The following is a 72,089-nucleotide window of genomic DNA, read 5'->3' as shown; positions in this document are numbered from 1 at the left end:
TCTCACCATTGGACAATATGTTTATCAAGGCAGATATCCATTACAATTATTGCTTGATCAGTAACTATAATGGTCATTGGTGTAAGATGCACAAATATGAAGAATATAAAAAAGAGAAGCCATTGAATGTGTTTTTGTTAACTGTGAAAACTTATAGTAAGGGTGTTTAATTTAATAGTTGATTATACATTTGATCAAGAAAGAAAATCAAATGGCGATGCCTAAACACATGAGGTTTATAATCTGAGCATGTTGTAGCATGAGCCTGGAGGAAGGTTATTAGAATGATTTAATGTTCAGCGAATTAAAAAATTGACTACCTTATTGATCAATATTAAGGTGATATAAATCATAATGGCAGTCCAATAAACAAACATCTCTGTACCTTCAAGTTGTATACCACTACCATGTATATTTATTTATCCCTTTTACATAGACAATGTGACCAAATTTCAAAATTAATGGTAAAATTGAATTTGACTTGTAGATCATCCAACCCACAACATCCACTAAAGATAATTATGTCCCAGAGATATTTGTGATTTTACAGAAACTCATGGAATTATTTTCTGACAAGCTTGTGTTTATCACTAGAATATAACCAGTACATTTCCCTGATGTGACTAATTAAATCTGGAGTTGATTATGAGCACTTCTTCTCAATAACATGTTTCAAGCTGAAATGAAGTTGTAATAACTTCAGTATGTGTGTGTGTGTGCTTATTTATTCTTGCAGTCGGGCCTTGCCCATTCGGCTTCTGTCCTATTAAGATTGTTAGTCATTTTAGTTTTGTTTTTTAGCATAGTGCACAGACAGAATGTTATAGCTTCCCTGTTTTTAGCTCACCTGTCACTTTGTGACAAGGTGAGCTTTTGTGATCGCCTTTTGTCCGGCGTCCGTCGTGCGTCGTGCGTCAACAATTTACTTAAAAGACATCTCCTCCTTAACCGCTGGGCCAATATTAATAAAACTTCATAGGGATGTTCCTTGGGTGGTCTTCTATCAAAGTTGTTCAAAGAATTCAATTCCATGCAGAACTCTGGTTGCCATGGCAACCAAAAGGAAAAACTTTAAAAATCTTCTTCTCCCAAACCACAAGGCTTAGGCGTTGATATATGGTAGGTAGGATCACCAAATGGTCCTCTACCAAGATTGGTCAAATTATGGCCCTTGGGTCAAAATTGGGCCCACCCCGGGGGGTCATGGGTTTTCTCTATATGTTTATAGTGAAAACTTCAAAAATCTTCTCCTCTGAACTTACTTGGACTAGAGCTTAGATATTTGGCATGATTCATCGTCTAGTGGACCTCTACAAAGTTTGTTCAAATTATGGCCCTGGGGTCAAAATTGGCCCCGGCCCGGGGGGTCATGGGTTTTCTCTACATGTATATGTTTATAGTGAAAACTTCAAAATCTTCTCCTGAACTTACTTGGCCTAGAGCTTAGATATTTGGCATGATTCATCGTCTAGTGGCCCTCTACAAAGTTTGTTCAAATTATGGCCCTTGGGTCAAAATTGGCCCCGCCCCGGGGGGTCATGGGTTTTCGTTTTATGTTTATAGTGAAAACCTTAAAAAATCTTCTCCTCTGAACTTACTTGGCCTAGAGCTTAGATATTTGGCATGATTCATCGTCTAGTGGACCTCTACAAAGTTTGTTCAAATTATTGCCCTTGGGTCAAAATTGGCCCCGCCCCGGGGGGTCATGGGTTTTCTTTATATGTTTATAGTGAAAACTTAAAAAATCTTCTTCTCTGAATTTACTTGGACTAGAGCTTATATTTGGCATGATTCATCGTCTAGTCTAGTAGACCTTTACAAAGATTGTTCAAATTATGGCCTTGGGGTCAAAATTGGCCCCGCCCCGGGGAGTCATGGGTTTTCTCTATATGTTTATAGTGAAAACTTCAAAAATCTTCTCTCTGAACTTACTTGGACTAGAGCTTAGATATTTGGCATGATTCATCGTCTAGTGGACCTCTACAAAGTTTGTTCAAATTATGGCCCTGGGGTCAAAATTGGCCCCGGCCCGGGGGGTCATGGGTTTTCTCTACATGTATATGTTTATTATATTAAGTGAAAACTTCAAAAATCTTCTCCTGAACTTACTTGGCCTAGAGCTTAGATATTTGGCATGATTCATCGTCTAGTGGCCCTCTACAAAGTTTGTTCAAATTATGGCCCTTGGGTCAAAATTGGCCCCGCCCCGGGGGGTCATGGGTTTTCGTTTTATGTTTATAGTGAAAACCTTAAAAAATCTTCTCCTCTGAACTTACTTGGCCTAGAGCTTAGATATTTGGCATGATTCATCGTCTAGTGGACCTCTACAAAGTTTGTTCAAATTATTGCCCTTGGGTCAAAATTGGCCCCGCCCCAGGGGGTCATGGGTTTTCTTTATATGTTTATAGTGAAAACTTAAAAAGTCTTCTTCTCTGAATTTACTTGGACTAGAGCTTATATATTTGGCATGATTCATCGTCTAGTAGACCTTTACAAAGATTGTTCAAATTATGGCCTTGGGGTCAAAATTGGCCCCGCCCCGGGGAGTCATGGGCTTTCTCTATATGTTTATAGTGAAAACTTCAAAAATCTTCTCCTCTGAACTTACTTGAACTAGAGCTTAGATATTTGGCATGATTCATCGTCTAGTGGACCTCTACAAAGTTTGTTCAAATTATGGCCCTGGGGTCAAAATTGGCCCCGCCCCGGGGGGTCATGGGTTTCCTCTATATGTTTATAGTGAAAACTTCAAAAATCTTCTTCTCTGAACTTACTTGGCCTAGAGCTTAGATATTTGGCATGATTCATCGTCTAGTGGACCTCTACAAAGTTTGTTCAAATTATGGCCCTTGGGTCAAAATTGGCCCTGCCCCGGGGGGGTCATGGGTATTCTCTATATGTTTATAGTTAAAACTTCAAAAATCTTCTCCTCTGAACTTATTTGGACTAGAGCTTATATATTTGGCATGATTCATCGTCTAGTGGACCTTTACAAAGATTGTTCAAATTATGGCCTTGGGGTCAAAATTGGCCCCGCCCCGGGGGGTCATGGTTTTCTCTATATGTTTATAGTGAAAACTTCAAAAATCTTCTCCTTTGAACTTACTTGGACTAGAGCTTAGATATTTGGCATGATTCATCGTCTAGTGGATTTCTACAAAGATTGTTCAAATTATGGCCTTGGGGTCAAAATTGGCCCCGCCCTGGGGGGTCATTGGTATTCTCTATATGTTTATAGTTAAAACTTCAAAAATCTTCTCCTCTGAACTTACTTGGACTAGAGCTTAGATATTTGGCATGATTCATCGTCTAGTGGACCTTTACAAAGATTGTTCAAATTATGGCCTTGGGGTCAAAATTGGCCCCGCCCCCTTGTGGGGTCATTGGTTTTCTTTATATGTTTATAGTGAAAACTTCAAAAATCTTCTCCTTTGAACTTACTTGGACTAGAGCTTAGATATTTGGCATGATTCATCGTCTAGTGGACTTGTACAAAGATTGTTCAAATTATGGCCTTGGGGTCAAAATTGGCCCCGCCCCGGGGGGTCATGGGTATACTTGATATGTTTATAGTTAAAACTTCAAAAATCTTCTCCTCTGAAGTTACTTGGACTAGAGCTTAGATATTTGGCATGATTATTGTCTAGTGGACCTTTACAAAGATTGTTCAAATTATGGCCTTGGGGTCAAAATTGGCCCCGCCCCGGGGGGTTAGGGTATTCTCTATATGTTTATAGTTAAAACATCAAAAATCTTCTCCTTTGAACTTACTTGGACTAGAGCTTAGATATTTGGCATGATTCATCGTCTAGTGGACCTACCTCTACAAAGATTGTTCAAATTATGGCCTTGGGGTCAAAATTGGCCCCGCCCCCTTGTGGGGTCATGGGTTTTCTCTATATGTTTATAGTGAAAACTTCAAAAACATCTCCTCTGAACTTACGTGGCTTAGAGCTTTGTTCAAATTATGGCCCTGGGGTCAAAATTGGCCACACCCCGGGGCTGATGGGTTTTCTCCATATGTGTTATAGTGAAAACTTAAAAAATCTTCTCCGAACTCACAAAGACAAGTAATGTCTTAATTTAAACTGGATAACATATTTAGTACACATACCAATTTTCAATATGGGCCACATACAACAATTAATAACAAATATACATATATAGATACACACGTAAAATCAAGTAGTGACAAGAGCTTAGATATTTGGCATGATATATCATCTAGTTGACTTGTACCAATATTGTTCAATCTTTGGCCCTGGGGTCAAAAAATGGCCCCACCCGGGCGGTCATGGGTTTCCTTATATATGTATATGATGAAAACTTAAAAAATCTTCTTCTCCGAAACCAAAAGGCGAAGGCCTTAGATATTTGGTATGAAGCATCGTTTATTGGACCACTATTAAGATTGTTCAAACTTTAGCCCTGGGGTCAAAATTGGCCACGCCCCGTGTTCATAGGCTTAGGTTTTCAATATTTGTATATAAAAGAAGCATAAAAAAAAATTCTCTCCGAATTCACAAGGACTAGAGCTATTTGGCATAATACATCATTAAGTGGACCTCTACCTTTATTGTCCATTGGGGTAAAAAATGACCCAGACTTTTAAAAAACCTTAACTACTTTGAACCATCCAGATTTCTTATCAAACCAATGTGCAATATATGACAGGTGAGCGATTCAGGGCCATTTGGCCCTCTTGTTTTAGTGATGTGATGGAGAATCAAGCCAGCAATCCCTGGTTTGATTGTCAATTGTATAACCACTTGACCACAGATCCGCCATTTAACTTCATTAAGCAATTTGTCGCTTATAAAAGGTTAAGTGATGATACAATTGGCCGACAGCCTCTCACACCTGTTATAATTTGTATGGTTTAAGTTATAATTGGACTATTAGGAAAAAAGGTTTCTCATCTCACATCAATATGATACTGTAGCTTATGCCCTTCATTTTTGTCTGCCATCATTTATTACTTGGTGATTGAGTGATAATCTTGTATTTGCAAAATGTAATCATTTTTTCATGAAAATATTTATAATGGTAGTAAGGGTTCTTAAAGAGACTTGAGCTTTAAAGGGACTGTACACCAGAATGGCACCAAAAAAGTTTTTTCTCTTACAAATCTCAGGTCAATTGTTTAATAAAGTATGTTACTGACTTTGATATCATAATTTTAAAAAAAAGTACCAATATGTCAAAAATGTGTCGGAGACCGGGTGTGAACCCATGACGCCAAAATTGCAATCCAGTGTTGTATCCACTGTGCTACGAAGGCTTACTCCAAACAAGTGGTATATTTAAGCTTAGGTTACCTAACTTGGTAATATCACGTGATAAGATCAACTAGCCCATTTATAGAAATACTGTGTTTAAGTAAGAGCTGAGCAAGTTTTAGTCTCGATATGTATTCTTTATAATTAATTAAGGTTGAAGCCTTTAGATAAAGAAATTCATGCATTTTATGGTATAAAGGTGAAACCAGGAATTTTCATGAGAATCGAGTCTCAGGAATTGTCAGTCTTCGGCTTTTGGGAAGAAGTTACTATGATTTAAGGGAAAATTATCTACTGGTTTCAATTGATAAATATTGTACAATTTCAGCAAAGTATATAAACAGATAAATGTATACTCTTATTTATACAAAACTAGAACATCCAAAATATATATTCATATGTTTCAAACGCATTGAAGGACATTGTATAGCCATAAAGGAGTCTTAATATTACAAACATGCTCAGACTTTTATGAAGTCAAATATATGTGCAAATATATGCTGCTTTTGGCATTTTTGACACTCCAAATGCTTACAAATTTTTATGTATTGCATGAGCCAGATAGAGAGAACTAGACAGTGTGGTACAATTAGTCCACCAACAACAACACATATAAAAATAATGCATTGTTCAAGCAGTGTATGTATACAATTATTCCATATTTTTTTACAATACTGTGATATCTTATGGTAGAGATTGCTTATTTGTGGACAAAGGCAGAGGCGATGAACAAAGTTGTTGTTAATGCAGTGACACTTCAAGCACTGATGTTGAAAAGTTCACAATGTTAAATTCCCCACTACATGAAGTACTCTTTAAGTTAATTTTCAATAATATTTGTGGTTTACTCAAAGATGGCCACAAAATGGAAGTTTATTCTTATTTCACTTTTTCAGCTGCACTCTCACAGACATACCATTTTTTTAACACTTTTATTATTAATTGTCTTGAAAGTGCAATTCTTTGTGTGAATATCTGCAATCCAATTATATAAGATTGCTGACAAAAAATCAGATTGTATATTTTCATATTTCCATTCCAAAATTATTGTTTTATGGCTTAAACCTTTACTAACAGTTGAAGAAAAATGCATAAAACATCAATGCAGGAGCAATATAAAAATCTGTGATCTAATTTTTTGTCAACTGTCTTACATAACTGGTTTTCTTTAACTTTTTCCAAAATTGGCTTGTTCCAAGACAAAACCTAAAAAAACATGAGAGTACAGCAGCTTTAAAATATAAAAGGAATTAAGAATTTGAGGTGTTCCAAATGTGTTGGGAATTTAAGCTTTCATTGTTTTAATATTGCAATTTTTATAATTATTGAGCACTAAGGCCAGAAAACTTGCAAAAAATTGCAACTGTTACAATACTGTATTTAATTTCTTTTATTACAAATCAGGGTGTAATCTTAAAGATGCACTCTTACTCCCAAATGAGATTTTCCAAGATCGATTTAATTGTTTGAATATACCAAAATGAATGAACAAATGTCTAAAACAATGGTTATTATGAATGATACGGAGTTTAATTTGAAAGAAATGTACAGAAAACAGGTTATTTCTACCTTATGAGGATCATAGTTAATCTTTTAGCATTCACCAATCATTTAATATTTTTGCATTTTCAGCTATTAAATACAGTTACAACCTTGTTATCAGTATTTTTCTTTCCATAAATGCATTATTAAGTAAGTAGTTAAGGGTTTATCACTAAAAACTTATGTTTGTTATACATGTGTTTGTATTGATTTTGAATAAAAGGTTGAAAGTAATTCTTTTGTGGCCTGAAATGTCGTCTAAAATGGTGACATATAGGGGTAGTTTTGTCGGTGGCGTCCAGTTTTCACTTGTCCGGGGCATATCTCATAAACTATAAGTGGTATCATCTTGAAATTTTATGTGCAGATAGATCTCATTGAGGGCAAGTGCAGAGTACACAAACTATAACTCTTGTTTGCATATTTTCAGAGTTATTGCCGTTTGTTGATTTTCATGCTGAAAGTTTTGTTTGGGATTTATCTTAAAGAATATAAGAGGTATCAACTTGAAACTTCAAAGCTAGAAAGATCTTGAGGGCAAGTGCTGTGCATAAGAACCATAACTCTTGCTGCCCTTTGTTAACTTTTTAAGCTTAAATTTTGTCATTGGCATATATGGTTAACTATAGAGAGGTATCAACCTGAAACTTGGGTAGATTGATCTCATTGAGGGCAAGTGCAGTGTTCATGAAACGTAACTCTTGCTTCCATATTTCAGAGTAATTGCCCTTTGTTATTTTTTGTTTTTTTGTCCGACTCAACTTTTTTACCTTCAACTCAAATGCCACCTTCAATTGAAATTGAAATGGTAACATTATTGCCTATTAATGAATAAAATGCCAATCAAAACAGCTATAATGTCGACAGTAAATAATTTGTCAGGGGTCAAATCCGACTCGCGGTGTTATAGTTTCATACTTATTGTTACCGACCATTGTGTTTATCATATTATTTTAAACAATTGCATTTTTTCAGAAGAAAATTTGTTTGTGTATTTTCAGAGAAACAAAGATCCGGCTGACCAGGGAGAGGGTAGCAGATGGGATTGTAAGTTGAATTTGCTAGTATGATATGGTATACTTTAAGGATGCCATGATATGGAAGTTAATACAAATGTATGTACAGTGTTTATTATGCTTATTATGCTCTACTTGGCATAATTTGGCATTTACAAAAGTACTACCATTCTGCCAACAAAGTTGAACAGAAGTAAATGAAAAATGTAATTGATTGGTTATGTATGCTTGAGGGAAAATGGACATTTAAACAGAATGCAATAAAGCAGCTTTATGCTGTAACAGAAACCATTGGCTGTATATTGCGGTCTCAGAACAAATCACTTTAAACATATGAACTGTTTTTTATTGCTGTTTTCCTCAGTTTTATCAGTCCTTTTCATATTCATGTTTGTTCTTTTACAGCCGGAGTTACGAATACTAGTCGAGGAGGAATCAGACAGTACCTTACTATTCCAATACATTTGCAGAGAGGAAGACTTTAGGAAGTATGTAATTCTTTTTCAATGATCTTCTTTTCCTATCTTTCAGTGTAAGTTCAGTAATAAAGTTTTAAGGGCCCTGTAAATTGCACCCAAGTATGCCATCATACAGGGCCCTAATCACTCTTTGCTAGTTGTCTCGGAAGATAACGACAAAACACTCAGATCATGCTTCATCCAAGAGCTGTTTCGTTCATTTATGCCAGAAACCACACAGAATTATTGTGCTTGTGTTTGGCCTCAAATGGTTTGTACAAGCTTGCCTGTATATAATATAGAATGTGATCAAGCCAAGAAATCAATTCACTGGTGCAAGGCTTGAAGGGTTGCGCTATTTTTACCTCAGGATTCTCAGGGATACATTTTGAGCATTTAGTAAACAAAGAAACACTGAATCAAAACAACCCTTTTTCTTTTGCGATGCATGATAATGGTTGGTCCTTCTTACATGGATCTTTCTGTGAACATAACAGTTTGTGTCGACCAAATATCTGTGATATTGAACTTTAGACAATAATGACATGACTCAATGCATGATAATGATTTAGTTTGGTGGATTATCATGTCAACATTACAAGTATCCACATTGTTTACCCACAGACCTTGTACACAATGATAAGACTGGGCCTTGTGCATAAAAAAATACTGTTAACAACTTGTATTATTAACTGGTTAAACACCCACATAATATTTGAATTCATGATAAACAAGCTAAGGCAATTTGTCATCCAAACCTCTTTTATAATTAATTCTGAAGACAAGGACTTCACACAAATGAGCAATGGATTTACATACTTTATAGTTAAGTAAGTTCTGCTTATGAGAATGCCTAAGTATCTGCTAGCAGATCTTTTACAGTACATATTTACAGTTTCCTTTCTTTTCAGATTGTTGAGGAAATTTAATATGAACTTTAAGGATGCAGAGGAAATGTGCAAATCCCTACATGAATCCTTTGAACAAGTAAAACAGCCAGGGTGAGAAATTAACTACATTGTATAATATCTTTTTAGTTTCAACTTGTGAAGATCACCAGACTCACTTTGAATTGGTGTTCCAAGTTGGCTTAACCTTTTCATGTTCAATCACTTTTGGATGGTGCAGCGTTAATTTCAAACTTGGTATGCGTGGTAATTGGACTCGCATTGGAAGATGAGCACCAACTAATAAATGAAATTCAGAAAATGAGGTGAAAATTGGCTGGTTTTCAAAGAAATGTTGTTGAAGTACTGTTGTAGACTTCGAAGTTATGATAGGAAATTAACCTTGCCCTTAACCCAAAATCCATTTAATGCAATTAAAATGAAGTCAAATTGTAATGTTCCAGATACAATATTATTAAAGATGTAGAATTCTGTGTCTTTTTTACCCCGGTCAAACAAAATTTATTTGAGTCTCCCTGTGGTCTGATGTTGCATTTATATTGTCCACTGGTTATAATTTAAAAACGACTGAATAGGTTAAGCACTTTGTAAGGATGTGCAGTGAACAAAAACCATAACTCTGTCTTTTTCTTGTCAGCAGCATTACATCTTACTTGAATGTTTTTTGGAATATGAACTTGACCATTGGTTAAGTTTTGAAGAGTTGAAATTCATTGTACATTAAAGTGATAGCCTCCTTTTAAAGAAAATCAATTTTTTTTTTAACATTCATCTGTCCAAGTGGTATGAGGGGTTTATTCTCACTCTTGGGACAGCTTTAGTTTCCCTCAAAATAACAAGAACCAGCTTTAGCTCATTTGCTCTGCCTTGCTCAGGTTTCTCTTTAACTTAAAGGAAACTATATTTATTATTGTATGAAATTTTATACAGTTTAAACAAGTGCAAAATAAGTAAATAATTTCCATTTTACTTTGAACAAACTGTAAGTACATGATATTCTATGAAGTAAGACCTAAAATTGGTTGTTTATCTTCATAGAACGATTTTTTCTGTCACATTTATATATATGTATTGAAGCAAAATGTCTAAAGTTTATGTCTAACGATAAATTAAAAATCATTTTTGACCTAATAATTGGTTAATGTTCTTAAAATATGGGTGTTTCGAACTTAAGTCCCTCTGTCAGTAAAGTTGGGGTTAAATGCATTCACATTTGTTTCTGTGTTAGAATTTGATGAAATATTTGAAATGTATTTCAGGCAAGGGCTTCGCATGAAGCTGGAAACATTGAAGACGGTGGCCCACCTCAAGTTTCGAAACTTTGAACTGAGGTTGAGACCGGCATGTAAAACACGTGTGACCAAACACAACAAGGTACACAAAAGTTTAATTGGACTTTTTTTGTCAATGATAGCTTTTTCACCTGAATCCTTTTATTTAAAGCTATTTTGAGCACTTTTTACTACTGATCATGCTTGAATTAAGCTTTTGTTTTAAAAATACAAACTATAGATATATAAGTAATATATCTTTGGTGATTTATTTGAATTTGCCCAGTTACTTGTCAAAGGTGGGCTGAAATTTGGCCTATGTCTAAAGAGCAAAGACCTATACTGATGACTGAGGGCAAATAGCTTGGCCTATCACAAATCACTTCATATATATAAACATTGTACAGTATGCATATTGTTCCAAACATCTCCATGGTCTAGTGGTTAAGGCATCTGCCCATGGAGTGGGAGGTCGTGGGTTCCATCCCAGGCCGCATCACACCAAAAGACGTTAAAAGTTGGTACTAGTAACTCCCTTGCCTGGCGCTCGACAAAGTGCAGTTCTTTGAAAAGTGGTTTACACAGTACTGGTTCAACCCAGGAAAATGTCACGTGTATCGGTGCTTTACACAGCAAGTTAAAGAACCAAGAGGTCTCTTGGCAAAGAGCTAGGGTATCGCACCTGGATCTCATATATCTTACTCTGTTTCTTCAAGTCTTCCAATGTCTAGATTTGACTGCAATCACTTCTATCTCATGTAACTTATGGCATTTAAACACAATTTAAGTTGTGATGGCGTCACAGCTGGGTCAAGCCATAATGCAGCCAATGGGTGTAGGCAGACCTTGATTAACTCAAATAAACAAAACAAATTTTGTTCCATAAGTTTTAATTTCTTTTTCATTCCTGTTTCTATTTTGTAATACTTTAAGTATTTTCAGTAATTATTGTGGAAATCAAAATTCATCAAAATATAAAATCCTGCTCTTGTTTGTACCATCAGATGCGGCAGGAGGAGAAGGAGGAGGAACAGAGACAGTTGGAGCAAACATGCCGGAATCAGAGAGAGGAAGTGAGTAAATGGTACATTATCTATAAACGGATTAATTATTAGCCTGACTAATATAACAAATATAATGAGAGCTAAATCTTTAGCATTTAGTGACAGCGACACATCCTAGTTAAGGCTGAGAATGTTAGCCACTACACTAGTTAAAGGATGGGCCAGCACATTTGATTAAACATTACTGATTGTTATATCATATTGAGGTAATATCATATTGAAATTGTATTAAGAGTTGTAAAACTGTATATTGTTTCAGATTGCAACTATGGGACAAGAAATGGATCGGATGAGAGCTGAGATAGCAGAATTGAGGGAGCAAGTCAGGTCTCTGAAAGAAGGGGCCAATACTATTACGGCCCCTTCAACTGAAATAGCAGAACAGAGCAGGGTAAGATAATTTTGCAACTTTCAATAATACATGTAAGTTACTGTATAGATAATTGTTTTGATTGTTCTAGTTGCCATAAAACAAAACAAATGTTATATAGAGATTAATAACCTTTAATAATCACCTTTTCAGACATCATTAAAGAAATAACTGCCTGAGTTAAAATATGTTTTGTTAACAGTCGCATTAACCTTGCCATCCTTATTTCAGATCCCAATACCAGTGGTACCTGCTCCTGCCCCTGCAACTGCCCACAGGAGCCTTTTTTCATCTGTGGGCAGTTCGAGACCTGGCTTAGCTGCGGGAAGAGTTACTACAGCAACAACGACTGTGCGCAAGACCGCAACAACTGCGCGCAGTACCTTAACTTCTTCCCGCAGCACGGCAGCACCTGCGGGCAGCTCAACACGGACAACATCTGCCCGCAGCTCTGCTGCCACTGCCCCCAGCATGTCATCAGCTGGTGGGCAGACTGCCCCCAGCACGTCGTCAGCTGGTGGGCAGACGGTCGAGGGTGGGGCAGCCCAAGGTCGGGGACAAGTCTGTAAGTACATACCTTCTTTATTGCATACTTAATATGCTTGATTTTCAAGTTTTGAATTTGTTAAGAAAAGAATGGAGGTGTTGTGTATGGCAAGAAGCGTCTGATATTAATATACTCATGGCCAAAAGTCGTGTCCGGTATGGGTTTTATTTGTGCCTTACAAATCTTCAATGCCCATTTTCAACACATTACTGTACTGGCAGTACTGGCTCAAATTCCAAAATTCTTTTTTCATTGAATGCATAATAATGTCCTATTTCCATCGATACCAAATTTATGAGTGTGCAATATAAAACAAAACAGAAATTTGTAATTTTTGTAGACCGGACCGGTTAAACAAAACATGACCGCTGGAAATAAGACAGGGGAGCTTTGCCATCCACTTGCAGTAGTAATTGGTTTTATATATTTTTATCTCTCTAGTACATGTGTTAACTTCTTCTTATTATTTGTTTTTATATATTTTCAGCAACAAAACGAAAACGTCATGATGACGATGGGGGGCAGGCAAAGAAGAAAGCAGCTTGGAGATGAAAATAGAAAATGCCTGCCCCTCCCCCACCCCTCGACCGAACTCCCTCTTCTGCATCTCAGCCAAACCACTACATCGCTCTCTGATCCAAATTGCTCAACATCGCTCCACACCTCTCCTCCACCACAACATCCCTGCTTAGCATCGTTCAACACTCGGCTGCAGTTTCCCTAAAATGCTGCTGTGCTCTACAATGGCTAGAGCTGTGTTTGTGTCATGCCGGTCTCTTTGGGCCACCGTCAACCACGCCCTGGTTGTGAATATTGCCTCGAAAGAAACACATTCCCACGAACTAGAACTGACAATTTGTTAGTGTTGTGTTCATTTTTAATTGGTTAAATTTAGGTTTGCCTTTTGAAAGATACCATTTTTTCCATTAAACTGTCTTCTTTCAAAAAAGAGAATGTTCATAGCCTTTGTGTCATATGTTGGTGTTCTACTGCAAACACTTAATTTTGGTCACAACTCAACTCAACTCAACAACCACTACTATCTTATTCAATCTTCAGTAAAGTTATTTCAAATAATTTATTTAATGTTGGTACAAACAACAATCTGGTTGAAAATGTTTTATTTAAATGTCAAACAATTTTGACATGGATCTTTCTTGTTTTAAAGGTATGATGTTCATAATACAAGACTAATTTCACATCTGTTAAATTCAGATTAATTTCTGAAATGGCCTCAATCCAGTTGGGGTAGTTATCTCAGCATTTTGACTTGACTGCATATATCTACAAATGCATTATTTTACTTTGTTTATTTGCCTAAAGCAGATCTTGACTGAAGCTCCAAAGTAGTAGCTGTATATGATTTAACAGTTTCATACATGACCTTGGCTTCACTCATTTTTTTATGTTGTCTGAGCATTGGACAAACTAAGATTTATTTGAATCTTTTATTGATATTTAATTATCAATTTGTACATCAATGTCTGTTCTATTCTGACCTTAGTCCCTGTCCTGTCTCACGGTGTCCATCTCGATATTGAAAACAGGGGCCCCTGTACTCCACTTAATCCCCCTCCAAAAATTTCTCCTGGCCCTACACCAGGCAATTTTCAATCCCACCATTATCCCGTCCAACAAATGCCTTTCCCCAAATCCTTTCCTGAACCCTGACCTGTCCACTGTCAAACAAACCTTCTACTCTACACTTAAGGGCCGGCCCAAATCATGCTCTCTTTCCTTACAGACATAGATGTACAAATAGATTAAATGCGTATTTGAAATTCTTGGAAGACATTTGAAAAGTCAGGTTGTTTATTTTACAAAAAAAAGTGTGCTATACCATATAACAAATTAAAGAAACAATAAAATAAGGCAGCATGGTCAGAACTGTTCTTTTTAGTTCATGATAACCTGAACTGTATGCTTCCATTGACTGGCATAGTTTCAGTATTTTGTATTATGTACTTTAAATAAACTTGCCAATTAAAGCAGAGGGTAACCTCTACTGAAACATTCTGAGTAGAACATTCATAACATTAACAAATATACCACAGAATTATCAAAAAAGGATAAAGGTATGAAACCTGTAATTGTTGACGAAGGTATTTGGTAGAAAGGCAAGCCTATTAACCATTTACAAGAGCATTATACACAATAGAAGATGTTCGTTGGGAATGAACGTTTCAATACGATACTGTTTTATCACTGATTGCATTCAGTGAACTTGTTTTGGGGGAATGTTGCAATCGTTCTTTTGATTTATGTTATTTTCTGCTTTTGTGCAGTTTTATTTATTTTTTCGGTATGCTGATGACTTGCAGTTGGTGGTGTTAAAGGTGATGATGATGAGGATGATGATGATGATTGGAGGATGTATATAGTTGTTTTAATATTTTGTTACGTTTTAGTAACTTTTATAAAAAAAAAAAAATCAAAAAAAAAATTAAAAATCAAAAACCAAATAAAAAATATTTTTGTGCAACCTGTAATGTATGTTTATTTGTTTCATTTACTTTGAAACGTTTGTATTATATTGTACAAAAAGGTGTAATTAATTGGTAAAACAAACAAAACATAATCAAAATAACGATAAAAGCAGTTTTATTTAACATTAGTATTATTTTATTCTCAACATTTTTTCATCGTAAATGCATTGAATTATAATTATGGTCATTATTTTAGACCGGTTTGTGTTTTACCAAATACTTAAACCCGTTTGTGTTTTACTTACATAAAAAATAAAAAAAAAATATTAAAAACTTAAAAAATCAAAAAAAAAATATTGTTTGAATTATGTACATATTTAATTTCAGCCGGACTGTTTCAAGGAAACAAGTCTAGCTATTCTCATGGCCTTGGTGTCGTCATTATTGTGTCAAAGCATATCAAATGTTCAAGCTATCAAAATGAAACTTGGTACACATGTGGCTAGCTATAATACACACATGAATAGCAAGGCCATAATTCTGGTTATTGGTGGTGAATTATGCCTCTTTTTACACTGAACATAAGGCGAGTGTTGGCGTTCACTTTGGTGCACTCTCTTTTTTTGTTGGTGATTATCAACGTATTTTGTTTTTGAATGATTCGCAACATTTCCCTCAGTTATTGTTATTTTCTGTAATAGTGTTGGTAATGTTTGTGCTGATGCTTCTGAAAGCGTATAAATGTAGTTTGTAAACTATTTTAATACCATGTAAATGCTGTAGGGTATTTACATTATTGAGTGTTTATGTTCTACTGTTGTGACTGTATGCATTATTTTGTGTACTGCATGACAATGCTGATTTAGAATTTTGAACACTAATAGTTCTTATTAATTTAGTTGTTGCTGTTACCGCAACTGTTGATGATAAACCATTTATTTAGTTGTTGCTGTTACCGCAACTGTTGATAATAAACCATTTATTTAGTTGTTGCTGTTATCGCAACTGTTGATAATAAACCATTTATTTAGTTGTTGCTGTTATCGCAACTGTTGATGATAAACCATTTATTTAGTTGTTGCTGTTATCGCAACTGTTGATGATAAACCATTGATTTAGTTGTTGCTGTTACTGCAACTGTTGATGATAAACCATTTATTTAGTTGTTGCTGTTACTGCAACTGTTGATAATAAACCATTTATTTAGTTGTTGCTGTTACTGCAACTGTTGATAATAAACCATTTATTTAGTTGTTGCTGTTACTGCAACTGTTGATAATAAACCATTTATTTAGTTGTTGCTGTTACTGCAACTGTTGATAATAAACCATTTATTTAGTTGTTGCTGTTACTGCAACTGTTGATGATAAACCATTGATTTAGTTGTTGCTGTTACTGCAACTGTTGATGATAAACCATTGATTTAGTTGTTGCTGTTACTGCAACTGTTGATGATAAACCATTTATTTAGATGTTGCTGTTACTGCAACTGTTGATGATAAACCATTGATTTAGATGTTGCTGTTACTGCAACTGTTGATGATAAACCATTGATTTAGTTGTTGCTGTTACTGCAACTGTTGATGATAAACCATTTATTTAGATGTTGCTGTTATCGCAACTGTTGATGATAAACCATTGATTTAGTTGTTGCTGTTACTGCAACTGTTGATGATAAACCATTTATTTAGTTGTTGCTGTTACTGCAACTGTTGATGATAAACCATTTATTTAGTTGTTGCTGTTATCGCAACTGTTGATGATAAACCATTGATTTAGTTGTTGCTGTTACTGCAACTGTTGATGATAAACCATTGATTTAGTTGTTGCTGTTACTGCAACTGTTGATGATAAACCATTGATTTAGTTGTTGCTGTTACTGCAACTGTTGATAATAAACCATTGATTTAGTTGTTGCTGTTACTGCAACTGTTGATAATAAACCATTGATTTAGTTGTTGCTGTTACTGCAACTGTTGATGATAAACCATTTATTTAGTTGTTGCTGTTACTGCAACTGTTGATAATAAACCATTTATTTAGTTGTTGCTGTTACTGCAACTGTTGATAATAAACCATTTATTTAGTTGTTGCTGTTACTGCAACTGTTGATAATAAACCATTTATTTAGTTGTTGCTGTTACTGCAACTGTTGATAATAAACCATTGATTTAGTTGTTGCTGTTACTGCAACTGTTGATGATAAACCATTTATTTAGTTGTTGCTGTTACTGCAACTGTTGATGATAAACCATTTATTTTGTTGTTGCTGTTATCGCAACTGTTGATGATAAACCATTTATTTTGTTGTTGCTGTTACTGCAACTGTTGATAATAAACCATTTATTTAGTTGTTGCTGTTACTGCGACTGTTGATGATAAACCATTTATTTAGTTGTTGCTGTTACTGCGACTGTTGATGATAAACCATTTATTTAGTTGTTGCTGTTATCGCAACTGTTGATGATAAACCATTTATTTAGTTGTTGCTGTTACTGCAACTGTTGATAATAAACCATTGATTTAGTTGTTGCTGTTACTGCAACTGTTGATAATAAACCATTGATTTAGTTGTTGCTGTTACTGCAACTGTTGATAATAAACCATTTATTTAGATGTTGCTGTTACTGCAACTGTTGATGATAAACCATTTATTTAGTTGTTGCTGTTACTGCAACTGTTGATGATAAACCATTTATTTAGTTGTTGCTGTTACTGCAACTGTTGATAATAAACCATTGATTTAGTTGTTGCTGTTACTGCAACTGTTGATAATAAACCATTGATTTAGTTGTTGCTGTTACTGCAACTGTTGATAATAAACCATTGATTTAGTTGTTGCTGTTACTGCAACTGTTGATGATAAACCATTTATTTAGTTGTTGCTGTTACTGCAACTGTTGATGATAAACCATTTATTTAGTTGTTGCTGTTACTGCAACTGTTGATGATAAACCATTTATTTAGTTGTTGCTGTTACTGCAACTGTTGATAATAAACCATTTATTTAGTTGTTGCTGTTACTGCAACTGTTGATGATAAACCATTGATTTAGTTGTTGCTGTTACTGCAACTGTTGATAATAAACCATTTATTTAGTTGTTGCTGTTACTGCAACTGTTGATAATAAACCATTTATTTAGTTGTTGCTGTTACTGCAACTGTTGATGATAAACCATTTATTTAGTTGTTGCTGTTACTGCAACTGTTGATGATAAACCATTTATTTAGTTGTTGCTGTTACTGCAACTGTTGATAATAAACCATTTATTTAGTTGTTGCTGTTACTGCAACTGTTGATGATAAACCATTTATTTAGTTGTTGCTGTTACTGCAACTGTTGATAATAAACCATTTATTTAGATGTTGCTGTTACTGCAACTGTTGATGATAAACCATTTATTTAGTTGTTGCTGTTACTGCAACTGTTGATAATAAACCATTTATTTAGTTGTTGCTGTTACTGCAACTGTTGATAATAAACCATTTATTTAGTTGTTGCTGTTACTGCAACTGTTGATAATAAACTTTAACCTGTGTTTGTCCTATTTGGTAGAGTCCTTCTTTTCTTATTGTAGAAGTAGTAAAATTTATTTGTCAAAGTTATTCAAGGAAAGTTTTATACTTATGCTAAAACTAAAAAGTTTGGAAACCTGCTCATTATTAATTTTGATCCAAATAAAAATGCTTTCTCATTCTCGAGTTAAATAATCTAGTATTAGATCTCTTTTGTAGTGAAATGTTTTAGGTTGGAACAAATGTTACTTACCATTGCTTGTTGTATTATACTTATGCAATATGCTTCAATCCTTGTGATCTATTTTCCCCGACAATGTTCATATGTACAGCATTTGACTTCAGAAAGCAGCTGATTGAATATGATTGACTTATGTGGTAGACAATTGAGTGAATATATGAAATTCTTGATGATAAAAGTGTTGAATATGATTGACTTATGTGGTAGACAATTGAGTGAATATATGAAATTCTTGATGATAAAAGTGTTGAATATGATTGACTTATGTGGTAGACAATTGAGTGAATTTATGAAATTCTTGATGATAAAAGTGTTGAATATGATTGACTTATGTGGTAGACAATTGAGTGAATTTATGAAATTCTTGATGATAAAAGTGTTGAATATGATTGACTTATGTGGTATGACAATTGAGTGAATATATGAAATTCTTGATGATAAAAGTGTATTTGTGCTAATGAATAGCAAGGTATGCAACTCTTGCTAAAATAATAGTGTAAGAGTTCTTCCCCTTTTTGATGAAAAAGAACAGTCAAGCATTGTATTTTTCCCTGTTGTAATCTTATTTAATCTTTATTCAAACTTATTTAGATAATTTAGAACTGTGTTTTCATTATAACAAAAACAGTTTGGATGAAAATTATTTTCAAAAGCACTATTAAATCTTGAATTTACAAAAAATGTACCGTAGTTTTACTTGGCTTATGTTCACATCTGCATAATTCAGATAATTATATTATTACTTGTTTAGGTGCTGTTATGTAGGGTCAGTTTGGCAAACCAGTCTGTGTTATTGTTTTAATTAAACAGCATATATTTTTATTAATGGATTTCAAGCACAATTATCAGATTTTAGACTGCAATTACAAAAATGGAGCTGTATATGACTGAAATAGTAATTTGAGGAATTGATTTTTTGTATTGACCTTGTGGCTCATTTACATTTTGCATTTAAATAAATTTATTTGTACATCAATCTGTCATTCCAGTGCAGACCTGATTCCCAGTCCTGTTCCCTTACTGTGTCTGCCTTGTTATAAAAAAAATCAGGGGCCCCTGATTCTGACCTTTTCCCGAAACAAAATGACCAGGCCTGATGTCTCACCTTTGTCCATCCCACTATATCCTGCCTTTCCCATACCCTTCCCCGACCCCTGACCTGTCCCCTTTCAAACCCACCACTTTAAGGGCCCACCCTAGTCATGTCATCTTCTCTAACAGATGTACAAATAGATTTAAGCTTGTAATGTTTTTATACTGCAGAAAAGGGAAAGTTCACCTCTGTTTTGTTCTACATTTGACTCACCTTGTAATCAATATCATAAACCAAAAAGGAAATAGTTATACAAAATTTACAGGCAGCTTTTAAATATTAATAGAATTAGTCCTAAAATCAACACATTGCCAAAACCAGTTAAATATCAAAATTAACACTAAAATGATCTTAGTTAATCTGCATTCATCTTATGCACTTGGGTGTACGTAATATGTGCATCTATCAATCAGAATTTGTAGGTCATTTAGAATCCTTTAATACATGTGTGTTTGTTTTGTTATATTTTGTTTTATAAATACTTTATTATTTGCTAAATATGTCATTGTTTGGTCATATATTGTATTCTGAATATTTTCATAGTTCGCTAAATATATTATTGTTTGGTCATATACATGTATTGTATTATGAATATTTTCATTATTTGCTAAATGTATTATTGTGATGTCATATATTGTATTATGAATATTTTCATACCTCGCTAAATATATTATTGTGATGTCATATATTGTATTAGAAATATTTTCATAGTTCGCTAAATATTAGAAATATTTTCATAATTCGCTAAATATATTATTGTGTTACATGTATCGTATAATGTATTATAAATATTTTCATAATTCGCTAAATATACTGTTGTTTAATCATATATTGTAAAAGAAATGTTTTAATAATTTGCTTTATATATTATTGTTTGGTCATATATTGTAATATAAATATTTTCTTAAATTGTTGAATAAATTATGTACAACATACTAATAATATTAATAATGATGTTTGTATTTTTGTCCAGTGACTGCTAATATACTTAATGAATTATGATGTACGTATTTTTGGCTGGTCACAGCCTGTGAAAATATTAAACCATGTTGTACGGTATTTTGTATATGTTAAACTAGAAGCAATAAATGCCTTTGTTGTTTTTATCCCATTATACATATTTGCTTGGCCAATTGTTTAAATGCCGATATCGAAATGAACTCAATATTTGTGAATCTGAAGTGCACCCTGGCCTGGATTCGAACTTCGGATTGCCTTGGTAAGAAGTGAGAACCCTAACTGAACAATTGTGTTATAACCTTACATTTTCTAATGGAAGGGGGAATTAATAAGTTAAAATAAATGATAACTTACTTTTAAGGCATATTGGTGATTTGTAGTGCTGTAAAAGAGGTACTATTTATTTAGCTACCTGCAAGCAAAATGCAACGGTTGGAAATAAATTAGGCAGCCTTGATTAAACACTTTTTTATTCAAATCTGGTCCATCAATACTTGTTTATATCTTAAAGATACCAAACACGTATTTGTAACCAAAAACTAAACAATATATGATTGAAACCAGAACATATATAAGATTAAAAGGATAACAAGAACAGCCGCAAAATAACTTTGTATTTGAAATCATAAGTAAATGACTATAAGAGCTCTATAAATACATACATTCAAACCTGGCATAGTGTTACAGCAATAATAATTACCATCTCCTGCAACAGCGTCATACTACTTTTTTTACTACTGCAGCAGGCATTTACAACTTTTCTGTGACAGCACTTGGTTCTACCACTTTACTTAAATTACATCAACGCTAACACTGCAGTATTGATCACTGTGGCAAAAATTGGCACTAACCCTTCAACTACATTGACAATGATTGGCACTACCCCTTCACCTACTACGACAATGACTAGCACTAGCCCTTAACCTACTACATCAATGACTGGCACTACCCCTTAACCTACTAAGTCGATGATTGGCACTACCCCTTTTACTACACTGATAATGATAAGCACTACCCCTTTAACTACTACGACAATGATTGGCACTACCCCTTAACCTACTACATCAATGACTGGCACTACCCCTTTTACTACACTGACAATGATAAGCACTAACCCTTTAACTACTACGACAATGATTGGCACTACCCCTTAACCTGTAACGTCAATGATTGGCACTATCCATTCAAAGCTGCACACTCACAGATTGAACATTTTGACAAGATTTTTATTTTTTGTCTTTGTGTAGTTTGAACAAGACAATTTTTGCAAAAATGCATGGAAACCAGTTCTATAACACAGCTGATAAAAAAATTAGATCGCAGACTTCTGTTTAAGTTGAAAAATGATGTTTTCTTAAACCGTTAGCACTACCTTAACTACTACGACAATGACTGACTTTACTACAATAACGGCCCTGATACCAACTTCTAGATCACCAGTTCAACTACTGTGACAGTGATCAGCACTACCTTTTTAACTACAACAACAATGATTGGCTTAACTATTACTACTGCACTGATGACAACTTCTAGATAGCCAGTTTACTACTGTGACAGTGATCAGCACTAACTTTTTAACTACAACAACAATGATTAGCTTGGCTACTATAACCACACTGATAACAACTTCTATATCACCAGTTCTACTACTGTGACAGTGATCAGCACTACCTTTTTAAATACAACAACAATGATTAGCTTTACTACTATAACCACACTGATAACAACTTCTATATCACCAGTTCTACTACTGTGACAGTGATCAGCACCACCTTTTTAACTACAACAACAATGATTAGCTTTACTACTATAACCACACTGATACCAACTTCTAGATCACCAGTTCTACTACTACGACAATAATTGACTTAACTACTACTACCGCACTGATAACTTCTAGATCACCAGTTCTACTACTCTGACAGTGATCAGCACTACCTTAACTACTACGACAATGAGCGACTTTACTACAATATCGGCACTGATAACTTCTAGATCACCAGTTCTACTTCTGTGACAGTGATCAGCACTACCTTAACTACTGCGACAATGATCAGCTTTACTACTACTACTGCACTGATAAAAACTTCTAAGATCACCAGTTCTACTACTGTGACAGTGATCAGTACTACCTTTTTAACTACTACAACAATGATTAGCTTCACTACTACTACCGCACTGAAAACTTCTAGATCACCAGTTCAACTACTGCGACAGTGATCAGCACTACCTTTTTAACTACAACAACAATGATTGGCTTAACTATTACTACTGCACTGATGACAACTTCTAGATAGCCAGTTTTACTACTGTGACAGTGATCAGCACTAACTTTTTAACCACAACAACAATGATTAGCTCGGCTACTATAACCACACTGATAACAACTTCTATATCACCAGTTCTACTACTGTGACAGTGATCAGCACTACCTTTTTAACTACAACAACAATGATTAGCTTTACTACTATAACCACACTGATAACAACTTCTATATCACCAGTTCTACTACTGTGACAGTGATCAGCACCACCTTTTTAACTACAACAACAATGATTAGCTTTACTACTATAACCACACTGATAACAACTTCTATATCACCAGTTCTACTACTGTGACAGTGATCAGCACCACCTTTTTAACTACAACAACAATAATCGACTTAAATACTACTACCGCACTGATAACTTCTAGATCATAAGTTCTACTACTCTGACAGTGATCAGCACTACCTTAACTACTACGACAATGAGCGACTTTACTACAATATCGGCACTGATAACTTCTAGATCACCAGTTCTACTTCTGTGACAGTGATCAGCACTACCTTAACTACTGCGACAATGATCAGCTTTACTACTACTACTGCACTGATAAAAACTTCTAAGATCACCAGTTCTACTACTGTGACAGTGATCAGCACTACCTTTTTAACTACTACAACAATGATTAGCTTTACTACTACTACCGCACTGAAAACTTCTAGATCACCAGTTCAACTACTGCGACAGTGATCAGCACTACCTTTTTAACTACTACAACAATGATAAGCTTTACTACTACTACCGCACTGAAAACTTCTAGATCACCAGTTCAACTACTGTGACAGTGATCAGCACTACCTGTTTAACAACAACAACAATGATTTGCTTAACTATTACGCACTGAAGACAACTTCTAGGGTCACCAGTTCTACTACGAAGACGATGATCAGCACTCCCTTTTTCACTACAACAACAATGTTTTGCTGAATTTCTACTATTACCACACTGATAACAACTTCTCGAACACCAGTTCTACTACTGTGACAGTGATCAGCACTACTTTTTTTTAACTACAACAACAATGATTAGCTTTACTACTATAACCACACTGATAACAACTTCTATATCACCAGTTCTACTACTGTGACAGTGATCAGCACTACCTTTTTAACTACAACAACAATGATTAGCTTGGCTACTATATCCACACTGATAACAACTTCTAGATCACCAGTTCAACTACTGTGACAGTGATCAGCACTACCTTTTTAACTACAACAACAATTATTAGCTTTACTACTATAACCACACTGATAACTTTTAGATCACCAGTTCAACTACTGTGACAGTGATCAGCACTACCTTTTTAACTACAACAACAATGATTTGCTTGACTATTACCACACTGATAACAACTTCTAGATCACCAGTTCAACTACTGTGACAGTGATCAGCACTACCTTTTTAACTACAACAACAATGATTGGCTATACTTCTACTACTGCACTAATAACAAATTTAGATCACCAGTTCTACTACTGTGACAGTGATCAGCACTACCTTTTTAACTACAACAACAATGATTGGCTATACTACTACTTCTGCACTAATAACAACTTTAGATCACCAGTTCAACTACTGTGACAGTGATCAGCACTACCTTTTTAACTACAACAACAATGATTGGCTATACTACTACTACTGCACTAATAACTTTAGATCACCAGTTCTACTACTGTGACAGTGATCAGCACTACCTTTTTAACTACAACAACAATGATGGGCTATACTACTACTACTGCACTAATAACAACTTTAGATCACCAGTTCAACTACTGTGACAGTGATCAGCACTACCTTTTTAACTACAACAACAATGATTGGCTTAACTATTACTACTGCACTGATAACAACTTCTAGATAGCTAGTTTTACTACTGTGACAGTGATCAGCACTACCTTTTTAACTACAACAACAAAGATTGGCTATACTACTACTACTGCACTAATAACAACTTCTAGATCACCAGTTCTACTACTGTGACAGTGATCAGCACTACCTTTTTAACTACAACAACAATGATTGGCTATACTACTACTACTGCACTAATAACAACTTTAGATCACCAGTTCTACTACTGTGACAGTGATCAGCACTACCTTTTTAACTACAACAACAATGATTGGCTTTACTACTACTACTACTACTACTGCACTAATAACAACTTCTAGATCACCAGTTCTACTACTGTGACAATGATCAGCACTACCTTTTTAACTACAACAAGACTGATTGACTTTACTACTACTACTGCTGCATTGATAACAACTTCTAGATCACCACTACTCCTTTATTAAACTACTATGACACTGGCACTACTTCCTCTGCTATTGCAGGGTCACCACTTCTACTACTGTGACAGTGATCAGCACTACCACTTAAAATATGAAAACAATTTGCACTTCTACTGCAACATTGAGCTGAGGAAGCGATCAGCACTACCCCTTTAAGCACCATGAAATTGGCACTACTACTTCTACTATTGCAGCACTGATCATCACTTCCTTTCCTGTGAAAATGATCACCACTTAAACTACAATAACAATGATTTTCATTTAACTACTGCAACACTGATCACCACTACTATTTCTGTGACAGCAATCAGCACTCATTTTACCTTTGAACTTCTATGAAATAGATTGGCTCTACTTCTACTACTGCGGCGTTTATCACCCGACTTCTAATGAGACAGCACATTGGCATTTCTAGTTCTACTTTTTGCAGCATTATAAGAAACTGACTTTAGAGACTTGAAACATTTCTTTTACAGAACACACAACGGGACGACACAAAATTTGTAAACTTTATTTTAGGCTATTCAAACATTATTTAAGACAGTAAAACCAGCATAGCATTTTATATTAGATAAAAATAATGAAGATTTAATCTTCAAATAGTCCAATTAGTTATGTTTTGAAGTGAGAGATTACCGTATACAGAGCCAATGATAATATTTGTGATGCCAGCATAAAATATGAGAAAAACATTACCATTTTGAATTTGCAAAACATATTTCAGCTATGACATTATTTTTCCACAAAAATATGAATACTTTGTCTGCTAATTTAATTCCAGAAAACCATATTAAGATAGTTTCATTTTTCTGCTATCATCATTTTTTTACAGTCACCATCTCTAACATTCATGTGCCACAGTCATGGCTGCATCTGTAGGTCATCTCTGAATCCATCCACCCAAGAAAGAGGTCCTGCAAAATATCAATCAAAATTACATAAATGTCTCCAGGTATGATATGAATCATGTGTAAACGTAGAAACACATACAAGAATACAATGTACACATCATTAAATGCTACCCAAGTGCGGAGAAACATTGTTTAAAGAATTTCTTAGAGGGGTACTGGACACCCGGAACCATTTCCCTGACACTTTTATGCAAACCTTAACTTCTTTATACAAAAAAACTAATACTTTTCCTATGTCTTAACTGTGTATCTTGGAAAGAATACTCTTGTTACCATTTGTTATCAATCAATTTTTTCTACGGAACAGCAATTTAAAGACAGTGATACTCATTGGTGGAAATTAGACTCTTGGACAGCTACATTTTCTGGGAAATGGAGATCAGATTATATTTGATGTTTCTCCAGATATGTTTAATAGATTAACATGAAATTATAAAATTCATTACACTGCCTATGTGTTAATATGTGTTCCTTATCCCAAATTTAGTGTCTTCACTCCATTTAAATAATTGTATCATGCTAACATATGATAGAAAAACTTTGAATTTTCAATAAAAGTCATGCACTTCCATATTTGAATGATAAAAAAATGAAACAGTTATATTCTATTATCAAGTTTATTTTTAGCATATATTATTGATATATAATCATAAACATCAAAATGGTGACTAAAGAAAAGCAAAATGTCCAGTAAAAGAATGAAAGGTCCACTCGGCTTATCAAAATCAATGAGAACCTTTTTATATTATCTGTTTTTAAAGCATAAAAAACAAAAATGCTTGCTTTCTGGCCATGTAAGCTAGCCTGGAATTAAATATGCAGAGCCTCACCGTGCTGTCAAGCAGTCTGATATCAATCCTGGCTCTTAAGTTCAGTTGGAGATGTCAATTCAACATAGCTGAAAAACTGGCAAAGTTCACTGCATCTACGCCATCGGCAGTATCTGCAAGAGGAAGGTGTTGATTTGGAAACTGCATTTATAACCAAATTGAAAAAGTTTTTATCCGTCCTTAGATTAGTATGTATTTATGTATGTAACATGTAATTATTTAACTTATAAACATGATCTTCACTTAGGTATAATTCTAAAAAAGAAAAGGTTAAATCTTGTATCAAAATTTGAATTTTGATGCTTGTAAAAAGTATGGACTATTAATGAATACATAGATGGCTTGTAGTCCAGGTTTTAATCGCTTGCCTGAAGTTTGTAGGGCTACAGTTGAGGGCTTTGCTGTAAACTGTAGGGGCTGTTACTTCACACTCTTGTCTGCAAGGGCAATGGTGGCTTAGGTGACTGGTGTTACCAATCTGCATTTTTGGCCAATCACAACACAGTGTATCTGAAAATGACAGAGAAATTATTGACCATGCACTTATGTAAGCTATACTGAGAATATGCCTTGTCAAACAATCAGTTACGAGCCTGTTTCAGATGACACATCCAATACAGCAATACTGTCAAATTGCCTAAACAATGTGTATATCTGTCATGAAGCTGTGCTGGCTTTGCAGCATCATAACTACTACACATGAACATTCACTAGAAATTTCAGTTGACAGAAAAGAAACAACTAATACTCGACAACTTTTGTCACCCTGAGTGCACATTCAGATCATCTACTTACTTGTCAGCAGCAACATAAAGATCTTAAGAAGGCTGTTTAAAACTGCACTTAAAAGCTTAAACAGGCAAGCAAATATTTTAAAAGAAGAAAATCTGGTTAAAGATTTCTATAGAAAACTCCAAGCTCCAACTTGGTGATTAAGGCCCAAATTAAAAGTGTTGCCTAGTAACACAGCAGACTTATTTCATTATCTTTATCAAACCTCATCAAAGTAACACAGAAAAAACAAGAAATGGCCTTAACTCTATGAAATGCATGGCAGAATGTCTGATGATGGTCTGATATGCATGGCAGAATGTCTGATGATGGTCTGATATGCATGGCAGAATGTCTGATGATGGTCTGATATGCATGGCAAAATGTCTGATGATGTTCTGACATGGCAGAATGTCTGATGATGGTCCGACATGGCAGAATGTCTGATGATGTTCTGATATGCATGGCAGAATGTCTGATGATGGTCTGATATGCATGGCAGAATGTCTGATGATGGTCTGACATGGCAGAATGTCTGATGATGGTCTGAAATGCATGGCAGAATGTCTGATGATGGTCTGATATGGCAGAATGTCTGATGATGGTCTGACATGGCAGAATGTCTGATGATGGTCTGACATGGCGGAATGTCTGATGATGGTCTGAAATGCATGGCAGAATGTCTGATGATGGTCTGATATGGCAGAATGTCTGATGATGGTCCGATATGCATGGCAGAATGTCTGATGATGGTCTGATATGGCAGAATGTCTGATGATGGTCTGATATGCAAGGCAAATTGTCTGATGATGGTCTGACATTGCAGAATGTCTGATGATGGTCTGATATGCATGGCAGAATGTCTGATGGTCTGACATGGCAGAATGTCTGATGATGGTCTGATATGGCAGAATGTCTGATGATGGTCTGATATGGCAGAATGTCTGATGATGGTCTGACATGGCAGAATGTCTGATGATGGTCTGACATGGCAGAATGTCTGATGATGGTCTGACATGGCAGAATGTCTGATGATGGTCTGACATGGCAGAATGTCTGATGATGGTCTGACATGGCAGAATGTCTGATGATGGTCTGATATGGCAGAATGTCTGATGATGGTCTGATATGGCAGAATGTCTGATGATGGTCTGACATGGCAGAATGTCTGATGATGGTTTGACATGGCAGAATGTCTGATGATGGTCTGATATGCATGGCAGAATGTCTGATGATGGTCTGATATGGCAGAATGTCTGATGATGGTCTGACATGGCAGAATGTCTGATGATGGTCTGACATGGCAGAATGTCTGATGATGGTCTGAAATGCATGGCAGAATGTCTGATGATGGTCTGATATGGCAGAATGTCTGATGATGGTCCGATATGCATGGCAGAATGTCTGATGATGGTCTGATATGGCAGAATGTCTGATGATGGTCTGATATGCAAGGCAAATTGTCTGATGATGGTCTGACATGGCAGAATGTCTGATGATGGTCTGATATGCATTGCAGAATGTCTGATGGTCTGACATGGCAGAATGTCTGATGATGGTCTGATATGGCAGAATGTCTGATGATGGTCTGATATGGCAGAATGTCTGATGATGGTCTGACATGGCAGAATGTCTGATGATGGTCTGACATGGCAGAATGTCTGATGATGGTCTGACATGGCAGAATGTCTGATGATGGTCTGACATGGCAGAATGTCTGATGATGGTCTGATATGGCAGAATGTCTGATGATGGTCTGATATGGCAGAATGTCTGATGATGGTCTGATATGGCAGAATGTCTGATGATGGTCTGACATGGCAGAATGTCTGATGATGGTTTGACATGGCAGAATGTCTGATGATGGTCTGATATGCATGGCAGAATGTCTGATGATGGTCTGATATGCATAAAATTAAACACATAGCCTGTTGGCTGGTGTAACACATCAAAATCAAATAGGGGGGGGGGGGGGGTCAAGGATATCTTCGTGCAACTACTAACCATAGCTGCCTTGTGTGTAATGCTTTATAAAGCCTGGTTGAACTTCACAGGTAGATCATATGAATGCCAATGCTCAGGTGTCTGTTGAAGTGTTTAACTCTGTGCAAGATTCTGAAAATAAAATTGAATTAAAATTAGCAAAACTTAAATAAAGGTTCATTGTGTACATATAGATCCTGGGAAAACAATTCTGTCAATATCTAGAAGTATTCTATAATTGCCTGGCAGACCTTCATACCTACGTCTTAAGGCCTGCTGGTCCCTTCCCCTGAAGTAAATGCACTTTTTTTATAAACTGATGCTGCAGAATTTTTTAAAACTAGAGCTATCACTGAAGGTTATTAATACCCCCAAATGCCGCCCTGATATGAAATTGCAGTCAACTATTTGGAAAGCCAACCTTTGCAATGACAACTTTATTTTATGGACTATTGTCAGTTATTTATTTTTTGATTATGTTTTTAAAAGTTAGAAAAAAAGGCTTTAAACAATATCAGTGATGCTAATACTGAGATGTTGATACTGATGTATTTGATGTTCTAAAGCACAGAATATACGATTGCCTATGGCCATCTATAAAGGAGTTAAGTTACTTTTTTTCAAGTAACTTGCTACGGACAAGAAAAAAGTAACAAAGGGCAATAACTCTGTAATTGGCTGAAATAGAATTGCGGTTCCTGTACACTGAACTTCCTCTTATTATGATCTATCACTGTATGAAGTTTTATTGAATTCCTTCAAATAGTTTTCAAGTTATGCTTCGGACAAGAAAAAGTAACAAAGGGCAGCAACTATACAATTATAATACCTACATAGTATCAACAAGATGGCCATATACTTCTCGCCTGAGGACACAGCCTACTTTAGCTGAAATGATAACCTTTTTTTCACCTGCAACGACCATTATTTAAATTTACCAAGAAAACAACACAATCATTTTACCAGCTCCTACTGAATAAAAGACTTGACCTAGTGACCATGTTTTTGACCCAAGATAAACTAGTATATTTTTTAACTTAATCAATATCATTCTAGTCTCAAGTTTGGCAAAGATTGAATTAAAAAGCAGCCTCTTTTGTGTAATCCAGTTTGACCAAGTTGTTGACCACAGATGAGGTGATCAGAATTTCAAACCCTGGAGACCCAGATATCAGGAATTTACTTTTGCATAGTCATATCCTAATCTCATATAGCAGAAAGGCATTATTCAAAATGACATGTTTTACTTTTTTTAAAAGTCAATTTACAGATAATTAAATATAGAGTAAAGAGTGGACCTTAATAAACACTCAACAATTATTAATTGCACTTAATAGAGTCATGCAAAGTTCACTACTATATAATGTCATGCAACAATTTTTGCAATAGGATATTGTTTAATTAACTTAGTGCTCTGGTAAGATTAAACAACAATGAACCTCATTGAAAGGTAGTTAAACTAGATCAAAGCATTCTCCTGATATTGCACGGAAATATTTTTTTACATTAGAGGTCACAGCGACGTTGACCTTTGACCTTGTGACCCCCCAAAATATAGGAGTTTTCTAAACCTCATGATCAACCTCCCTACCAAGTTTGGTGAACCTAGGTCAAACCATTCTCAAGATATTGAGCGGAAATGTTTTTTACATTGGGGGTCGCCGCGACCTTGACCTTTGACCTAGTGACCCCAAAAACAATAGGGATCTTCTACACCTCATGACCAACCTCCCTACCAAGTTTGGTGAACCTAGGTCAAACCGTTCTCAAGATTTTGAGCAGAAATGTTTTTTATATTGGGGGTCGCCACGACCTTGACCTTTGACCTAGTGACCCCAAAAACAATAGGGATCCTCTTCACCTCACGACCAACCTCCCTACCAAGTTTGGTGAACCTAGGTCAAACCGTTCTCAAGATTTTGAGCAGAAATGTTTTTTATATTTGGGGTCGCCGCGACCTTGACCTTTGACCTAGTGACCCCAAAAACAATAGGGATCCTCTACACCTCACGACCAACCTCCCTACCAAGTTTGGTGATCCTAGGTCATGCGGTTTTCCAGTTATCGATCGGAAACGAAGTGTGACGTACGGACGGACTGACGGACTACCGGACAGGGCATAAACAATATGTCTCCCCCAGAGAGGGGGAGACATAATTGTCTGTTTTATCTTTTTACTTCTATAGATTTTAACAAGTTTAAAAACATGCTATGTTAATTACTTTCACTACCTTTAAATATATTGTTTAAATAATGATATTTGAAATGACTCTTTCATTGACCAGCAATCAGTGAAACAGGATGGGTGAGGCTTTGATTTTTTTTATTCTTTTCATAGCCTACAAAGTTTCAGTTGAACATACTGAAAATTATTCATTTAAAAACAGAGTTGGGGCGGTATTCATAAAACTTTTTAAGTCATTTCCAAACTTAAGACGCTTTCCTTATTTTAGTATCTCTTTAGTTATTTGAAATAAAAAATAAATAATTTTGGAAATTCATTATTTTCATTGATCTCTAAAATTGAAAGAAGCATACTTTAAAACATTTCTACATTTCTTTTAATTTGACAACGAAAATTTTGAGAAATTGACTTAAGATAGGATATGACTTAAGACGTTTTTTGAATACGGCTCCAGCTTATAATGACAAAGATTCAACAAATATACCATGGCTCAATATACCTCCTCATCTTCAATGTCTTGTTGTTCCACTTTGTCTACTGCAGGGGTTGGGCCAACTTCTACTCCCTGGATGCCACTTTGTTTGGGGCTGGACCTCTTCTGATACCACTGGGCCAACTTCTACTCCCTGGATGCCACTTTGTTTGGGGCTGGACCTCTTCTGATACCACTGGGGCAACTTCTACTTCCTTGATGTCACTTTGTTTGGGGCTGTACCTCTTCTGATATCACTGGGCCAACTTCCACTCCCTGGATGCCACTTTGTTAGGGGCTGGACCTCTTCTGATATCACTGGGCCAACTTCCACTCCCTGGATGCCACTTTGTTTGGGGCTGGACCTCTTTTGACATCACTGGGCCAACTTCTACTCCCTGGATGCCACTTTGTTTGGGGCTGGACCTCTTCTGATATCACTGGGCCAACTTCTACTTCCTTGATGCCACTTTGTTTGGGGCTGGACCTCTTCTGATATCACTGGGCCAACTTCTACTTCCTTGATGCCACTTTGTTTGGGGCTGGACCTCTTTTGATATCACTGGGCCAACTTCTACTTCCTTGATGCCACTTTGTTTGGGGCTGGACCTCTTCTGATATCACTGGGCCAACTTCTACTTCCTTGATGCCACTTTGTTTGGGGCTGGACCTCTTCTGATATCACTGGGGAAAGTTCAGCCTGTGTCAAGCAACATGGAATTTCAGCCTAGAGCTCATCACTGAAGCATTCAAATATCACCACAGATAATATACATGTTCTTGTAAATGGCTACATTTTTGTCAGAGCATAACTCTACTTCCACAAATATAACTTTAAAGTGAAAAAGTGAATTTGTTGGGAAATGAGAATACTATGTCTGGCCTAGACATGAAAGATGTTACAGAGTGAATGGTTTAGTCAACACTTTTGTTGTACAAGCTATAGACTGTTGTAATAAAAAGCCCATACACAAAATCATGTTTCTTATGCACAACATTTTTCCCCAACTCATTCATGTGTGTGAAGCTTAAAGTCAATATCTCAAAAATATATGGAGTTATGGAGAAAAGTAAACTTGATATAGTATAAAACTAGACAGTTGTTTTGTTATTAAAAACTGAAGTCTTCCCCCACTGCATACCATCTCAATATAGTGAACATTTGTGGCCAGTTATTTCCAATCCTGAAAGAGGCTTAAGGGATTATAGAGCAGACATGAAATGCAGTAATATGACCTTTGATGTCTAAGTGTGACCTTGACATTGAGCCAAGCTGGTTGCTCTCTGCATATTGTCTCAATGTCTCAATATGGTGAACTTTTGTTGGGAGTAATTTCAAAATCCTTCAACTGGTTGAATGTTATGAAGCAGACAGGAATTGTGATGTACACAAAAAAGACAATTGCAGAGTTTCACCTCAAATCAGTCAATATGTGTATGAAGTTTGAAGTCAATACCTCAAAAAATATTGAGTAATGGAGAAAAGTAGACTTGTCCCGATGCCCTAGGATGGACCAATGGACAAATGGACTGATGGAGAGACATTTATTACTGATACAAACATAAGTTTCAGTTTAAAGAATATATGATCAGTGAAAATAGCAAGTGACCTTTTACATTGCTGTTCATCCGAATCTGCTGCCAGAACACAGACCAGTCTTGGACTGCTAACACCTTGTTGTGAAGCAACTGGTGGGTGATGACTGCTAGATCAGCTGCTGGATGGTGCTGGAAACACACCCCCAAAACACCTTGTGATCTGCTTGCCTCGCAGCTAAAATGGAAATAAATCTGCTAAATAAAATAGCCAGAATAGTAGTCTTCTTGTTAGTAAGCTGTAACATTGTTTACGTCGTTATGAGCATGTGTAGCTTCATCTACATCATTACTGTTGTCTATCCACTGCATGGTTGTAGAATAGGCAATCGGCTAGCAAGTAACTTCCTCCAAGTCTGGTTACAGTAGATAAATATAAATGGACTAAACTCGATGTTTTAAACGGTCAAGCAATCCTAATTTGAATAGAGTAGACATTTTAAATGTAAGAAACTTGTCCAATAAAAATTACATCCAGATGTCATTAAATTAAAAAAGACCACTTAATTAATACATATCTTACATATGAAACATTATATACACATGTTAAGTGCATATGGCTTTCTCATACACCCTTCCTGACTTAGTTTACTAATTAATCGCTGTTTATCTTTTTTAAACAACTTTCTTGTTCATTGTTAAGTTAATAGTTAAATGTTACCCTAGAGCCACTTACCGCGCTGCTTTACAAACAATCAGAATACCTCCGCCTTCTCCACCATACGGATGTTTCTATGTCACTATCATCATTACTGCTGGTGAGCAACAAAATGGGCTGGTATTCCTGGGATTGCCTGTCTGCTTCTTGGGACTGAAGTTTGAAACATGTCTTTATGTAAACATGTATGTTAACTAAATGGAATGCAACTAATAACATGTTGAAATTCATGAAGGATATTGACTTTCCTCAAGAATTTTTTGCACAAGTTCTGTTCAATGTTATAAATGACACATGATTGATTAATTGTCTGTTTTTTACAAGGAAAAATAGTAAAGGTACTGTCAGTTTTATAGGCTTCGGCAGTGTCGTCTTTGTGCATATACTTTTTCATGGTAATAACAAGAAAAATGTTAAAGGTATTCAAATGAAACTTGGTGGATATGTTCAGCAAGGCCCATTACTCTGGCTTTAATGCTTGTTGAGCTGTGCCCCTTTGTGGAATGTTAATCAAGAAACGAAAGTTGGTATTTGGTCCGCGACTCTCTTGTTTTATGGGCATTACAGCAGGTATAACTTAACAGACCTATAGATAATTACCACCTGGTAGGGAAACATCAGGTCTCTAATTGAAAGACGACAAACACATCATACTTGTATGACCATTTTCATCGTTCATATTTACATGATCATATGTGTTAAATGTGCATGGAGAAACTACTATGCAAGTTATACTGGAGGTTGATTGCACATAAACCTGTTTAAGCCCCAGGGAGTTTTTACGTAAGTTTCACTGACGGTGCAATGAAAGTCACCCCAACAGTCACCAATGACAATATTATAATAATGTTTCTTGTCTTGTAGCATTGTGTCTCTTGATTGGGGCTTGCTTGGCCTTAATTCTTATTTTTTAAACAGGATCTTGGTTAAATTTGAGGATTCTGGGCTTGTCCTTGTAGTTTCCATTGTTTTGATGAACAAATGGCTCCATGTACGTGCGACAGTGTCCTGTACATCTCTTCTTGTGACTGGGTCCCAGCATCTGTGCTCTGACCTCCTCCTCTCGTGACTGGGTCCCAGCATCTGTGCCCTGACCTCCTCCTCTTGTGACTGGGTCACAGCATCTGTGCTCTGACCTCCTCCTCTTGTGACTGGGTCCCAGCATCTGTGCTCTGACCTCCTCCTCTTGTGACTGGGTCCCAGCATCTGTGCCCTGACCTCCTCCTCTTGTGACTGGGTCCAAGCATCTGTCCTCTGACCTCCTCCTCTTGTGACTGGGTCCCAGCATCTGTGCCCTGACCTCCTCCTCTTGTGACTGGGTCACAGCATCTGTGCTCTGACCTCCTCCTCATGTGACTGGGTCCCAGCATCTGTGCCCTGACCTCCTCCTCTTGTGACTGGGTCCCAGCATATGTGCTCTGACCTCCTCCTCTTGTGACTGGGTCCCAGCATCTGTGCCCTGACCTCCTCCTCTTGTGACTGGGTCACAGCATCTGTGCTCTGACCTCCTCCTCATGTGACTGGGTCCCAGCATCTGTGCCATGACCTTCTCCTCTTGTGACTGGGTCCCAGCATCTGTGCCCCGACCTCCACCTCTTGTGACTGGGTCCCAGCATCTGTGTCCCGACCTCCACCTCTTGTGACTGGGTCCCAGCATCTGTGTCCCGACCTCCACCTCTTGTGACTGGGTCCCAGCATCTGTGTCCCGACCTCCACCTCTTGTGACTGGGTCCCAGCATCTGTGTCCCGACCTCCACCTCTTGTGACTGGGTCCCAGCATCTGTGTCCCGACCTCCACCTCTTGTGACTGGGTCCCAGCATCTGTGTCCCGACCTCCTCCTCTTGTGACTGGCTCCCATCATCTGTTACCCAAGCCATGCTCTCATCCAAGACTGTGAAGCCCTGTAGGTAGAAGTCTTTGTCAGTAACACATACAGAAATAGGTTACTAGGCAAACCTTCACATGTTTATTGAACCAAATGAAATGCAAACGTCTGTATCAACCAAGTTAACCAATAGGAACCGTAACCTTAATCTTCATTGCACCAATTAAAAAATTCAAATAAGATTTATATCAATTACATGTGTTTATATAAGAAAACTGCTCTATTATAACCGAGAAATAAAACATGAATTACATGATCACACATGATTCTTCAATAATGAAATTCCCTTTTTGTTTTATGTAAAATTACTCCTTTTCCCTTTTATATTATGAATTCGCAGAATTTTTTTTAAAGCTTGAACACTATTATTCCACAAATTATGAACACATTGTCTGTTGATTTATGAAACACCCGAAACCCTAATCAAGATAGTTTTGTTTTTTTATATCATCATTTGTTTAAAGTCACTATAACATCCATTTGATACTGTAATGGCCATATCTATGGGTTCATCTCTAAATCCATCCACCAAAGAAAATCCTGCAAAATATCATTCAAAACCTCATTATAACGCGTAATGTCTTAAATTATGATGTAAATCGTATGAAAACTTTTACATACATTCAAGAAAGCATTAAACATATTAACAAATGCTACCTAAATGAGGAGAAACAAGGTATTTAAGTTAACTACTTGAGGGTATACATTATAACCGAAAGCATTTTGTTGTGTGCCGACACCTTTATGCAAACCTTCACTTCTTTACTTTCACTTTTCCTAACTTTTAAATTTGCACGAACACAGATTGACTGTTTCGACAACTTTTTATGTCTTGGAATGAGCTATTTTTTGTGAAAACAAACACTTTAAGAAAATTGAAATTTTTGGCCTTGTTTCAAACAATTGAGATCTGTTGTATTGTGAGTATTACCTTATATGAGTGAAGTGAAGGCATTGATACCAAAATCAGCTGATTCTGAGACAAAAATGAAAAAACCTGACAAAGCTGTCAATCTGTTAGAGTACAACTTTAAGTGTGTATCAAAGCTCTTAAAAACTGTCCTGCAACAGCAATTTAAAGGCAGTGATATTCAACAATGGAAACTTAAGGCCCTCTAGTGAGACAGCTACCTTTTCTGAGAAATGGATCCCTTGTCCCTGATTTAGTCCCTTCACACCATTTAAAATGAGTTTAATAGAGTTTTATGATAGAAATACTTTAAATGTTCAATAAAAATCATGCATTTCAATATTTGAATAATGAGAACAAATGAGAATTATTAATCTAGCTTTTATAATAGATAGACAACCATGAGCTTCAAAGTGGTGATTAAAGACAAACAAATAAACCTTGTAAAACAGTGTTTTCTTTCTAATCTGTATCCCTTTCTTACATACTCCATCTGCCCTTACCCAAGAAAAGAAATTAATGTCCACAAGGTGTCTTATGATCCAGGAGAATCCTGTTTACCTATCTGATTTTAAAGCATTCTAAAGGCTTTCTACACATCATGATTCCTCAATTTGTATCTAGTCTCCAAAGGTGTCACAGTTGTGATACCACTAAGTAACTTTTTGTAAAAATTACATAAAAAGCTCAAAGGTGGCTCAGGTGACTGGTGGTATCACTCTGCATTTCTGCCAACACACAACATCAGATACCTGAAAATGACCATGAGCTCATGGAAACTTTACTTGAAATATGCCTACAAAAGAGTGAGGCAATCATTACATGAGTACTGTCAAAAATGCAGAAACATGTAACTTTGGTCGTTCTTTGGGTCAGACACTGATGACTGAAAAACTAACTAGATATGTCTGTTAAGGAAAAATAACAACTATAAATTGGAAGCCTTGTTACCCAAAGCATGCAGTTACTTGATAGCAGCCTTAAAAAAGGTAGAAAACGTCCCGAAAAGTATAAACACTAAAACATTTATCAATCAATCAGTCAATCAATGAACCTATCTTACACAAGCCATGGGAGATACTTAAAATATAATTTGATGAATTAGGTAGGATGGATAGTTGGCACCACATAACTAAGGTTTCAATTCAATACATGATGTTTTTTCTGAGATAATGATTTAAAGGTGCTTACATGCAAAATCTTATTCAAGGACACGCACTCTCTGCCGTCAATGCTAGGATGAGTACAATAGTATAGCTCCATTTATTCTTCGAATAGTCAAGCTGACAATGTATTAAATTATCTTTTTTAAAATTTAAATTTAACATCCCAGTAAATATATGCCTTCCTCTTCCTTGTCAGAGGCAGTCCTGGTTAAGATTATGTTGTATCCACACAATATTATCCTTGTAACCTGGGTATGGAACAACAAAATAGCTTTAGCAAAAGTAAAGCAATACTAGATCAATCGCCCAATCTTCCCCAAATTTTCTACTATTCTATGCATACCATATATATCACTGTGTATAGGACACTAGCAAAGATAGGATGCAGGCAAAAAAAACACGAGAAAAATCATGGAAAAAATTCATACAATAGGACCCAGTGAAAAATGTCAGTCGGCAGCCACCGTATTTGTTTTGACGAATTGTATTGAATAAAGGAATGGCAAAGTTTATAATATAGTACAGTCCATGTACATAAATGATAAAAATATTCAAATAACAATGACACAAAGTGGTATAAAGCTGATTAATGGTTAATTGCATTACTGTATTAAATAATTAATAATCAGGAATTTCATTCTGTCATCCTGATGTCCCTCTCCTCTAAACCCTCAATTGTTTTGCTGTCGTTGCGAATAGTAAAAGCAATTGTATTCTGTATGTAAATGTTCTCAACACTTTAGGCGAAGTATTTCAAACATGTGGTATAATGGAAGGAACAACACTGTCATCGCAACAGTTTGTACTATAGCAATGGTATAGAAAGGCTGCTGGCGTTAGATAGAGGGAGTTTTTCACACCTTCACACTTTGACAGTGCACATTCACGCAACATCACAGTATAAATGTCTATATATCTTTAATACAGAATCATACAATGTAAAATCTACCCTAAAATTTTGAAACTTAGAATGAACAAATGATTGATTGTTGTTGTCTGCTGATGCTATTACTAGCAGCTAAACCTGCCCAATTTTCCACTGATCCATCAATCGATTTGAGTAATGTCCCGTTGAAGTGAAATGTAAACATTAAAGACCTTTCCTCCAATTATTTCTCTATTAATGCAATTTCAGCCAGAAAACAATGTCAAAGTCTAATACTATAGATAAAAAAAAAGCATTTTTTATGGGAATTCTGGGAGTAAATAATGCATCCTATACACACTGATTTACTCTTAATGTATTTAGGACTGGTTGAAAATCATAATCCTGATCTGTAAAATCATTAAAACTTGCTGAAACCAAGATGGCACAATTACAATAAAATGATAGTTTCAAGTTAAAGCAAAAGCTGGAAATGAGGTTTCCATCAACACACTGAAAATATATAGCTATTGATATTGCATGTCAGCCACAAAAACATTTCTTGATCCAATCTGTACAAACTTTCAATTCAAATTCATAATCACACATTTTGATTTACCCTATAAAAACCTACTCAATATCAAAGCCTAAGAAATGCACAATGGAGCAAAAACGAATGCTTATCTGCATTTTGTTAGTTGAATAAGGGAAATATAACAACAATTATTAAAGCTGGTTACATTTTGTGTGTATTGTCCCTGGCAACATGTGTACCAAGTTCTGTTTGAATATCTTGAACAGTTTTAGAGTTATGGCCCATGATCAACAACAAAACCAAGGCTATGACAGCTAATATTTGCATCCCTACCTTTGTGGCAACAAGACCTCTCACAATGTCGGCTATATTGTTACTTCTGGCCCCTGCAGCCCATTTCTGTCCTGGCCTCTCATCCCTGGGAAGATTCAAGTCCATGTTGTCACTAATGCTGCTACTGCTGGAACCAACATTATAATTGTTGTTGTTTAGTCTACAATGTTGGACACGATAGTATCAACTTCATCATACGGTAATCACCATAAAAGTCAACTCTAAATATCTAAATATCCAAATATATTCATCATTTAAGCATGTGACTATTAAGTGTGTATTTCTATCCTTATAAATACGAAATGTCCAAATGAAAACTTGTGTATTGTCATGGAAGAAGCTACAGAGTAGTTTAAAGCATTCAAATGAACATGTTAGTTTTCACTAGTTGTTTGATTGTGCACTCTTGAGGTGATATATATTTGAATCACTCAAGTGTCTGTTTCTTAAGAAGAAACCAGTACTGATGTCCTCTTTAAGAAGCCATGACCAGCCATCTACTATAGACCACTTTCACATGTCTGCTAAACTACTGATAGCAATGTTTTTTTCATCCAAGCACGATGTTCCATGGGTATCAGTAGCTGTATTCTCATATGAAATAGCATGACAAAAAGATCTCTGAGAGCTGTTTATTAACCTTAAGCTATAAATCTATATACCTGGGTCCATTAATTCACATCAGGACAGTTACTTGAACACACAGAGTTTTCCCCTTCATATTATCTATGGAAGTTTTATCCACCTGCAAGGTTTCATGCATTAGTTTTTACCAGGACTAGATAGCTAACTTTTACAAGCACATACACATAAAACTACACTTTCTCCATTATTAGCACGATCGTTTCTTAAATATATCCAGTCTGTGCTGATGTTACATAAACACTACATTACAATACCTTCCTGATAATCATTGCTATCCCTGTTGTGTACGAGATTTGACTAGATTCCTATGTCCCCTGAATATTACATGCACTTAAACCACATACCTAAGCTTTAAGACAAAGTATCCTACCTCTGTCATCATCACCGTATCCCTGCTCCACGAACCCATCTTGTACAGTTCCCATACGTCTGGACATAATCTTTTCAATCAACTTTGGCCTGCTTAGCTTGCATCAAACCATCCCTGACATACTCTCCTACCGGGTCTGAAGACAAATATTTGTATTCTTACAGTCAAACTGAAGTTCATTTGAAGCAATGATTAAAAACACAAAAGAATGGTCCTATAATTTATACCATGACTATTCTATTTACATTATGATATCAAAAATAAACAAAGCAATTTAGTCAAGGCAACATGTAACTGCTTTCTCAGCATGCACGATCATTTTTTTTATTTTGATATACTCAGTATAAAGTTTAAATGCCATCTTCCTCATGGCAGGTTGGCTCCTACCCTGAGGGAACTTCCGGGTGTTGAAGACCTCAAACTTCTAGAGGAGTGGAAGATCTGGGAATCGATCCTCTAGGTTCACCACAATGTTCATCAGGAAGTGGCTGTAGATCTGCAAATGTACAACAATATCTACAACTGAACAGGAGTGAATGATCTTGATCACTTAAACAAAAGAAATTTTGAAATAGAACAAGATGCAGTATATCAAACCTTATATTACATTTCATTATTTAATTAAAAAAACAATAACAGTAAAAATAATATGTTCACAGAGTTGTGTCATTGAAATTATTTTTCATGTGTACTTTGTTCTGGAAATAGTCAATATCTGTCTTTAACTCTCTCTGATTGTAAAACCTTGACGGTTCAAGATGGTCACATGATCTACATCCGCTTGGTAGGCTCTGCCAGCAGTCCTTGCAGGATAGCCAGAGGCTTGACACTGTGGTGTACACTGCATCCCTTGTCTGAAAATACACAAAAGGCAAACCAAATGATTAATCAGTTGCATTCAATTAGCCTTTAAATGATCTTTTGAATGTGCCTTTAAAGAAAGAGTTATGACTTACTGGTAGTCATTAGAAGATGTAGATTTAATCATTCTTATTGTATCTAAATAAATTTACTAGGTCTTACTCAAGGGTCTAAAGATGACATACCTGCACAGCAACAGACAGTTCTGCTAGATGAGGCAAAGCATCAGCCAGTCATGTGAAGGGACATCACAAAGCGGTGGTCCTGTGTGTTTTTTACTAGACCAGGCTCTCACATAAATTCATTTCCCGGTCTTCCTCTCCAGGCTGGTGAAGAGGAATGTCAGGCACTTTATCAACGTAGTTGTTACCTTCTCCTGCCACATCCTTTGTGAAGGTTGGCGAGGAAGATTTTTTGTTTATCTTAGATTTTGAATCACCCTTTGCTGTTTATACTGTGGAATATTTGGTACTAGATGGATTAAAGTCACTGTCAGTCATTGATAAGGACCACAAGGGAAATAAGTGTTTTCTCTTTTTTGTGTCATCCTTGGTTCGGTGCCTGCCATGGCAATTGATAATATCATGTATGTATAATGTTATTTACTATACATGTTGTTTATTTTAAAAGTCCATGTATGTGTATTCCTTAATAAAATAAATCTATCTATAAACTCAGATACACCCATCTTAGTAAAAGAGATAGCACCCTTCTATATATCATTTCTACTTCACACCAGCTACAAATAAATTAAAAGTTAGTTCGTAAAAAGCAATATTCTGAGTTACACATTCATACCACCACTGTAAATGAGGATACTTCTGGTAGTTCCCTACTTTATCTGAAGAAGACTTTATTCAGGCGGGTAGGAAGGAAATTGACTTTGGGGCCGCAGAACGGGTGGGCACGGGAGGGGTGTCGAGATTTTTCAATTTTAAGCATTGAAAGACTCGATTTTAGGTAAGTTCAGGTTTTATTTTCATATTTTTATCTAAACCTTTTTTCGGTTAGAACAGTTGATAGATATAAAACTATTATTGTTTAGTAACATTTATTCACTATTACATTTAGTCAGTTTTTGGAAATGTGCAGGATTCTTAGGTTTAACAATTCATCTCAATTCATATATTTTGATACCTGGCTGGTATTTCTTGGCATGCCGTCATTAATAATCCAAAGACTGTTTTCACGCCATTCACACGCCAATTAGCTAGATGGTCACGGGTTTAATTACGGTTACCTATTTATTCAATATCGTGTCAGACTGGTTTTGATCTATATGCGCGTAGCTTTATTTAAAATATGATTATTAAGAAAGTCAGTATCAAATATTCATGGCCCCATTGTCTTAACAAGTCAGAATATTCAGGCCACGGACACGGCCCCTGCGGCCCCAGTTCCTACGCGCATGTTATTCCAGAACTCTTAGAATATTTTTTTGTTTATCATAGAAATTGAATTACCCTTTGCTGTTTATTCTGAGGAATCTTCTGTACTAGACCAGTCAAAGTCACTGTCAGTCAATGATAAACCAAACATAAGTTTTTTGCCACCACTTTCTGTAAGTCTGGCATCTGTCTGAATGGTGTTATGTGCTTTTTACTGTGAAATGAAATCAGCTCTTGCTGCTGATTTAGCTCTTCGACTGACCGTTACTTCTCTGCCAACCACTGCTGTATCTCTTGTTTCTCCCTGCCTATGAAGTTGCTTCTTTCTGGCCAATTGATTCCGCCAACATTTCGGTCACCTCAACTTCTGAATCAACCTTTTCTTCTGAATTGAGACCCTTCACACAAACTACCTGAGAGTGTTCAGGGGGCATTACTTTTGTCAACTATTCACTCGTCCTTGAGGGCCCACACTCGTCTTTAAAATAACTTAATTTGAACCCAGTAGTACCAAAACTGTTAACATCTTTTACAATTAGTTTTTTTTTTTCCTTGAAGACATTGTTTGCCAAGTACACATTTATAACTCAAACACAGTCTGAGTCTGCCACAACTAATTATAACCTGATGGAACACTTGCAACGATGTGAAAAAACCCACAGATATGTCCTTCATCTCTGCCATCAAAATTGTCCGTAATACCAGAGCTAAACTGGAATAAACAAAAAGCGCAAATTACTCCCAATGCCATCTTAAAATTAGAAAAAAATCGATATCAGTTCACTCCTGCAACTCGATACAAAAGTTTCAACTAAAGAAACTGATATTTTACGCCCGAAAAGAACAGCCAACCAAAATAAAATTTGAACGCAATTTTAACAGACTGCAGCTATAGAAAGTGTTAAAGTACATTACGCTGTAAATAATTATACATTTTAAAGTTAAAATAATGCGACAATGAGGAATTCCTGATGACAGCAAATGAATAATTTATAACAAGGGGAGGCAACCGTGGGGCGGTTACATTACACTAATCATACATACTCCCAGCTAATATTAAATACTTCATATATTTTGCTTTCTTGGAAACACAGACGAGTAGAATCGAATATCGGAATGTTTAAAAGAAGTTTCAATTAAATAGTTGCCTTCCATATATAAACATTTACCTTCCATGAACGTCTCATTTTTTTTAAAGTGCGACTTCGTTCGGATATTTTGGACAACTGCCATATTATTCAGCGACAACAATTTTGTAAAGGAGACTATTAATTACCCGGAAATTAACTCAGAAAACCCCAGATAGGTTGTATAGCATTTTAAAGTGCTAAATACATACATGCACTTCTTGAGATAACTCTATTACAAAAAGATTTTATATGAGAGTTTGCATTCTATGTTCAATTAAGAATGAGGTTTAGGGTGATTTACATTGAATATGTAAACGGTAACGGCAATTAATTAATAGCCCACCTTGCTTCCGAAATTAAAACTTCGTGTTGTAATGCACACATACACTTTTATCATTATTATCGCATATTTAGGGTTATTATAAAGCACGTTTTGGTCGGAAAGAGATGCATTCGAATCCTCGGAATCCTCCGTATGTACGTGCTACATACAGAACTGTTAAGACCAAACTGACCGTTTGTGCACTTCGAGTGCACTCATAGTTGACTGTTATAAATGCTATATTGACAACGAAACTGATTCGTGAAGTCTCAATAGATGTTTTAATGTTAGTTAATATATATAGAATATTTATAATGACAGATTACTGCTGGAAATAAACGTTTCATTCTCAGTATGTCATACTTTATGACAATTGTTTTACTGCATTTATGGTTCATTATTCGTTCACTGTGTAATCTAAACGGTCACGATTGCGGAAACATGAACGGTAACAGGACGTAATGCACGTAATAATTTACCTCGTAACGAACGATATTGTTTATATTGTAATAGTAGGGAGATAGAGGATAAATATCACCTCATATGTATTTGTCCATGTTATCATCAGTTACATGTAACTTATAAACGATGTTATTACGTTAATCCATCTGTATTCAAATTCCATCAATTATTGGTATCATGTGATGAAAAGAAAGTTATAAAAGTTTGTAAATATATTAAAGAAGCATTTGTTATACGCAGCTCACTTATAAATAATTTAACTGGATAATTATTGTGATTGTACATACGACCCGAGGTAGAACAATTCGTTAGTGTGACTGTACACACGACTCGAGGTAGAACAATTCGTTAGTGTGACTGTACACACGACCCGAGGTAGAACAATTCGTTAGTGTGACTGTACACACGACCCGAGGTAGAACAATTCGTTAGTGTGACTGTACACACGACCCGAGGTAGAACAATTCGTTAGTGTGATTGTACACACGACCCGAGGTAGAACAATTCGTTAGTGTGATTGTACACACGACCCGAGGTAGAACAATTCGTTAGTGTGATTGTACACAAGGCCTGAGGTAGAACAATTCGTTATTGTGATTGTACACAAGGCCTGAGGTAGAACAATTCGTTAGTGTGATTGTACACAAGGCCTGAGGTAGAACAATTCATTAGTGTGATTGTACACAAGGCCTGAGGTAGAACAATTCATCAGTGTGATTGTACACAAGGCCTGAGGTAGAACAATTCGTTATTGTAATTGTACACAAGGCCTGAGGTGGAACAATTCGTTATTGTAATTATACACAAGGCCTGAGGTGGAACAATTCGTTATTGTAATTGTACACAAGCCTGAGGTGGAACAATTCGTTATTGTAATTGTACACATCAATAAATTTTGATTATTTGTGGTAAAATGAGTTGAGATTGAGTTTAAAATTTGACTTAAGTATTTTCGTGATTTTGGTAAGCCACTTAAAGTCCATCATAATACAGTTATTATTATACATTGTCATACATTTATACCAAACCCCAAATGTATATCATAGAGCAGCCCAGTTTACAATGCATGGATCGCGCTCGAGTTACAATGTTGTAACTTAAATATCCAATAACGTGATCATTCCAAGCAATTCTTCTACATTTTGGAAAAGTTTTACCTTGCCGATGTTGGTAAAATATACAATATTCAATTTATCATGTACAGCGTCAAACATACAAATAATATAGATACGGCTCTTGCGGCAAAGGTATTTCCATATAAAAACAGAGAGCCGAATATTTTACCATGGTTGTGAGGTTACTTGAGACATATATTTGATCATCTAAATTCTAAACGGAAACGTCAAACTTGAAACACGACGTCAGTCTTTTGCGTAAAATACGCACAATTTACGGAATATTCAGTGTAAGTGGCAATGCGTTGCAAATGTAAAATAAGGCGACAGCTGTGTTAAAAATGGGCTTATAAATAGTGTATGGTTCAAGATCCATCCAAGAACTTGAGAAAGACAACTTTCTATTTTTCAGTGACACTATAAACACATTCCAAATTATCAAGCATTAAAAGACCGGAAAGAATCGTACCTACAACAGGCTTAAACAGTGCGTAATTTCATGTATGGCACAACGGTACGTTATTTCTCGAACGAAATGACATAAGAAATAAGATAAATATAATTACATGTATGGCACAACGGTACGTTATTTCTCGAACGAAATGACATAAGAAATAAGATAAATATAATTACATGTATGGCACAACGGTACGTTATTTCTCGAACGAAATGACATAAGAAATAAGATAAATATAATTACATGTATGGCACAACGGTACGTTATTTCTCGAACGAAATGACATAAGAAATAAGATAAATATAATTACATGTATGGCACAACGGTACGTTATTTCTCGAACGAAATGACATAAGAAATAAGATAAATATAATTACATGTATGGCACAACGGTACGTTAGTTCTCGAACGAAATGACATAAGAAATAGAGGATATTTGTTTATTTCAGTGTAAGATCGTATTTTATTTCACGAGTGTCATAGAAAAACATATTTTCACGAGTGGCGAAGCCACGAGTGAAAATGTAGTTTTTTTATGACCACGAGTGAAATTAAATACGATCTTACACTGAAATAAACAAATTTTCTGTTTCTTTTATGCTTATTTTCGGAGTTTTATTTGTTTTTTTATTTATTTCTGAATTACCCCCTTTTTTGAAAAGGGTGGGCTTTACGCCGCTACCCGTAGGGCGCCCCTCATGCATAATTATAGCTGTCAACTTTTTTACTTTCGGTTTGCTGAGAAATAGTTCTCTGCTATTCATTCTTATAGCTTAATATTCGCTAGTTTTTTATTGCAAATCTTTATGAACAGTAAAAAATGAAGTATTATTAGTGCACAAATGTTCCAAAAAATAATGAAAACACTTTTTGTTTTAACCAAATTACTACGCCGCTATTTATAGGTTGAAAATTTGGAAGGTCAAATGTGTTAGCAAAACAAATGTGGATACTCATTGGATTTTAACCATTCTTCTTAGTTTTAAGACTGCATATACGCGTGTTTTTATAGTAAGTTAATATACAGTCATCTTACTGTCAGAGACCAGTCTGTATCGCTTTTAAATGTTTGTTTTCCAGAAGAGTAAATGCCACGCTAGTTTGTTGACACATTTTGAGATGTGGGTGGGGTAAAAAAGATCGGATCTATCCGATAAATTGTTGTGTGAATTCTCCAGGAAGCCCATTTTACGTACTACAACGGTTAACAGTTCAAAATACATTTGATCGATGCTATAAAATTTTATTTATGTTCGAACAGTTGTTTTTGTCTGTAATTTGTTTGGAATGAAAGCAAATGTTCGAACATTCAGCTTCAAAGATCAGTAAAATGTTTGATAAACGGGATAACCGGTAATAAACGGTAAGTTGTTAATTTCCAATTATATATTTATTTAAATTAATAAAATATTTCTTTATTTTTTTAACCTTTTTTTGACATAATTTACTGAAGTCCAGTGTTCTGTTTTGACCAAGGCAAGTACATGTAACAACAAAAGATTTTAAAAGTAGTTCTGAAAATTGATATTTTCACTCCTTATTTTGCAGTGAAAATATCAAATTGATATTTTCACTGTTGTTATTTCACTGTTAAAACCCCATATTTCATCGTAAAGCATGAAAGAAATAAGATAAATATAATTACATGTATGGCACAACGGTACGTTATTTCTCGAACGAAATGACATAAGAAATAAGATAAATATAATTACATGTATGGCACAACGGTACGTTATTTCTCGAACGAAATGACATAAGAAATAAGATAAATATAATTACATGTATGGCACAACGGTACGTTATTTCTCGAACGAAATGACATAAGAAATAAGATAAATATAATTACATGTATGGCACAACGGTACGTTATTTCTCGAACGAAATGACATAAGAAATAAGATAAATATAATTACATGTATGGCACAACGGTACGTTATTTCTCGAACGAAATGACATAAGAAATAAGATAAATATAATTACATATATGGCACAACGGTACGTTATTTCTCGAACGAAATGACATAAGAAATAAGATAAATATAATTACATGTATAAAGTCATGAGAACAGGCTTTTACACTCATAACACAAATAAATATTAATTAACCTACGATAACAAGGAAGCCGTGATTCATCTCTGATAACGAGGAAGCCGTGATTCACCTCTAATAATGAGGAAGTCGTGATTCATGTCTGATAACGAGGAAGCCGTGATTCATCCCTAATAATGAGGAAGTCGTGATTCATGTCTGATAACGAGGAAGCCGTGATTCACCTCTAATAATGAGGAAGTCGTGATTCATGTCTGATAGCGAGGAAGTCGTGATTCATGTCTGATAACGAGGAAGCCGTGATTCATCTCTGATAACGAGGAAGTTGTGATTCATCTCTGATAACAAGGAAGCCGTGATTCATCTCGGATAAAGAGGAAGTCGTGATTCATCTCTGATAACGAGAAAGTTGTGATTCATCTCTGATAACAAGGAAGCCGTGATTCACCTCTGATAACGAGAAAGTCGTGATTCCTTTCTGATAACAAGGAAGCCGTGATTCATCTCTGATAACGAGGAAGTCGTGATTCATATCTGATAATGAGGAAGTCGTTATTCACCTCTGATAGCGAGGAAGCCGTGATTCACCTCTGATAACGAGGAAGCCGTGATTCACCTCTGATAACGAGGAAGTCGTGATTCCTCTCTGATAACAAGGAAGCCGTGATTCATCTCTGATAACGAGGAAGCCATTATTCATATCTGATAACGAGGAAGTCGTGATTCATGTCTGATAACGATGAAGCCGTGATTCACCTCTGATAGCGAGGAAGCCGTGATTCTCCTCTGATAACGAGGAAACCGTGATTCTCCTCTGATAACGAGGAAACCGTGATTCACCTCTGATAACGAGGAAGCCGTGATTCACCTCTGATGACGAAGACGCATTGATTCATCTCTGATAGCGAGGAAGTCGTGATTCACCTCTGATAACGAGGAAGTCGTGATTCACCTCTGATAACGAGGAAGCCTTGATTCACCTCTGATAACGAGGAAGTCTTGATTCATCTCTGATAACAAGGAAGCCTTGATTCATCTCTGGTAACGAGGAAGCCTTGATTTACCTCTGATAACGAAGAAGCCTTGATTTACCTCTGATAACGAGGAAGTCGTGATTCACCTCTGATAACGAGGACGCCGTGATTCAACTCTGATAACGAGGAAGCCGTGATTCACCAACGATCACGAGGAAGCCGTGATTCATCTCTGATAACGAGGAAGTGTTTTTTACAAGGACAAGACTATAACTGTACATGATTTAACCCATTCCTGTTTAAATGTATCTGTTAATCTTCATTTCAATTCGTCAGCAAATGCATTTACTTTGCTGATAATGCTTGCATTCATTTTTACTGTATTGCAAGACATTCCTGCTACATCAAGAGTTCTTACATTGATATAAAGTGTAATCATTAAATGAGCACATAAATGAATTGCTTGAATAGTATAAAAGTGTATCTGGTATGTAATTTTGCATAACCTATACGCGGTAAGTTCTAACTAGGTAACAAATTTGGTATAAATTTTTAACATGTCTTACAGTTTGTGTCTTAATTATACCTTTATTTAAGAGTACACCAGATTGGCACAAACAAGTTGTTTTTTTCTGTAACGAATCTCAGGACAAGTATTTTATAAAATGTTTTACTCGTTTTACTCGTTGATATCATAATTGTAAAAAAGAATACCAACATTTAAAAAATGCAGTCCAGCGTTGTATCCACTGAGCTACGAAGGCTTACTCTTATCGAGTGATATAATTAAGCTATTAACGTACCTCGGTAATATCACGTGACAACATCGACAAGCCAATCACATATAAGGAATGAATACTAATAGGTAGACATACCAGTTATATTTTTTAATGGATAGATACGAAAAAATAATTGTAAACTATGTGGTACTTCAGTTACTTAATTTCAATGAATTGTACACATCGATACCAAGATGATGTCAGTTTTCGACCATTTTCATTTTTTTTTTTCGCTATTTCATTAAACGGAGTGCAGTCCCTTTAATGCGCTTGTTCTGATTCTGAATCACACAAAAACTGCATAAAACTTCCTCGCCCGACATAAAAGGTGTTTAAACCTAAAACCTCGGCCGTATAGTGCCCATATAAGTGCACTAGCAACCGCAAAGGAAAAAAATATCAATAAAATATAGCTAAAATAGGTACAACAATGTACACTTTGACTAAAACATTTTTACTTAGTAAACAAGCAATCGTTCAGTTTATACCCTAAATAACGTTTTTGTTAAGGCCTCTAGAAACATAGGTTAAAAACTGATAGAAGCTTACACGTGTGGCCTCCGGGTTGGTGTATTTATATTTCGAGAAAAGTGATTTTTTAGATCGTATCATGCATGATCAAAATACTGTCAGAACAAAGATCATTTAAACCTTTAATCTGTAAGCGTGACCTTGACCTTTGGTGTACATACCTGGTCTTGTACGCGACACGCCACGTCCTCATCATTGTAAACCTTCATGGCATTTAAAAAAATCGTACCATCCGTAAAGAGTCTTGATCTGTGACAACAGTCCGGACAAGCACCATTTGAACATCTGACCTCTAAAGGTGACCTTGACTTTTGGTGCGCCATGCCACCTTATCATGGTAATCTTTCATGGCAAGTTTTAAAAGCCTTTACTGCATGGTCAAGATACAGCCCTGACAATGATCTTTTCAACTATTGACCTTTAATGCAAAGACCTTGGTCTTGTGCGTGACAAACCACCTCATCATTGTGAGCATTCATGGCATTGTTTTTTGAAAATCCTGAGATGCATGGTAAATATACAGCTCGGACAAGGTTTAGTCCGGACAAGGTTCAGTCCGGACAAGGTTCAGTCCGGACGGACGCATGCACATTCACGGATCCGTCATTGTGATGACTATGTCTCGATCACCTCAAGCGATCCTGACACAAAATAGAGATGAAACGCAACAGGTGTCGAACCTGTGTCCTATTGCTCTGGCGGGAACAGTATAACCCATTCCACGTGGGAAGATATTGCTTAAGGTGTTAAGAAACGTTTAGGCTAATTTCATAATTTGTCAGATTTGTAAACATTGTCATTGCGATTCGTAAACATTGTCATTGAGATTCGTGAACATTGTCATTGAGATTCGTAAACATAGTCATTGAGATTCATGAACATTGTCATTGAGATTCGTAAACATTGTCATATTGTCATTACGATTTGTAAACATTTTCATTGAGATTCGTGAACATTGTCATTGAGATTCGTAAACATTGTCATTGCGATTCGTGAACATTGGCATTGCGATTCGTAAACATTTTCATTGAGATTCGTGAACATTGTCATTGCGATTCGTAAACATTGTCATTGAGATCCGTGAACATTGTCATTGAAATTCGTGAACATTGTCATTGCGATTCGTAAACATTTTCATTGAGATTCGTGAACATTGTCATTGCGAGTCGTAAACATTGTCATTGAGATTCGTGAACATTGTCATTGAGATTCGTAAACATTGTCATTGAGATTCGTAAACATTGCCACTGAGATTCGTGAACATTGTCATTGAGATTGTCATTGATATTCGTGAACATTGTCATTGCGATTCGTAAACATTGTCATTGATATTCGTGAACATTGTCATTGAGATTCGTGAACATTGCCACTGAGATTCGTAAACATTGTCATTGAGATCCGTGAACATTGTCATTGAAATTCATGAACATTGTCATTGCGATTCGTAAACATTTTCATTGAGATTCGTGAACATTGTCATTGAGATTCGTGAACATTGCCACTGAGATTCGTAAACATTGTCATTGAGATTCGTGAACATTGTCATTGATATTCGTGAACATTGTCATTGAGATTCGTAAACCTTTTCATTGATATTCGTGAACATTGTCATTGATATTCGTGAACATTGTCATTGAGATTCGTGAACATTGCCACTGAGATTCGTAAACATTGTCATTGAGATTGTCATTGATATTCGTGAACATTGTCATTGCGATTCGTAAACATTGCCACTGAGATTCGTAAACATTGTCATTGAGATTCGTAAACATTGTCATTGACATTGTCATTGAGATTCGTAAACATTGTCATTGAGATTCGTAAACATTGTCATTGACATTGTCATTGAGATTCGTAAACATTGTCATTGAGATTCGTAAACATTGTCATTGAGATTCGTGAACATTGTCATTGAGATTCGTGAACATTGTCATTGAGATTCGTGAACATTGTCACTGAGATTCGTGAACATTGCCACTGAGATTCGTAAACATTGTCATTGAGATTCGTGAACATTGTCATTGAGATTCGTGAACATTGTCACTGAGATTCGTGAACATTGTCACTGAGATTCGTGAACATTGTCATTGATATTCGTGAACATTGTCATTGCGATTCGTGAACATTGTCATTGAGATTCGTGAACATTGTCATTGAGATTCGAAAACATTGTCATTGCGATTCGTGAACATTGTCATTGAGATTCGTGAACATTGTCATTGAGATTCGTAAACATTGTCATTGAGATTCGTGAACATTGTCATTGAGATTCGTGAACATTGCCACTGAGATTCATAAACATTGTCACTGAGATTCGTGAACATTGTCATTGAGATTCGTGAACATTGTCATTGAGATTCGTGAACATTGTCATTGAGATTCGTAAACATTGTCATTGAGATTCGTGAACATTGCCACTGAGATTCGTAAACATTGTCACTGAGATTCGTAAACATTGTCATTGAGATTCGTAAACATTGTCATTGAGATTCGTGAACATTGTCATTGAGATTCGTAAACATTGTCATTAAGATTCGTAAACCTTTTCATTGATATTCGTAAACATTGTCATTGAGATTCGTGAACATTGTCACTGAGATTCGTGAACATTGTCATTGAGATTCGTGAACATTGTCATTGAGATTCGTAAACATTGTCATTAAGATTCGTGAACATTGTCATTGAGATTCGTAAACCTTTTCATTAAGATTCGTAAACCTTTTCATTGATATTCGTAAACATTGTCATTGAGATTCGTGAACATTGTCATTGAGATTCGTGAACATTGTCATTGAGATTCGTGAACATTGTCATTGAGATTCGTAAACATTGTCATTAAGATTCGTAAACCTTTTCATTGATATTCGTAAACCTTTTCATTGAGATTCGTAAACATTGTCATTAAGATTCGTAAACCTTTTCATTGAGATTCGTGAACATTGTCATTGAGATTCGTGAACATTGTCATTGAGATTCGTAAACATTGTCATTAAGATTCGTAAACCTTTTCATTGAGATTCGTGAACATTGTCATTGAGATTCGTGAACATTGTCATTGAGATTCGTGAACATTGTCATTGAGATTCGTAAACATTGTCATTAAGATTCGTAAACCTTTTCATTGATATTCGTAAACCTTTTCATTGAGATTCGTGAACATTGTCATTAAGATTCGTAAACATTGTCATTAAGATTCGTAAACCTTTTCATTGAGATTCGTAAACCTTTTCATTGATATTCGTAAACATTGTCATTAAGATTCGTAAACCTTTTCATTGAGATTCGTGAACATTGTCATTGAGATTCGTGAACATTGTCATTGAGATTCGTGAACATTGTCATTGAGATTCGTAAACATTGTCATTAAGATTCGTAAACCTTTTCATTGATATTCGTAAACCTTTTCATTGAGATTCGTGAACATTGTCATTGAGATTCGTAAACATTGTCATTAAGATTCGTAAACCTTTTCATTGAGATTCGTAAACCTTTTCATTGATATTCGTAAACATTGTCATTAAGATTCGTAAACATTGTCATTGAGATTCGTAAACATTGTCATTAAGATTCGTAAACCTTTTCATTGAGATTCGTGAACATTGTCATTAAGATTCGTAAACCTTTTCATTGAGATTCGTAAACCTTTTCATTGATATTCGTAAACATTGTCATTGAGATTCGTGAACATTGTCACTGAGATTCGTAAACCTTTTCATTGAGATTCGTAAACCTTTTCATTGATATTCGTAAACCTTTTCATTGAGATTCGTAAACCTTTTCATTGATATTCGTAAACATTGTCATTAAGATTCGTAAACCTTTTCATTGAGATTCGTAAACCTTGTCATTAAGATTCGTAAACCTTTTCATTGATAGTCGTAAACCTTTTCATTGAGATTCGTAAACCTTTTCATTGAGATTCGTAAACCTTGTCATTAAGATTCGTAAACCTTTTCATTGATATTCGTAAACATTGTCATTAAGATTCGTAAACCTTTTCATTGAGATTCGTAAACATTGTCATTAAGATTCGTAAACCTTTTCATTGATATTCGTAAACATTGTCATTAAGATTCGTAAACCTTTTCATTGAGATTCGTAAACCTTTTCATTGAGATTCGTAAACCTTTTCATTAAGATTCGTAAACCTTTTCATTAAGATTCGTAAACCTTTTCATTGAGATTCGTAAACCTTTTCATTAAGATTCGTAAACCTTTTCATTAAGATTCGTAAACCTTTTCATTGAGATTCGTAAACCTTTTCATTGAGATTCGTAAACCTTTTCATTGAGATTCGTAAACCTTTTCATTGATATTCGTAAACCTTTTCATTGAGATTCGTGAACATTGTCATTGAGATTCGTAAACCTTTTCATTGAGATTCGTGAACATCGTCATTAAGAGTCGTAAACATTGTCATTAAGATTCGTAAACCTTTTCATTGAGATTCGTAAACCTTTTCATTGAGATTCGTAAACATTGTCATTAAGATTCGTAAACCTTTTCATTGAGATTCGTAAACCTTTTCATTGAGATTCGTAAACCTTTTCATTGATATTCGTGAACATCGTCATTAAGAGTCGTAAACATTTTCATTAAGATTCGTAAACCTTTTCATTGAGATTCGTAAACATTGTCATTGATATTCGTAAACCTTTTCATTGAGATTCGTAAACATTGTCATTGATATTCGTAAACCTTTTCATTGAGATTCGTAAACCTTGTCATTAAGATTCGTAAACCTTTTCATTGATATTCGTAAACATTGTCATTAAGATTCGTAAACCTTTTCATTGAGATTCGTAAACATTGTCATTAAGATTCGTAAACCTTTTCATTGATATTCGTAAACATTGTCATTAAGATTCGTAAACCTTTTCATTGAGATTCGTAAACCTTTTCATTGAGATTCGTAAACCTTTTCATTAAGATTCGTAAACCTTTTCATTAAGATTCGTAAACCTTTTCATTGAGATTCGTAAACCTTTTCATTAAGATTCGTAAACCTTTTCATTAAGATTCGTAAACCTTTTCATTGAGATTCGTAAACCTTTTCATTGAGATTCGTAAACCTTTTCATTGAGATTCGTAAACCTTTTCATTGAGATTCGTAAACCTTTTCATTGAGATTCGTGAACATTGTCATTGAGATTCGTAAACCTTTTCATTGAGATTCGTGAACATCGTCATTAAGAGTCGTAAACATTGTCATTAAGATTCGTAAACCTTTTCATTGAGATTCGTAAACCTTTTCATTGAGATTCGTAAACATTGTCATTAAGATTCGTAAACCTTTTCATTGAGATTCGTAAACCTTTTCATTGAGATTCGTAAACCTTTTCATTGATATTCGTGAACATCGTCATTAAGAGTCGTAAACCTTTTCATTGAGATTCGTAAACCTTTTCATTGATATTCGTAAACATTGTCATTAAGATTCGTAAACCTTTTCATTGAGATTCGTAAACCTTTTCATTGAGATTCGTAAACCTTTTCATTAAGATTCGTAAACCTTTTCATTAAGATTCGTAAACCTTTTCATTGAGATTCGTAAACCTTTTCATTAAGATTCGTAAACCTTTTCATTGAGATTCGTAAACCTTTTCATTGAGATTCGTAAACCTTTTCATTGAGATTCGTAAACCTTTTCATTGAGATTCGTAAACCTTTTCATTGATATTCGTAAACCTTTTCATTGAGATTCGTGAACATTGTCATTGAGATTCGTAAACCTTTTCATTGAGATTCGTGAACATCGTCATTAAGAGTCGTAAACATTGTCATTAAGATTCGTAAACCTTTTCATTGAGATTCGTAAACCTTTTCATTGAGATTCGTAAACATTGTCATTAAGATTCGTAAACCTTTTCATTGAGATTCGTAAACCTTTTCATTGAGATTCGTAAACCTTTTCATTGATATTCGTGAACATCGTCATTAAGAGTCGTAAACCTTTTCATTGAGATTCGTAAACCTTTTCATTGATATTCGTAAACATTGTCATTAAGAGTCGTAAACATTTTCATTGAGATTCGTAAACCTTTTCATTGAGATTCGTAAACATCGTCATTAAGAGTCGTAAACATTTTCATTGAGATTCGTAAACTTGGGAGTTATTAAGAATGGAACATGTATTGTACACAGTTGTAGATTTTCTTTGTCAAACAATTCTACTGTTCGTTTGTACAGGATTATGACTTTCACCTTGTTATGAACTGTGTTCCGTTAGAGCAATCGTGTCTTTGCCATTACGGAAAGGAACGAAGACACATAAGGACGAATGCGAAGAAGGGAAAGTACGAAGGCCAAGGAGTGAACAGACGCTTTCGCTACTCTCCTTTCAAAATCATTATGTTGCAATTTACTTTTGTTCTTTCGCTTCTCTCCTTTCACAATAATTAAATATTCATGTTGCAATTTGAAGATATTTCCATGCAAGGGATTCAAAGAAACTTTCGTGCTTTTATCATTGAACGAGGGCAGGTATATCATGTAAAACACTTTCATTTTGAAAGTAGCTCGAAAGCAAAACTTTGGGTGGGTTATTAAAAACTTGCAACATTACAATAGCCATCCATTCCTTGTTTGTTGTATATTTAACCTGATTTGCAAATTCAAATGATTGTAGAGAAAGCACAGTGGCTATTCCGCCAGGTCGTTGGATAAAGGGGGTGGGGGGGGGGGGCAAATAGATCTGTGCACCCCTCCCGCTCCGACAGTTGGCTGGCAAGGGAAGTTTGGGCAAAACCTTGAATAAAACAAAACAGCATTACAAAAACATGAAATAATGCAATATGCACCATTTCAAACTTTTAATAGCTGACCATCTATTGGTATAAATCACTGCCGACATCTGGACGACATTGAATTGATGTTCATACTGAACGCTAAAATACATGAAAATATATCTAGGTCGTCTTTCATGGTCAATAGTAACTAATACAGAAATACATCTTTATATATCACCCCTTAAACATGACATTTCAATGGATCGGTGAAAAAGAACATTGGGCGGAGCGACAACCTCCGCCTTCTTGTGCCCACCTCCCCTCCCCAGTTATTTTGTGTTGGCTGATTGTTCAATACATCTTACAACTAAATATATATAAACAACCTTAAAAGTAGGAATGAATATTTTTTATGAATATATTATGTTAATGTGGTTAACAAACACTGATGCGATTACAAGCGTGCAAACAACACACTTTACGTAATCAGTTAAATGAGCTACTTAAATGAGAAAAACATTTGTTTTTCAAAAACAGGCACAAGTCACTGCACAGAATGGGATCAAGGAAATCTTGATAGTTAATATATCCGTGTGTTTTTAAACAATGTTGAGAATCCATAAAGAATTTAATCAGCGGTATATAAGATTATTATGGACAAGAAAGACAATTCGTACTCATAGTTGTAACACCCGCAGACTAAGTTGTTTCCCTTGCATCAATAGTGAAAACATGATTGGTCAGTTTGTTTTGAAATGTCTGTAAAAGCTGATCCCTCATAGATTTACCGTTTTATTTTATTTTTTACCTTTTTGTCTTGGAATAAGCCAAATTTTGCGTATATATCTGCAAACCTATGATACAAGAATGCTGACAAAAGATCAAATAAAGGATTTTCATAATTCTGTTTGAAAATAAATGTTTTATGGCTTCAACCACAGTGGCTTGATGACAAGGGCTCATTAGAGTCAAAATAAATAATTTCAACTAGCCAAAATTATATTTTATACATACTTGAACATATATATGATCAATATTATACATTGCCATAAACATAAAATGAGATTTGGCAAAATTTAAAAATACCCTAAACTGTAATATGCTTACACGACATTGGACATTCAAAATCGAAATTCGTGCTAGCACGACATTAGACATTGGCCATTCAAAATCGAAAGTCGTGCTGGCACGACATTGGACACCGGACATTCAAAATCGAATGTTGGGCTGGCACGACATTGGACATTTGACATTCAAAATCGAAAGTCGTGCTAGCACGACATTGGACATTTGACATTCAAAATCGAAAGTCGTGCTAGCACGACATTGGACATTGGACATTCAAAATCGAAAGTCGTGCTAGCACGACATTGGACATTTGACATTCAAAATCGATTGTTGGGCTGGCACGACATTGGACATTGGACATTCTAAATCGAAAGTCGTGCTGGCACGACATTGGACATTGGACATTCTAAATCGATTGTTGGGCTGGCACGACATTGGACATTTGACATTCAAAATCGATTGTTGGGCTAGCACGACATTGGACATTGGACATTCTAAATCGAAAGTCGTGCTAGCACGACATTGGACATTGGACATTCAAAATCGATTGTTTGGCTGGCACGACATTGGACATTGGACATTCAAAATCGAATATTGGGCTGGCACGACATGGACATTGGACATTCAAAATCGAAAGTCGTGCTAGCACAACATTGGACATTGGACATTCAAAATCGAAAGTCGTGCTAGCACAACATTGGACATTCAAAATCGAATATTGGGCTGGCACGACATGGACATTGGACATTCAAAATCGAAAGTCGTGCTAGCACGACATAGGACATTGGACATTCAAAATCGAAGGTCGTGCTAGCACGACATTGGACATTGGACATTCAAAATCGATTGTTGGACTAGCACGACATTGGACATTGTGCTACAACGCCAATTATTTACAATAATTTACTTGTAGCATTTTAGTCACTGAATTTTATTTTATAAGAATACATATATATTTTGCAATATTCAAATGTACATTGCATATTAATTTTACAATGTTCTTTTGTTCGTTACGTATCCACCACGTTACAAGTACATGCTTTAGATATTTATCTTTAATGCATATCGCCCTAAGCGCATTTTGTTGTTAAAACGTCTTATTTCTAAATGCGGCGGTCCAGCATGGAAAAAAGTTATGTAATATTAACTTATTAATAGCCTTGTGACAGTCACGTGGTAGATACTGAGCAAAAGATACTGATAAAACATTATTCTGGTTTTGACAAGCGTCGAGGATACACCTCTGTTAGGATTTCCTGTCAAAATTACAAAATATATGAACATTTTAAACTAGTGAAAAGGAATTGTTACCACTGTTATTCATTATTATCACAATCAAATAAAACACTTAAAACTTGTATGCTGTTTTACTTGGATACTTTCGAAGTGAGCGTTGGACAACTAATAGTTATAACAACATTGCTTCATAGTCGACTAAGACTTCGTGACTAACCGTGTATTCCGGACATTACTTTTACTACTACTACTTTTAAAACCCGTTACACGACCAGTTTTTCATTCTGTCATCAATTGGACATTCAAAATCGAATATTGGGCTGGCACGACATGGACATTGGACATTCAAAATCGAAAGTCGTGCTAGCAGTAATAGGTTACTTAATCGACTCCTTGACAATTTTTCGTGTTATAATACGTAAACCCAGATAAATAAAATAGATGTAGGAACGATAACACTTATACTTGTTGGAATAATCAATGCATGTGTATATTTTCCATAATTATGTCATACTGTTAATATAATTATCTTCACTTCGTTTATAAATGGTACTGGCTGTGTAGCAGTGGTGTATAAACAATAAGGTTGTTAAAAATATGCCATTTTGAAAGCATTATCACTGCTGTCTACATATTATCCACGACCATTCATAAGTATATTCATTTGAATCCTTCTATGCATATGTGACATCATATCTATGTGAATCATGCTTAAGGTTCAAATATTGCGATGAAATCGTAATGACAATGCTCTCTTGGTGTTAATAAATTTGATAATGGTCCATTGCTTTTGTGATTTCTTACTCTTTCAAAATAATTTAAGACAATACCTAAAAAAATCCGAAAATTGCATGCCATCCAAATTAATTTAAAGTCGGTAGAAAACACTCATTCATAATAAGTTTTCGCACCCAGGAACCAGTTTAGGTGACACTCTTATTCAAAATAAATACATACACATGTTAAAAAAGAATTGAGTGATAAACCTTTAATTTCCAGCAGAATAATGCATTTATGAATAATATTTATAACTGATAACAAGATTGTAACCGTGTATTAAATAGGTGAAAACGCAAAAATATTTAATGATTGGTGAATGCTAAAATATTTACTGTGATTTACTTTATTCTAATAAGGTAGAATAAGGGTTCTGCATATTTCTTTCAAATTAGACTCGTTATCCTTCATAAGAACCATTGTTTTCGACATTTCTATATCCTTTTTGTATTTTAAAACAATTGCATCAATTCAGTTTATACTTATTTGGGAGTAATAGTGCATCTTTAAGGGAACGGTGTTGGTCGACTGACTGCAATTATATTAAAACGTTCTTACTAGATGAATACGTATTTCACTTTATTGCTGCTCTAATTATGTAAGTCCAATCAAATAACTATTTACTTATAATAGCAAACTGTAACGAGCAGTCACTAGAATAAAAAAAATAATTTAAAACGCGTGTATCACAGTTTAAGACTTATTTTGACAAAGTAAAGATAGAAAAGGTATATGTATTGATGGGAAGTAATACGACATTTCACATTTTGCAGACGATACATCTTTATTATGTGATGGTACAGAGAAATCAGTAAAGGATGTCATTGAGGTAGCAGGTTGATAAGTTGAATTTGAATAGAGGAAAACAGTTTAAATTGGAAAACTAAAATATCCAGATCCATTACAACTTTCATTTTTGTTTGGGTGCTATAGGATTTAAAGATTGAAAGGGAAGAATAGCATTTCATATTGGAAAAGAATATACGCCTATATGGAGAGTAATTGTTATTTTGTGTATTTCATTACCAATATTTTCTCACCTATTTATTCAATTTTATGCGAAAAACTACAAACAAGCTCAGCAGCATACAGATTAAACATAAACCCGGTTTAATGGCACTGGGTCTACACAATGATTTCTATGAAACAATTCAATTGTTTAGATTCTCTGAGATTGTGGCCAAAAAGAGAGAAGTATTTGTAATAAATTTTTCAGTGACACTCTTATTGAAAATCAATGCGTAAACACTTATTCCAAACATAACTTTTGTGAAATAAACCTTCAACAACTTCCTCAATAATGCATTTATGGAAAATATTAATTACTGTTAACAAGATTGTAACTGTGTATTATATACAACATGTAGCTGAAAACGCAAAAATATTAAATGATTGGTGAGTGCTAAAAGAATTTCTGCGATCTTCTATCGTCTCATAAGGTAGAAATATCGTGTTTCATCACCTTTTTCAAATGTAAACTCCATATCCTTCTTAAAATTCATTTTTTCGTCCTGTTGGTATATCAAAACAATTGTTTAATGCATGTGAATCTTATTTGGGAATAAGAGTGAATCTTTAATGAAGGTGGTATAAATATGAAAGGTAGGTTTTGTTTTAAAATAAAACGGCTTTAACATTAAGTTATACATAGTGATAATAAATGTTTCAAAGTGATTGCTAGCCTATTTAAAGTTGTTAAGATGTTAAAATTTGGTAAAATGTTTAGTTAAAATATTTGTCAAAATTTGGCAAATATGTTTGGATAGATTACTATATGTAAAATATTAAGACAATGTTAAATATTTCTTGCATACGCCCTTACTTGAAAACCATTACTTTCCGATCTACGAATGAAAACAGATCTTCCTAGTATATTTGAACTATAACGGTGGATCTTTAACCAGCAATTCGTTGCGAAACCCAGTTCCGACCAAAATATACTTTGTTATTTCTGGAGATGTCATTTATCAATTATCTTGTACGCATTTATCGCATATATAACTGAATGCAAGACAATCAGGTAAAATGATGGATTTGGTGAACACTCTATTTTGTACCATTCAAAACACCCGGGCTAAGTATTCAACAATTGTGTTGCATAATATACTAAGAACTTACCTCTGAGTTACTTCGATTCAAACGAAATGTTCCCACTATAACAATCCCCTGCGCAGCCGAATTTTTCACAAAATAGCAACTCCGTGCGTAGGTCTGAATTGAAGAAAAAAAGTTTTTAGTGGAAAATCCGCTCCAGTTAAGCCAAAAGTCGCCAAATATATGCACTGTTTTCCGAAACGAACTCATTTTGGTAGAGTACATTACATTAAATTAAGAAAATAATCTGCTTTTTAAAATGTCTTAATATATTTAATACTAAGTTGGTTTGAGCTGTTCTGCGGTTTTATTTATTCGATTACGTACGTGGGTGCGGATGAAAACAAACCGGTTAAAATGGGCAATGATCCTTAGTCGAAGCCCTGCAGTTAGTGGGATTGACTTTGGAGAATTCACATTTCTTGCACTTTCTTCGTATAAAAGCTATTATTTAGTAATTGAAACATTCAATAAAATGTTCGTACATTTTTCGAGTTCAACTAACAATCGACCTCTATGTAATGCTTTTCAAATTCTAATAAAAGCTTGTCGCACATCTCTGTTTTCATAATGTAGTTTTCTCCCTTTTTGCATTAACTTGTTATCGTTGAAAAGCATCAAATTCCACTGTAAAATAATGCCCATTATCGAAGGAAAAACATGTTATATAAATTTAAAACAACCAAGATCAGTTTTAATAACTCAAATACCCCTAAAATGTTACCTCAAACGAATTACCAATCTCGCAAAATTCCGCATGAAGTCATATTCAAACAGTATTATCTGAAATAGTATTTTTGTAATATATATGTGGCAATAAGACGCTCAAAAATACGAAAATTTAACATCCGAAAAACACTGCGGTGAATGACTTTTAAGGCCACGGTACAACGAAAACTCCTGGCTCATCCTGTGGTCAGAGGTGACCACTTGACCAGAATGTTTACTATCTTATGTTTGTATTTTACGGCCTCGTAATTTCATGGAATGAATTGGGAACAGATTGTAAATCTTGTCAAGATAGCCTGTTATCCATCTTACAATAAGAGCAGATCAGTGATTTTCAAGACTGTGGGACAAATGTTTATTGTCCCATCCTCTTATAAGGTTAAAACATAACCAAAAAGAAGAAAAAAACCCATACCAGACCTGCGATCCAGTTTTCAGTCATTTCTCACCATGCCATTCCTTTGGGTGACATATTTCACCGTAAATGCTATTTTAATAGTAAATTTATTTTAAAGGCGAACACTATCGGTTGATGCAATACTCACGTTTTTAATTTTTATTCATAATCATGTTTAACACATTAGACTTGAATGTTTAAAACCCAAACATGCGCATGCCTTAGGCTCAGATATAAATTATTAGCGACATTGTTGCGCTTTTTAACAGCGGAATTTGTAACCACGTAGCTATTAATTGAAAACCCCATTTATTAAGGCCAATATTTTTATCGGATGACACACCATACGTTTTTATTGTTTTGATCATTAAAGTTAGAGGGGTTAGACTTTAATGGTACCCAAATAAATACTGTATCTTTCTACCAATACATGGGGTTACTACTTACTCCCCAATGCTCGTGGAGTGCAGCACATGATAAATTACCTGCACAAGCACAAAAGGCAAGTTCTTCAATATATAGTTATAAGAAACATTTTGAAGCATTCCAAACAAAGGAATTATTTTTACTTTTTGATAGCATGGCTAAGCCAATTTTGTGCCATGGATCGCAGATTTTGGGATATAAATATATTGATACCATAGAGACAGTTCAAAATAAATTCTGCAAGAGACATTTGTATGTTAAAAGAACTACAAACACATGTATAACTCTGGACGAATGCGGACGTCTTCCTCTGTGTGTTACTTATTTTGTTAACTGCATTAAATACTGGTGTAAGTTATTAACAATGTCTAATCATAGATATCCTAAACACTGCTACAAACTCTGAAACTCGTTAGATGACGCCGGGCGAAATTGTTGGGCATCCAGTATAAAATCTTTGTTATTCACGTACGATTTTGGATATCTATTTGGATTGCTTAATATATAGGAAATATAGATCTATTTATATATACTTTTAGAAAACGGTCAATTGACTGTTTCGTCCAAAACTGGCATAACGACATAAGTGAGTCCTGAAGGTGTCATCATTATAAAAATATAACAAAACATTATTAAATACAGAAAGGTACCTACATCTGGAAATTCCATTGAAATATAAAATTGCGTTTGCTAGGCTTCGCTGCTCCAACCATAAACTGAATATGAACTTGGAAGATATATAAATACTGCAATAAATATGTTGTAATACCATACTTGCCTCGGAAACGAGGTGGTCTTACACTTAGCGAATTATAGTATACCAAATATAGGACAATGGTACCGAATATTGGATGGAAGAAAAGGATCCCAAACACCTGAAGATTAAGGTATTAGTGTTTGCAGCGAAGATCAGATCTAGTGTCGATGAGATATTTTCAGAAAAAATGGTCGGCTCGGTTAAACTTGAGAAAGTTCATAAACTGAACATAAAGTTTGAATACGCCTAGAACTTGAGTAAATCTGAACTGGATTCTGTTGATCACGATGAAAATGTTGATATAGCTGATGGTTGCTAAAATATCATTGGCTGTTAAGGGAACTACGGAAGGAAGCTATTGAAAAGGAAGTAATTGTATACGAAGACGGAAGTGGTTTGGTTGGATAGTAGACTGTTCCTAAGGAGTTCCAGTGTTGCTAAGGGTTGTGATGAACAGGGAAGTCATAGTACGTTTAGAGAATTACGGTTGCTAAGGGAGTTCGTTGGTTGCTAAGGAAAGTCAGGATTTCTAGGGAAATAATTTTTAGAGGAATACTAGACAATCAAATGATGTCATTTATCCAACTGTGTTGACATTCATTCTTTTATAAAGATCAAGTAGACACAACAATTAAACATTGATAGCCATTCTTCAACGTTGAAAGTGATCGGTATTTCATGTTTATGACGCGAATTGGGAGGATTATAAAGCGTTGCTCATGAGGTAAATTTGTTCTGTTTTAGCCCGCAAAGTTCTCAAAAAGACACATATCCTGCTTGATTAATATGACATATATGGTGTTGTCCTGATTAACTTCTAGTAATGGTAAATAATAATAATTGTTATTTAATTATTTAGTCCAGTGCTCAAGCTAGGCATAAATATCGTTAGAGGGGCGCCCCACTGCCCCTTTACAGCGACTTGTTGCCTTTTCATACACACCGCTGTGCCCTTCTTTTGACATAGCCGCCTTTGATGATAAATGAATTACAACAACAGGCACACTTCACAGGTACAGTCATCACAACGCAGACCTTCAATCGCCAGGTGATCAGCGGTGTGAACGCACGTGTGGGCGGTGCTTCTCGCTTGTCAGTTTTTTCAACCAACGAGCGGTGATGATTCGCTGCCTTTAATTGAGACATATTGCTTAAAACTAATGTCAGTAGTGTTACATCTAGGTGTTTTGAGCAACTGCCAACAACACGCTAACCCTTTGTTTGCCATACTGCCCATACATCTTCCCACGTGCCTGGTTATTGTCCTGCGACAACTTATCGCTTGCTTGAGTGCTGTGCAGACGACATAAGAAGTCCATAATCGGTAATAACGGGAAAGGACCTCGTGCCAGTATTATTTGCGAATGGGCAAATTAACTCGGAGTTAATTCGAGAATCATTATCGGTTCAAGTAATCACACTGGCCACGAAAGCCTCAATACGGATATACCTTTAACTCGAACATTTCTGAACCGTTATGTGATTACAGATGATTAACTCATTACGTGTGAGTGAGAGTGGTTGTTATGAATTCGGCTCTCTGACGTTTTGCCAAACAAGTTTCGAATGGGCTTTTATGAAAAAAGTTATATTTTCTGATTAATTAATGTCTGTGAAGATTGCAATCTGGCAGCATGACAGCTTGAAGTTAGCAGCCCAGTTGTATGGCAGCGTGAATTTAGCAATCTGGCAGCATGACAGCTTGAAGTTAGCAGCCCAGCTGTATGGCAGCGTGAATTTAGCAATCTGGCAGCATGACAGCTTGAAGTTAGCAGCCCAGCTGTATGGCAGCGTGAATTTAGCAATCAAAAGCATGACAGCTTGAAGTTAGCAGCCCAGCTGTATGGCAGCGTGAATTTAGCAATCAAAAGCATGACAGCTTGAAGTTAGCAGCCCAGCTGTATGGCAGCGTGAATTTAGCAATCAAAAGCATGACAGCTTGAAGTGAGCAGCCTAAAAGCGTGGCAGCGTAAAGTTAGCAGCCAAGCAGCATGAAGAAAGCAGCTCAGTTGCCTGGCAGCGTGAAAAAGCAGCCCGTCAGCCTGTCAGCGTGATGTATGCAGTCTAACAGTGTGGCAGCCTGGCAGCGTGAATGTAGCAGCTCTACAGCATGACAGCCTTACAGCCTGGCTGCTTGAATATAACAGCATGACAGCTTGCTAGCCTGACAGCGTGAACATAGCAGCATGGAAGCGTTAAGTTCACAGTCGAACAGAGTGGCAGCTAGGCATGCGCGTGAACTGAGCAGGTTGGCAGTCCGGCAGCGTTAAATTTGCAGCCTTACAGCGCGAAATCCTGGCAGCGTGCAATCAGCACTATGACATATTTGCAACATGAGGTTGGCAGCACAATGGTCTTACACACAAGCATTGTGTGAAGTCAGCTACATAACATAAACCAAGATATTTATGTTTTCAAAACAAGAGTTTTTTTCCATTGCATTGATAATTTCCTGGTTGGCAATTTTAAGTATGAAGACGCTCTTTTTCCACTATCTTTGCTTAAATATGGATTTATGACTTTTTGACTATTATTTTGTGCTTTTGATTCCTTTGAAGATATTATTTCTGCGAACTTTGATGTAGCAAATCAGAGCACTACCAGGCAATGTAACCACAAGAAGGCCTCTGCATTAGTCTTAAATTCAAGACGTCTTCTAATCCAGGATTTGCCATATCATACATCGTTTAATGCAGTACACATCAGCGCACTAATTTATGAAACCATATACTGTTTGTAATAAATTTGTACTTCCCATGTTGATGATACTAAATCTCAATGTTTACAATCTTGATCAATGCGTCCCTACATCTGCATTACTTTCATGTGTTGATCTTTTACCTGCGTTTCACATTTTAATACATATGGCTTAAGCGAGGAAGAAATCGTTTTCATAAGTACTTGCATATTCTAAATTCAATTATATTTTAAGTCCTATTGACTTCCGTTTGCAATGTTGCATGGCATGCCACGAAATTTGATTGCATAAAAATGTTCGTGCCATTTCTTCATTGTTTTAATCCTCACGGTTCAGTGTCAAATTAATCAACATGATCATGTAAATCATTCTTTGGGCAATCTAACTCACTATCTGCGTTTGTTGAAAAACTTCACTTGTTTCTTAAATTTGTATAAAATTCATACCAAATTCTTGTTTGTTTTGTTCTTTTTAAAATCCAACATTGCTGCTGTTTCACTCACCTTTGTAAGAAAAAGGTCAATGACGTCACAGTATACTTAACACAAGTCGTCCGCAAAACGTGATCTAAATATTTTGTAAACTTCAATACCAACCAGGACGAGAGCGGCTCTGTGGTATAGTTATCAGCCTCTCACCCAAGAGGTTGTTAGTTCTATCCCAACCAGGACGAGACCGTCTCTGTGGTATAGTTATCAGCCTCTCACCCAAGAGGTTGTTAGTTCTATCCCAACCAGGACGAGAGCGTCTCTGTGGTATAGTTATCAGCCTCTCACCCAAGAGGTTGTTAGTTCTATCCCAACCAGGACGAGAGCGTCTCTGTGGTATAGTTATCAGCCTCTCACCAAGAGGTTGTTAGTTCTATTCCAACCAGGACGAGAGCGTCTCTGTGGTATAGTTATCAGCCTCTCACCCAAGAGGTTGCAAGTTCTATTCCAACCAGGACGAGAGCGGCTCTGCAGTATAGTTATCAGCCTCTCACCCAAGAGGTTGTTAGTTCTATCCCAACCAGGACGAGAGCGTCTCTGTGGTATAGTTATCAGCCTCTCACCCAAGAGGTTTTAAGTTCTATCACAACCAGGACGAGAGCGTCTCTGTGGTATAGTTATCAGCCTCTCACCCAAGAGGTTGTTAGTTCTATCCCAACCAGGACGAGAGCGGCTCTGTGGTATAGTTATCAGCCTCTCACCCAAGAGGTTGTTAGTTTTATCCCAACCAGGACGAGAGCGTCTCTGTGGTATAGTTATCAGCCTCTCACCCAAGAGGTTGTTAGTTCTATTCCAACCAGGACGAGAGCGTCTCTGTGGTATAGTTATCAGCCTCTCACCCAAGAGGTTGTTAGTTCTATCCCAACCAGGACGAGAGCGTCTCTGTGGTATAGTTATCAGCCTCTCACCCAAGAGGTTGCTAGTTCTATCCCAACCAGGACGAGAGGGTCTCTGTGGTATAGTTATCAGCCTCTCACCCAAGAGGTTGCAAGTTCTATCCCAACCAGGACGAGAGCGGCTTTGTGGTATAGTTATCAGCCTCTCGCCAAAGTGATTGTTAGTTCTATCCCAACCAGGACGAGAGCGGCTCTGTGGTATAGTTATCAGCCTCTCACCCAAGAGGTTGTTAGTTCTATCCCAACCAGGACGATACGTCTCTGTGGTATATTTATCAGCCTCTCACCCAAGAGGTTGTTAGTTCTATCACAACCAGGACGAGAGCGGCTCTGCGGTATAGTTATCAGCCTCTCACCCAAGAGGTTGTTAGTTCTATCCCAACCAGGACGAGAGCGTCTCTGTGGTATAGTTATCAGCCTCTCACCCAAGAGGTTGTTAGTTCTATCACAACCAGGACGAGAGCGGCTCTGCGGTATAGTTATCAGCCTCTCACCCAAGAGGTTGTTAGTTCTATTCCAACCAGGACGAGAGCGTCTCTGCGGTATAGTTATCAGCCTCTCACCCAAGAGGTTGTTAGTTCTATCACAACCAGGACGAGAGCGTCTCTGTGGTATAGTTATCAGCCTCCCACCCAAGAGGTTGTTAGTTCTATTCCAACCAGGACGAGAGCGTCTCTGTGGTATAGTTATCAGCCTCCCACCCAAGAGGTTGTTAGTTCTATCCCAACCAGGACGAGACCGTCTCTGTGGTATAGTTATCAGCCTCTCACCCAAGAGGTTGTTAGTTCTATTCCAACCAGGACGAGAGCGTCTCTGTGGTATAGTTATCAGCCTCTCACCCAAGAGGTTGTTAGTTCTATCACAACCAGGACGAGAGCGACTCTGTGGTATAGTTATCAGCCTCTCACCCAAGAGGTTGTTAGTTCTTTCACAACCAGGACGAGAGCGACTCTGTGGTATAGTTATCAGCCTCTCACCCAAAAGGTTGTTAGTTCTATCACAACAAGGACGAGAGCGACTCTGTGGTATAGTTATCAGCCTCTCACCCAAGAGGTTGTTAGTTCTATCCCAACCAGGACGAGAGCGTCTCTGTGGTATAGTTATCAGCCTCTCACCCAAGAGGTTGTTAGTTCTATCACAACCAGGACGAGAGCGTCTCTGTGGTATAGTTATCAGCCTCTCACCCAAGAGGTTGTTAGTTCTATCACAACCAGGACGAGAGCGACTCTGTGGTATAGTTATCAGCCTCTCACCCAAGAGGTTGTTAGTTCTATCACAACCAGGACGAGAGCAGTTATGTGGTATAGTTATCAGCCTCTCACCCAAGAGGTTGTTAGTTCTATCACAACCAGGACGAGAGCGTCTCTGTGGTATAGTTATCAGCCTCTCACCCAAGAGGTTGTTAGTTCTATCACAACCAGGACGAGAGCGGCTCTGCGGTATAGTTATCAGCCTCTCACCCAAGAGGTTGTTAGTTCTATCACAACCAGGACGAGAGCGGCTCTGTGGTATAGTTATCAGCCTCTCACCCAAGAGGTTGTTAGTTCTATCACAACCAGGACGAGAGCGGCTCTGTGGTATAGTTATCAGCCTCTCACCCAAGAGGTTGTTAGTTCTATCACAACCAGGACGAGAGCGGCTCTGTGGTATAGTTATCAGCCTCTCATATTAGTGCATTCGTCAGTTTGAGATTTTCAATATAATTGCTTGATCTATTCAAGTACGGGTAGGAAAATATCGCTCGGTTATACTGTCCATAAACTCAACAATTTGACAGGCAATCGATCTTGGTGAACGTTTGAGTACATTACATTAAAGTAAGAATATAATTTTACGATCGAGATTTTAGAGCCTTTGGAAAAAATCAGCTTTGACGTTTATTCATATTTTTATAAGCAATTGTTTAATGTTGTTTATAGTTCAATGATATGCATTATTCTTAATAAATGTCATCCACAATCAATAGTGATGATAAGTGCAAAAAACACATTTAACAATCAGAGTTTTATATGTTCGCCCTTCTGTCACGAAATAGCTTATATTGAATGGCAGAAGCCAGCCACGATACTTACCAGATACATTAAGATATACGAAATGGCAACTAGCAATAAATTATCACGATGATTTGTTTCATCGATAAAAACTTATTTACCATATTCAAAATCTGACGCGTCGAAATCGTGCACGTGAATTGGTCACGATATAACGTCTTTAAAAGTAAATAGTCGACGATAGTACATGCCAAGTGCATTATAAACCTACAGTCAACTAAATTAATCACTTACATATTTTAGAACCCCC

General features: G+C 35.9%; 1 protein-coding gene and 1 long non-coding RNA gene across 2 annotated transcripts in view; one reads left to right on the top strand and one right to left on the bottom strand.

The window, feature by feature from the left end:
* LOC128241084 (formin-E-like) overlaps positions 1 to 13,229 on the top strand; it is an 18,156-nt gene extending 4,927 nt beyond the window's left edge. Inside the window, exons 2-9 of the mRNA XM_052958067.1 lie at positions 7,823 to 7,868; positions 8,243 to 8,325; positions 9,207 to 9,296; positions 10,463 to 10,577; positions 11,479 to 11,547; positions 11,798 to 11,929; positions 12,140 to 12,473; positions 12,943 to 13,229. Of these exons, the coding sequence (XP_052814027.1) occupies positions 7,823 to 7,868; positions 8,243 to 8,325; positions 9,207 to 9,296; positions 10,463 to 10,577; positions 11,479 to 11,547; positions 11,798 to 11,929; positions 12,140 to 12,473; positions 12,943 to 13,007 (934 nt within the window). The 3' untranslated portion in view covers positions 13,008 to 13,229. The remainder of the gene's footprint in view (positions 1 to 7,822; positions 7,869 to 8,242; positions 8,326 to 9,206; positions 9,297 to 10,462; positions 10,578 to 11,478; positions 11,548 to 11,797; positions 11,930 to 12,139; positions 12,474 to 12,942) is intronic.
* Positions 13,230 to 27,424: 14,195 nt separating this feature from the next.
* Positions 27,425 to 32,640, bottom strand: LOC128240672 (uncharacterized). The gene is made up of 3 exons (XR_008262273.1): positions 32,489 to 32,640; positions 29,826 to 29,936; positions 27,425 to 27,560 (listed from the first exon to the last, which is right to left on the bottom strand). It is a non-coding gene; the product is annotated as an uncharacterized LOC128240672 (long non-coding RNA).
* Between the last annotated feature and the right edge of the window lie 39,449 nt (positions 32,641 to 72,089).

Source organism: Mya arenaria, chromosome 7 (assembly GCF_026914265.1).
Source record: "Mya arenaria isolate MELC-2E11 chromosome 7, ASM2691426v1".
In the NCBI taxonomy this organism is placed as follows: Eukaryota; Metazoa; Mollusca; class Bivalvia; order Myida; family Myidae; genus Mya; species Mya arenaria.
The sequence above is the reverse complement of the archived record's forward strand: the minus strand, read 5'-3'. Positions and strand labels throughout refer to the sequence as shown.